This window comes from Schistocerca gregaria, chromosome 1 (genome assembly GCF_023897955.1).
Source record: "Schistocerca gregaria isolate iqSchGreg1 chromosome 1, iqSchGreg1.2, whole genome shotgun sequence".
NCBI lineage: Eukaryota > Metazoa > Arthropoda > Insecta > Orthoptera > Acrididae > Schistocerca > Schistocerca gregaria.
Window position 1 is genome coordinate 100,650,774 of NC_064920.1, and position 72,089 is coordinate 100,722,862.

Consider the following 72,089-nt stretch of genomic DNA (forward strand, 5'->3'; position numbering starts at 1 on the left):
AGTTAGCATACACAGCAAACGGACATCATTCCTGGTACTGGGCATACTTGAATTTAGTGAATAGTTTTACTCTTGAAGCCAAAACGACATGTACCGGTTCCTTGGATTCCCAGTAATCCACATATCTTTCCTTCTGGCAAAGTATGTAGACATCTAAAGGAAATGTGATTGTTACACTTGTGTTTGCTGAGTTGGCAGTTAAGGAGCCGGTATATGTCTTTGATCCATACTTCATGCTTTGGAGAAGAGAAGCGTGTTTAAATGTAAATTATACTCGCCTGCGTGTTTTCAAAAATTGAGTTTTCCAGCTACAGTATGCCTGTCCTGCTTCTTTTGGTGGTTCAACAACACATCATCGCTTCATCTAGCGTGTTTTCTACTTCTTCAGATAATAAACGTGAATCAATATTCCTGGATTTTGGAAATTTTGAAATTTGTGGTAAGGTCTTATGGGACCAAACTGAAGAGGTCCCTAAGCTTACGCAATACTTAATGTAACTTACACTAAGGACAACACACACACTCATGCCCAAATGAGGACTCGAACCTCCGAAATGGGGAGCTCCTGGTTTTTGTGCATCAAATTTTGGTACGTGCTGAATCTTCACAGGAAACCAGATACCTTCAAAGTTATAACATCCACGAATGTCAAGGCATAGTCCATATCGAGGTGTGCGCTCTGGATTCTGTTTATTTTTCTTTCGCAAGTCATTTCATTTTGAATGTTAATAGATGCCTGTTTGTTCTTAATAACATCAGGTAATCTTATATAATTTAACCCTCTGTGTAACGGATCATAGACATGAATAAGGATGTCGAAGTGTTGTATTTGGCTGAGTTATTTAGCTGACCCTCCTACATCCATCTCGGAAAATCAGGCCAGTATAACACCCGAGGTGGATTCGCAATACGACCTGGTGATTGATGTGCCCCGAGATATAACTCCATTATCACACCAGATGTAGTGCACGCGTTTCCCCTCAGCAACATCCTGATGTTTAAGAGGGTGTGTGATCACGCAGCAGAATACTGTGTTACATTTAATGGCATCAAATTTCAGACCATCTAGGGCCCTGAAGAGCTCTGTCTCCATCACCGGGAGGCATACGTCATGGCCGCATTCCCAGTTCCAGTGAAAGAGATATACCTCTCAAAGGCCGTAGCAACTACCATTTATTCTAGATATGCTTCACTATTAGGACGATAAATATAGCTACGGCTAGCCACAGCTACAGTATCTCTATCAACAAAACTATGTCTAGGGGAAGCTGCCGCTGGTATCCATGGTGTCCACCGTTTGGATGATTGCGTGGGGAGGAGGAGCCTGTTGGGGTGAGAGGTATGGGCCAAGGGTCACACACACATAGTTGCTGGCGAGAGCTAACAGTCGGACCTTATGCAGGAGGAGCTGGAGGCAGTGAAGCCCTGTGGGAGCACCCAGGCTGTGGAGAGGGGCTCACTCAGGCAGCTACATGCTGGAGCCTTCATCACCAGCCTGTCGGGTGAGAGATCGTTGCCGTTCTTCTTGTGACTGAACGACCCACGGACCCAACAGGTTATTCTATGGTATGGAGGCTGACACAGTAGAAGTGGAAGCTGATTCTGTTGCCTCTCATGCAGCCACGAGTGCCGCTCTGAACGGCAGTACATGTTTGTCGGGTGTGTGTTTGATACCTGGCCCCAACAACCACCACTCTAGACACCCATGCAATAGAGAACTGTTATGGTGGCAGTGTAGGACTCTCCTCTGTCACAGTCAAGTAGCGAGAGAAAATTAAGTACAAGCTCAAGGTATTTTTAATATTTGCTGTAAACAATTAAACACACTAGTGGCCATTAAAGATGCTACACCACGAAGATGACGTGCTACAGATGGGAAATTTAACCGGCAGGAAGAAGATGCTCTGATATGCAAATTGTTGTGGTTGGCAGGAGAACCAACACCGTGTTACTAAAGGAGGCCGAAATGCACGCGTTTTAGCTCACGCAGGCTGGCGTGAGGTCTAGAACATGACAAGGGAATTAGAATTGAGAAAAACGGACGTAGCTGGTGGAATACTTAACTTTAATCCATTAATGACGAACGTTGGTCTGGGCGGTACATGATTTTAAATATCAATAGTAACTTATAGTGGCGCCTTGCTAGGTCGTAGCAAATAACGTAGCTGAAGGCTATGCTAACTATCGTCTTGGCAATTGAGAGCGTATTTAGTCAGTGTACCATCGCTAGCAAAGTCGGCTGTACAACTGGGGCGAGTGCTAGGAAGTCTCTCTAGAGCTGCCGTGTGCTCGGTCTGCAATCACTAATAGTGGCGACACGCGGGTCCGACGTATACTACCAGACCGAGGCCGATTTAAAGGCTAACACCTGGCAAGTGTGGTGTCCGGCGGTGACAACACTCAAATGATTAGCTTTTCAGAGAATTCACACAAGGTTGGCGACGGTGGCGACACCTACAACGTGCTAAAACGAGGATGGTTCAAAAATGGTTCAAATGGCTCTGAGCACAATGGGACTTAGCTTCTCAGGTCATCAGTCCCCTAGAACTTATAACTACTTAAACCTAACCTTAGGACATCACACACATCCATGCCCGAGGCCGGATTCAAAACTGCGGCCGCAGCGGTTGCGCGGTACCTGACGGTAGCGCCTAGAACCGCTCGGCCACCCGGCCGGCTCGAGGATAGTTCCCAACCGATTTCTGATACACAAACAGCAGGTGACCGGCATTGCCTGGTGAAACGTTGTTGTGATGCCTCGTGTAATGAGGAGAAATGCGTACATCACGTTTCCTACATTGATAAAGATCAGATTTTAGCCTTCGCGATTGCGGTTTACCTTATCGCGACTTTGATGCTCCCGTTTTTCGAGATCCAATGACTGTTAGCAGAATATGGAATCGTTGGGTTCAGGTGGGTAATACAGATCGCCTTGCTGGATCCCAACGGCCTCGTATCACTAGCAGTCGAGATGACAGGCATCTTATCTGCACGGCTGTACATGCTTGTCGGGTGTGTGTTTGATGCCTGGCCCCAACACCAGCACTCTAGACACCCATGCAATAGCGAACTGTTATGGTGGCAGTGTAGGACTCTCCTCTGTCACAGTCAAATACCGGATCGTGCAGGCACGTCTCGATCCCTGAGTCAACAAATAGGGACGTTTGCAAGACAACAACCATCTGCACGAAAAGTCGAAGACGTTTGCTGCAGTATGGACTATCAGCTAGGAGACCATGGCTGCGGCTAGCCTTGACGCTGCAACACAGACAGAAGCACCTGCGATGGTATACTGAAGGACGAACCTTGGTGCACGTATGGCAAAACGTCATTTTTACGGATGAACCCAGGTTCTGTTTACTGTATCAGCATGGTAGCATCCGCGACGTGTTGGTGAGCGCAATTTGGAAGCGTGTATTCGTCATACTGGCGTATCACCCGGCGTGATGGTACGGGGTGCCATTGGTTACACTCTGGGTCACCTCTCGTTCGCATTGACGTCACTTTGAACAGTAGACGTTACATTTCAGATGTGTTACGACCCCTGGCTCTACCGTTCATTCGATCCCTGCGAAACCCTACATTTCAGCAGGATAATGCACGACCGCATTTTGCAGGTCCTGTACGGGCCTTTGTGGATACAGAAAATGTTTGACTGCTGCCCTGGCCAGCACATTCTCCACATCTCTCACCAATTGTAAACGTCTGGTCAATGGTGGTCTAGCAAATGGTTCGTTACAATACGCCAGTCATTACTATTGATGAACTGTGATATCGTGTTGAAGCTCCATGGGCAGCTCTACAAGTACACGCCATCCAAGCTCTGTTTGACTCAATGCCCAGGCGTTTCAAGGCCGTTATTGCGGCCATAGATGGTTGCTCTGGGTACTGATTTTTCAGGATATATGCACCCAAATTGCGTGAAAATGTAATCACATGTCAATTGTAGTACAATAAATTTGTCCAATGAATACTCGTTTAATATCTGCATTTTTTTTTTGGTGTAGCAATTTTAATGGCTTGTAGTGTATATCGACATCCCAGAATAATAATAGTTATTATTAATATTATAAGCTGTAACGATGATGGCTGCATTATAATGTTCTTTTATGCTCTGGTTCCAATGATTGAGTAGTTCAGTCAGTCTATCTCCTAGTCCTCCCACGCAATCCAGTATCTCCTATGTGGTGTCACCGCCAGACACCACACTTGCTAGGTGGTAGCCTTTAAATTGGCCGCGGTCCGGTAGTATACGTCGGACCCGCATGTCGCCACTATCAATGATTGCAGACAGAGCGCCGCCACACGGCAGGTCTAGAGAGACTTCCTAGCACTCGCCCCAATTGTACAGCCGACTTTGCTAGCGATGGTTCACTGACTTCTACGCTCTCATTTGCTGAGACGATAGTTAGCATAGCCTTCAGCTACATTATTTGCTACGACCTAGCAAGGCCCCAGTATCCGTATTATTGATATTGTGAATCATGTACCATAAAGATCGACGTTCTCCATTAATGGATTAAAGTTAAGTATTCCACCAGCTACGTCCGTTTTTCTCAATTCCCTTGTCATGTTCCAGACCTCACGCCAGCCTACGTGAGCTAAATCGCGTGCATTTCGGCCTCCTTTAGCTATACGGTTGGGTCTTCTGCGAACCACAACATCCTACTCATCATCCAAAAGGACGATATTGGGCTGTCTTTCAGCTTCCTCAGCAGTCACCATCTCACACAATCACTCCGGTATTTCCCCATTGCCAGATTTTTCTCTAAAGCCATCGATATATCTCACTGAAATGTCAACAACATGGCATTGATTATACGTAACTACGAAAAGGAAAGTTCGTACCAGGTGGAAGTGATGACACCTGATCATCAACCCTGTAGCATACCCCCGCTATTTTCTCCTGCTCTTGCTTCATAGCAACATCTACAACAATGAAGAAGATGTGTCTCACACAACTGTATACGATAAAAAAATACGTCTAACGCAGCACATTACAAATGTACTTACGTCCTTGCTGGCACTGCCTCTCGTCCTCCAGCAGCGGCTCAACTTCAGTCAGTTGCTGCTCTATTGCTGTAAAAGCGAGGTCAACATTTTATAAATGCTTGTTATGATTTGAGTAGATCGAGAGCCATTTTTTTAACTTGTAAACCATCATACACAAACAGAAGTGCAATAACCCGACTTTCCAGAAACGTCCCTCAGTGGAACAGCGGTTTAAATAAAAAAATGTCTCTATGCATAGTAGGTACTCCACCGTTACTGAGAAACGACGATCAGGATTTTCGAAGCACGTTAGATGCCTTTTATTGCGTGCTAAGTCCAACTGAGGCGTTGGCACAGAGGGGACACTCACAAACTCACAGTTTTGCTCCCTATGCTCAAAACCCAATCACTGTTTTCATTTTATGTCTTTTATGGGTCTTCTGCCAACCACAACATCCTACTCATCATCCAAAAGGACGATATTGGGCTGTCTTTCAGCTTCCTCAGCAGCCACCATCTCACACAATCACTCCGGTATTTCCCCATTGCCAGATTTTTCTCTAAAGCCATCGATATATCTCACTGAAATGTCAACAACATGGCAATGATTATACGTAACTACGAAAAGGAAAGTTCGTACCAGGTAGAAGTGATGACACCTGATCATCAACCCTGTAGCATACCCCCGCTATTTTCTCCTGCTCTTGCTTCATAGCAACATCTACAACAATGAAGAAGATGTGTCTCACACAACTGTATACGATAAAAAATACGTCTAACGCAGCACATTACAAATGTACTTACGTCCTTGCTGGCACTGCCTCTCGTCCTCCAGCAGCGGCTCAACTTCAGTCAGTTGCTGCTCTATTGCTGTAAAAGCGAGGTCAACATTTTATAAATGCTTGTTATAATTTGAGTACATCGAGAGCCTTTTTTTTTAACTTGTAAACCATCATACACAAACAGAATTTGGAGATGTTCATACATGATGGTAGCATAATCTTTTCCGCTGTCTGCTGCTGTTGGATTTTAGCATTCAACAGTCTCGCTAATGCTAGTACAACAGTACAAATGTCATAAGCAATTGCTCTGATTTGAATGTTTTAACAGACTTTTTCTGAATGTGTAAACTGCCACACGTAATTTGGAAATGTACTGACATGACTGCCTCTCACCTTCCAGCTGACGCTCTAAATCGGCCAGCGTTTCAGGAATGAATGCAGTAACAGCAAGATAGAGAAATTTACAGGCTGTTGTTACGAAAATGTATCACAATCTCGAAAGATTTGAATGTTTTGGTATGAAATTTTATCTATAGGCCACAAATGGCCTATGGCGACCATCCGACCGCCGTGTCATCCTCAGAGGAGAATGTGAATAGGAGGGGCGTGGGGTCAGCACACCGCCCTCCCGGTATTTAGGACGGTATTCTTGACCGAAGCCGCTGCTATTCGGTAGAGTAGCTCTTCAATTGGCATCACGAGGCTGACTGCACCCCGAAAAATTCAACAGCGTATGGTGGCCTGGTTGGTCACCCATCCAAGCGCTGACCACGCCCGACTTCGGTGATCTCACTTGAACCGGTGTATCCATTGCGGCAAGGCCGTGGCATGAAATTTTATACCTATAGCAAATTTGAACTCGTAATTATTTTTATAAACACTAACATGGCAGCTGCTCTGAGACTGGCCTTTTTCCCAGCACCACTGCCATTGGCACTACTAGCTGACCATCACATCCTGCAACGAGCAAAGAAACACAACTGGCCACTGTCAAGGGCTGTGGATAGTTGTGGGGTGCGGGGGATTGGGCTTCATATACCTTCAGGCTCCATCTTCTATTTTTCACAGGACCAGTAGAAACTCAGAAGCCATACCATCAAGTTATAAAATGCCTTCCTTTTGCTCATGCGGGTTAGAGCAGGCTTGGTGCTAGTTGCTGACTAACAGAACAATGCTGTGAGGAGAAAGCAATCTAAAAAAAAAAGTTCTGGGACAAGCAGATAGAGGGAACATTTAAAACCACCTGTTGTTTGCTGTCAAGTATCTGCATGTGGCTGGAACATAGAAAAACATTATTAATTCTGAGGCAAACAGAAATACATGTTCAACAGGACACAGTTGTGGGGAAGAAGACACTACCCTTCGAAGATAAATGTATTGTTAATTCTGTAGGCAGTGGCAGTCACCCATCTCCACGCGCCTTGACAGTGCTGACTTGCATTACAATCGTCTGCCAGTTCCCTTTGACCGTTCACCAGCTGAAGGGCATCTGTGAACCCATCTGCCACTGTGTTTAAGCAGGATGCGGGAAGCAGTGTGGTGTGGGCGGGCAAGTGGCACTGAGCAGAAGTAGGGGGAGAGGCGGGAGTTGTGGCTCATTGTATGTTGGCCAACATCGCGCCAGACATCTGCACACTGTCCTCGCGCAAATCCCATGGTTCCGCTGCTGACCGCCATACACCACACTAAGAGGAATTTGACACATCCGGCACATGACGGCTCATTCACTTATAGATCAACAGACAGCCACGCCCTTGCGCCACACTGCACGGTGCGATCACGTGTGCTATGTGTAGCACCTGACAGCACAACGCCTAGCGTCCTAACATTGGTGCAACCGCAAAATATGATGCAACAAGAGGTTAAACAAAAGCATCCCTGTCCTATGAAATGCAGAATACCTCCTACGCTGTAAATAATCCCCTCATTTCCCCTCATCTGAATTTTTTTCGATTTCAGCCACCAATCCCCTTTTATAAACAATTTACATCAACAATTCCCATTTTATAAGCAGTCTCTATCAATAATTTCCACTAACATCTCATCCACTCGATTGACAATTGAATTTTACCATGAGAATTTGATTTTACTGGAGAACTTGATATTACCGCGTTAGTTTAGATTCCCGCCAAATTTCGAAATTCCCGCCAATTGATTATTAGGGCGAAGGGTAGCGGGAGGGGAGGGGTGTGGGAGGGGAGCAGGAGGGTCGGGGAGGCTGAGGGGCTGAGGGAAACTCGTGATATGATCTGGGGGGCGGACGTGGTGGCCAATAACTGATCACTTTAATTAATTTGCCTATCAATTTGAAATAAAAATGTGTCAGATCCCAGGTTATTTTTACTACAATCTAATGATTTCGTTTAGATTGCACAAGAAATAGTTATTGTTTAAATTGCTGAGCTAAGAAAAGCTCAGTCATGTACTGCAAATAAAGCAGAGTGAGATAAGTCTATAAGGGGATTGTTTGTGTTGTTGCTCCGGACGATAATTAGACGAAATATCTGTCAGGATTTGTAAGCAGTGGGTCCTTGAGGTATGGCAATATGCGAACATGAGAAATAAGTTTAAACAGTTTCATTAACAAAGGCTGATTGTAAAACATGCATGCTACGTGCACCGATCATCTCTGTGTCTGAAATCCTAATTACGGTCATATAGAAAGGCTCCATGGTGAGCCAAGAAAAGAGACATATTCGCGCCTGAGGACACGCAATTTAATACGGCATGCTGCGGCTGGCGCGCCAGTCGCTGACTCCCTGCGTCGCACTGCGGCCGAATGCACGTGTACTCACAAAGCAAATTGTCAGCATTCCAGATAGGTCGGTTGGCGAGGATCTGCAGCGAATTGACGCATGGTGCACGGAATGGCATTGAATCTCAATGTAGACAAGTGTAATGTGATGCGAATACATAGAAAGATAGGTCCCTTATCATTTAGCTACAAAATAGCAGGTCAGCAACTGGAAGCAGTTAATTCCATAAATTATCTGGGAGTACACATTAGGAGTGATTTAAAATGGAATGATCATATAAAGTTGATCGTCGGTAAAGCAGATGCCAGACTGAGATTCATTGGAAGAATCCTAAGGAAATGCAATCCGACAAGAAAGGAAGTAGGTTACAGTACGCTTGTTCGCCCAATGCTTGAATACTGCTCAGCAGTGTGGGATCCGCACCAGGTAGGGTTGATAGAAGAGATAGAGAAGATCCAACGGAGAGCAGCGCGCTTCGTTACAGGATCACTTAGTAATTGCGAAAGCGTTACGGAGATGATAGATAAACTCCAGTGGAAGACTCTGCAGGAGAGACGCTCAGTAGCTCGGTAGGGCATTTTGTTAAAGTTTCAAGAACATACCTTCACCGAAGAGTCAAGCAGTATATTGCTCCCTCCTACGTATATCTCGCGAAGAGACCATGAGGATAAAATCAGAGAAATTAGAGCCCACACAGAAGCATACCGACAATCCTTCTTTCCACGTACAATACGAGACTGGAATAGAAGGGAGAACCGATAGAGGTACTCAGGGTACCCTCCGCAACACACCGTCAGGTGGCTTGCGGAGTATGGATGTAGATGTAGATGTAGATGTTACATACTGTATGACTGTGACTCATACATCATTCTCCCCAGAAAAAAAGAGCAACCATAGGTGGCTCAAAACGGCCTCATGGGCGTTATGAATCTATTTCGTGATTTGTGGAATGAGAAGGCGTTGCAACATGCATTTCATCTGTAGACACAGAGTCGTTCGGTGCAGAGAAGCGTGCCTTCAAGATGACAGTTTCATATATGAGAAATGCTGTTGACAAAAGGCAATTTTAATAAAAGCAATAGAAACACAGTACTGACAATCAAGTATGTACTAACATTACTGGATGAATCGAAGGACTTAACTCTATTTGCTGCTTCAATGAGGTTTAATTCATTATTGGAAGAAATCAAATTTTCACGTATATTCTTAATTAAGTTATTGTCTTCAGAGAAACTTGATAAGGTATGCTTTCCATATGTTATTATGTATTAATCATTGTAATAAACAGATAACATTCTTGTTAATGGCAAATGTCCAGTTGCATTAAATATAGTTGGCAATACACTAGACATATCAAATAATTCACATGATAAATCACAATGTGTGGCTTTCAAGATTAATCCAATATTCAATTAGAGTGTAAAGGGTAGCTCTGGTGTATCATAATTTTTACATGTAAATGTGATACCAAGGGTGGAGTTAACTGAGAAAATAATACCTTCAGAATGTCGTTTAAGAAATGAATGATAAAGATGTGTTAAAATTCTAGAGCAATCATCTCTTGGGGGATGATTCATAAACAATTCTTTCTCAGGACTGTACACTCTACTGTCTAAGAATACGGCCATGTTAGAGCAAATAAACTTGTTACTACGTATACACATATGCAAATCATTTTCATTTAGGGACACAAAGTATCTTCGATCCTTTCTGACCAGTAGATAATAATTCAGTATGTACTTAACATGAATACCTGCCTGTCTTCATTCCACAGCGTAAGTATAAATCTAATACATTACAAAGCTATGCTTTCATCTAGCAATGGGTATAGAAACAATAACAGGTAATTCAGCTTCAATCATTAAAGACTGTGTGGTGATTAATTTGTAGTAAGCGTATAAATTGTAAGAGTTAACAGGGTAATTCGTAGTATATGTTGCATCTAGCTTTCCCCCAATTGATAGTAGGATCTGTAAAAATTGTTCTGGATATAGTAGTACACTGCTCAAACAATCATTTAAACTACTTTCTAAGGCTGCTCTTAAGTTAAGGGCATCACTTCTAGCATTTGATAAACTATCAGTAATCCTTAACAAAAGAGTGTTTAAATGTAAGTGTGCATTCACAGCATTTAATCCTTGGTATAGTTCTTGGATATCTGCGTTCGTTTCATTACGAATTACGTGGAAATGTGAGATAAATTGCTTTACTATCTGTTCAATGAAAACTGTGCGGGTAGTAATGGTTCTTTGCATATTCTTAAATACGGTAATTTCATTCGAGAGGTTAGTTGAATCTGTACTGCACTGTTGTTCAAGAGCTAATATTTTGCCTCAACTTCCAGTAGATCTATACTAGTTAAAGTACCAAATACAGTACGAAGGATACTCCCTCCAAAATCAGACCAGGCATGTTTACGCCTAATTAAAGTTTTGTGTGACAAAATCTTAAAAAAAAGTAAATCTTTTGTTCATAATAAGATAATGTAGAATCTACCTGCATTTTGGCTGTGACCCATTTATTATACCAAAATGTACCCATTTCCAAAATTGTATCATTACCCTTAACAGAACTAATTAGATCAATATGCTTCTTTGCAGAATGGAGCTGTTGCTGAATTTCACTCAGCTTCACAAAACATACAAGAGGACGTGCAGCCCAAGCAATATTAGCAATACAGGACATCAAAAACATCCGCCTACTCAGTCCAGAAACGACCACGAAATCATTCAAAGCTAAACTCTTGCCAATCCTGGCCTATGGGATGGACGTTATATGGGACCACCTAACAAAAAAAAATCTAGGAACACTAAGAAAAGGTAAAGTTGACTCATCGAAAATGAGCACTAGGTCTCTCAAAGACAACAAGATCTACTGTACCTGCTACCGAGTGAGACATTTCTAACTGAACACATCAAACTTCTATATATGATGCCACAGGCCACGGGTTGCAGAAATCAACTGAAGATCATGGAGGATAAACGAGAAAACGTATGGCCAGCGTTCTATGGCACAGAAGCAATGACGAACCGCTCATGGGCAGGACCAAACTTCGAACTTCGACATGTCGTAACTAGATTCACGCCTTTCATTATCTCTTTTGCAAAAAACAAAACTTATCACGACCCAAAAACAACATGTGTGTGTGAAATGTGTAACGAAGCCTGTGAACGGTATCTACATCTACATCTACATCCATACTCCGCAAGCCACTTGACGGTGCGTGGCGGAGGGTACCTTGAGTACCTCTATCGGTTCTCTCTTCTATTCCAGTCTCGTATTGTTCATGGATAGAAAGATTGTCGGTATGCCTCTGTGTGGGCTCTAATCTCTCTGATTCTATCTTCAAGGTCTGTTCACGAGATATACGTAGGAGGGAGCAATGTACTGCTTCACTCGTCCGTGAAGGTATGTTCTTGAAACTTCAACAAAAGCCCGTACCGAGCTACTGAGCGTCTCTTTTGCAGAGTCTTCCACTAGAATTTATGTATCATCTCCGTAACGCTTTCGCGATTACTAAATGATCCTGTAACGAAGCGCGCTGCTCTCCGTTGGATCTTCTCTATCTCTTCTATCAACCCTATCTTGTACGGATCGCACAACGGTTAGCAGTATTCAAGCAGTGGGCGAACAAGTGTACTGTAACCTACTTCCTTTGTTTCGGACTGCATTTTTTTACAATTCTTCCAATGAATCTCAATCTGTCATCTGCTTTACCGAAGATTAATTTTATTTGATCATTCCATTTTAAATCGCTCTTAATGCCTACTCCCACATAATTTATGGAATTAACTGCTTCCAGTTGCTGACCTGTTATATTGTAGCTAAATGATAAAGGATCTTCGTTTCTATGTTTTCGCAACACATTACACTTGTCTACATTGAGATTCAATTGCCATTCCCTGCACCATGCGTCGATTCGTGGCAGATCCTTCTGAATTTCAGTACAATTTTCCATTGTTACCACCTCTCGATATACTACAGCATCATCCGCAAAAAGCGTCAGTGAACTTCCGATGTCATCTTCAAGATCATCAACGGTCCTACGACACTCCCCTCCGGCACACCTGAAACCACTCTTACTTCGGAAGCCTTCTCTCCATTGAGAATGACAAGCTGCGTTCTGTTATCTAACTGTGCAGTAAAAGAGTGAAATCTATAAATGAATGTGCAAAAATATAAAATGTAAATGTAAAATGTTACGCAAAGAAATTGTAGATGGCTATCTGCCTGCAACTTTATTAAATAAAATACGTAAATTGTATGCGTGGAAACGATTTAAAGTGAATCAGATAAATGAAAAGTGCAACTCTTATGAGAAAATGGAATACTCACTTCCAAAAATCTTGCTTAATTCAGATTTCACGTACAAAAGCGACTTCCCAGACTTGTGCGAATCGGTTCAAATACTGTAAAACAGTAGACAAATTAATGGTCCTTCCCACGATATAACGAACATGGTTCGAAAGACATTATAATAAACTATATCGGATCAATCGTCGCCTGCTTCAACAAAAACCTACGTCGGTTGCCGTGATAAGGCGATCCGATGTCACAATTATGGTGGGGCAACAGTTGGGAACCAGAATGATAACGTCTTATATTGTACCACAAAAAAGGCGAATATCTCCTGAAGAGAGTTAGGGATGTAAAAGAAGGGAAGTAGTTTCAGACTTATCTGTCAGCTTCAGCGGCATTCAAATCAAAACACCTTTATGTATTCCCTCTTTTTTATGAGAATCCTACCTCCCCGGCACAGTGTGCACAGAAAGGCGTAAGAATAAGGACGCAAATTTATGTGTTTCCGGAGATTAGGATGCATCTACGAGTACAATCGGAAGTACTCATGAGTGGTGGTACATCTATAACAGGAAGTATGTTTGGAAACATGGGAAACATCTTGATAATATTACTTTTCTTGACACGATGAATTATATTACATGACATAGTACTAATACTAAGACGTAAAAAATTCCGAACATGTGCTGATATTATTTGAATGTCCTTGAAGCCGCCAGAAAAGAAAATTCAGTTGCCATTTTCTACGTCCATAACTCTGCCTAGGGTATAGTAGTCATTTTTGTGATACCGCGATAGTGCTTTACATTCTGGTACTGTGTATACGTTAATCACTCACATTTATTTGACCTCCTGTCAAAAGACTGACAAACCACGTTTTGCAGCACGAAGCGCTGGCATCTGCCGACAGAAATGTGGGGTCGTGCCAATGGCGCGAGGACTCTAGGTCGAGGATGCACAGCACTAACAATCCGATCAGAGTGGTTCCACATAGGTTAAACTAACCCACCCACGTAAAGTGCTAACTGTGTGACACGTTGCACTGCCCTGCTGGTAGATGCCATCGTCCAGACGAAAAACAAGCTGCATATAAGGCCCGCAAGGAAAGATGGGTACTTGTGCTGATCCGATGCGCCGCACAGTGACGAGATCAGCCAGGGAATGCCACGAAAACACTCCCCAGATAATAACACCCCCTTCTCCCACCTTGTCCCTTCCGACCTTTGCTTCAGGGTGTTTCCTTTCAGTCGATTCATGACGCACACGTCAACGGTCGTCTGTCAGTTGGTGTATAAAACTTGTGCCACCTGACAAGGCCACCAGCCACCCCTCAGTCCACATCCAGCTGCGATACTGGGGTGCGAATTCCAGCTGTCGCCGTCGAAATATATCAGTCAGCTTGCTTGTATGAACCACACGCCTGCTGTGGAGGGCCATACGCAGCAACGTTCACTGAACGGTCGTTCAGCAGACTCTGTTGGTAACCTCTTGGTTCATCTGGGCGGTCAGTCGTTCAACTGCTGCAGGCTTATTCGGACGTACACACCCCTGTAGCCACAACTGTTATTTAAGCCCCGCGGTGCACCACGGTAGTCTGAACGCCGGTCTTGCAAAGCGCCATTTGGCCATGCACAGTATAGTTTAACCACGGCAGCACGCAAACAATTTACAAACTTAGCCGTCTCCAAAAAGCTTCTGCCCTTGGCCACAAACCCAATGATCATGTCCTTTTGGGCATAAGGCAAATCGCATCACGACGACTGCACAGATTCCGCATCTCCCCGACACCATTAATACACTCTCCATTGCTAGTGTTCTCATCTGCCATCTGTGAGTTGATATTATCCGTTGTGTTCTAACACAGGTAGTGGTCACATTAATGTACCCGGACCATGTATATCTCACACATTGATACCAAAAATAAATTCACTGTTACTGACTTCGTATCTTCATTGCGCTGATGGCAGACACTTTCTTTACGACTGAGGATATGGTGTTAATGTTATCCTGAGAATTAGCGATTCTATTTACATGTGGCGTGTTTTTCTCCTTATTAATGACATTTTTAAGTATGTTACGATGTTGTTTCCAATAGATTACTGCACCTTGATGGTTAGTATTAGAACGTTTTGATACGTTCAGCATCTTTTGAGCAACGATGGAGAACATCATCGCCAGTGAACTTTTCAAAGGAACCATTTAGGCTTTCGCCTTAAGAGACGTATAGAAACCACGGAAATATGTATCTGCAGTGACGGAAGAGGAACAGAATGCGAAGAACCCGATACCTAACAAACAGACGGTGTTCTGAAGGAAATGTGTCTCTGTTGCACGTGAAACAAATACCGGACGCAACTACACAGTACTGAACAAACTGAAGACGAGACTTATCTACGTGACTGTGTGATGAACTAATTGATTTCTCTTTTTTCACTTGTACCACTTCCGCCTTGTGCTGAAATTTTCGCAGACTAATTGACGCTGAAGAAATCACAGAAGCGTGGAATTTTTTGATCGCAAGTATTTATTTTTATTATTGGTGTCCTCGATCGCCATCTCACGCAGAATGTTGGGACAAAACTTTTAGCTGCATTAGAGAGTGAGAAATAATGTTATTCTGGTGAACGCGTAAAGTTAAAACTGGTGTTAGCATATATAAGAACGTCTCGAATATTCTGAAGAAAACTCTTTGTCTCTCTCCTCTTCCTCCTTCTGGGGGCTTCTCATGAATAATTATTACGTCGGAAGTTTTCATTTAGTTCAACATTAAACAAGCAAAAATGCTACTTTTGTCTTGAAGAACGCTCAAAGTTTCAGATTTACTTCACTAAATGAGTTAATATCATCAGGGCCGGCTTAAAACCCAAGCCTTCGCTGGAGGGGCAATAGCGGCTCCGAAGTGCATGATTCGAATACGGTACGTATCGCACATTACAGCGAACCCTGACATGGATGCGCCGAATGATAAGCCGCTTATAAGAAAACTTGTTGTCGAACAGTCATTGAATGTCAAACAGAACGAATTAAAGTAGCGTCCAATTTCTCTCTCCCTTTTACAGTGTTAGTCTATAGTACGGTAGGAATTAATAGCAGCACATATTTCTTATTGGGGATTTTATGCTGCGTTGGACGGGTCTTTGAGTGTTGATAAACTCCTGTGCTTTTTTAATAAACTAAAAAAATAACACCAACTAAGGGAAGACCAGTGTGCAGCGTTCCCTTGGGATAGTGTGGTACCCCTCTATTATCTTGTCGATCGGTAGTGCTATTTCTAGGTGTAATTTTACTATGTCCTACCTACATTCCAAGCGTCTGCTGAATGTCTTGTGAGGTGAATTGTTGTGGTTTTGAAGCTAACGGAAAAAATCGGTTTTGTGAAGAACTGAGGTAGGGTCATTTTCATTCTATCATTAAATGCGATTAAAAAAATGGTTGAAATGGCTCTGAGCACTATGAGACTTAACTACTGTGGTCATCAGTCCCCTAGAACGTAGAACTGCTTAAACCTAACTAACCTAAGGACATCACACACATCCATGCCCGAGGTAGGAATCGAACCTGCATCCATAGCGATCACGCGGTTCCAGACTGTAGCGCCTAGAACCACTCGGCCACTCCGGCAGGCAAATGCGATTCACTTGGGAGAACTATTATTTACAGTTAGAATTTTGGTTATGTGCGTCTTTAATGTACGGCACTCCTACGTTTCGAAATCTTAAAATGCGTTAGACATCTTGAAGCCTTTTTTTTTTCTAGAATGAGAGCGTCTGGCGCAATATGGTCCAGCTTTTCTTCAAGGGGACCGTTTTGCCCCAAATATATTCAAACGTATGACTCGAGTTTTTTCTTGCAGATAATCCTAGAAATGGACCTAGAAAGACTTCACAACAATGCCGGAGGCCAACAAAAGTGCAGCAGGCTATTAAAGCCCTCAGAAGTGGCGAAATGTGCTGCAAGAAACGAAGTGAAATGTTTAATATCCCCAGAACGCCATTGGAGAGATGTGTCAACAGCTTAAATCAAGACGCAACCAAAGACAAAAAAATCCTAGGTTCACAGCGGCCTATTTTCACTCCTGAAGAAGGAATTAAAATACAATATTTTGAAAATGAAGAAAAATTTTCTTTGACTTTAAAGAGGGAGATGTCTGAAGTCTTTCTTTTCAATTGGCTGAACAGAATTAAGCACGCTTTCAGTAAAGAATCAGGTGATACTGCAGAGGATTGGTTATATGGACTCAAGAGTCGTCTACCAGAACTGACGTTGTGATCACCTAAAGCGCCATCTATCGCTATATCTCAGCCCTTCAAAAAGCCTAATGTAGAGAAATTTTTCTCCATATTAAAAACGCTATTGGGTGAAAAACAGTTTCCGCCCCATGGAATCTTTAACATCGATGAGAGTGGTGTAACTACTGTGCAAACAATATCGTGTAAGGTTCTCGCCTTGCGAGAAAAGAAGCAAGTAGGGATTATTACTTCCTTGGAACGTGCATTACGTCCATAACAGTCATTTTTATGTCCACTTCATCCCGCTGATGATTATTTTCCCTCACATACGGACGAAAGTCGAGATGATTGATGATGCTCCACCAGGAACATTGACTTCTCGTAACTCTTCAGATTATGTGCAGTTGGAAACTTTTACTTCATGGTTTGGCCATTTCCTAAGCCATGCTAAGCTATCAGACAAGACCCCTGCTCCTTTCATATTCGATGGTCACCAGACGAACACCGCGAATGTGCACGCCATTATGCGTGCAAGGCAAAACAAAGCGACAATAGTTACCATTCCGTCTCAGTGCAGCCATACATTGCAGCCACTAGATGCGTCATTCATGTTCCCATTGAACACATTTTATGTGTCTGCTGTAGAGAAGCATGTCAGCAAAATATCCTGGACGAGCAGTGACCGAAAACCAAGGTTTCAAACTCTTCGGAGAAGCATATCTGAGGGCGGCAACACCTATAACAGCCCTTAATGGATTTAAAAAATGTGGCATTTGTCCTTCTTCCAATTGAGAAACCCTGCAAATTGAAAAACTTCCATCTAGATCTTATAACAATGTATTACGTATTCCAGCTCCAGTGTCACCACACCCTAGTTCCTCTTTTGGGATTGCTCTCGAATATATCAGGCCGCCACCCATATCCATTCAAGTTCGTTCGCAAAAGAGGAAAAGTGACTCAGCTGCCATCCTAACAAGCAACAGCTAACTGAAGAGAAGAATTTGAAACCAGCAAACAAAATTACAACGAAATGACGAAGAATATGCAGAACACGACAAACAGAGCGCGGAGGAAAATTGCTGCTTGAGATAACCAAAAGGGAGACCAACACAGAGAGGAGGATGAAAGCAACGAGGATGGAAATGAAGGTAATGACGCTAAATGCATGTTCTGTAAGGATAAATGGTCAACAAGCGCTGAAAGCTGGTTGTGTAGTTTATCTTGTCGTGAATGGTCTCAATAGTAGTGTGCTAGATTTGTCTCCGACAATGCCACTTGCGATATTTGTATAAACAAATGTTGTGTGAAAAAGTTAAATTTAAATTCAAAAATTTAATTTCAAATTTCTTTGTTAAACTTTTTCCATTTTATTTAGTAACTTTTTAAAGGCATGTAGAGTATTATGGTTTACTTTAAGTGCACAAGCAATTATTTAATAGTACTGGCGCTTTTTTCACCAAGGGACCACGTAACCCATGCTCTTGGGGCAAAGCGGTGACTGTGCAGACATTCAAGTTATTGTTATTAACATAAATCTGTTTAAGTATATAAAACTGATAAAGAATTATTTGAATTTATGCACAACAGTAGTTCCTATGGTGATGTTACAGATAATAAATCTGGGCGATGTCCGTCCCTGGTACCTGAGTGGTCTGCGCAAAGGAATGTCATACGTAACAGCCCCGGTTCGATTCCCAGCTGGGTCGGAGATTTTTTCCGCTCAAGGACAGGGTGTTGTGTTGCCCTTATCATCATCATTTCATCCCCATCGACACGGAAGTCACCGAAGTGGCGTCAACTCGAAAGACTTGCACCAGGCAAACGGTCTACATGACGGGATGCCCTACCCATACGGCATTACCAAATTGGACGATGTGTCAACTGTAGTGCTTTATTCCTTAAGGTGACCGCATAGAACCAATTCCCCATCTTAAAACGTTTCCCGATAGACAGTACAGTCCTAGATATCGGTACCAACTCATTCCCCACTCTTGTTGGTAGAGACCAGGTTTTTATGTTGTTGTTGTCTTCAGTCCTGAGACTGGTTTGATGCAGCTCTCCATGCTACTCTATCCTGTGCAATCTTCTTCATCTCCCAGTACCTACTACAACCTACATCCTTCTGAATCTGCTTAGTGTATTCATCTCTTGGTCTCCCTCTACGATTTTTACCCTCCACGCTGCCCTCCATTACTAAATTGGCGATCCCTTGATGCCTCAGAACATGTCCTACCAACCGATCCCTTTTTCTGGGTCAAGTTGTGCCACAAAATTCTCTTCTCCCCAATCCTATTCAATACTTCCTCATTAGTTATGTGCTCTACCCATCTAATCTTGAGCATTCTTCAGTAGCACCACATTTCGAAAGCTTCTATTCTCTTCTTGTCCAAACTATTTGTAATTCATGTTTCACTTCCATACATGGCTACACTCCATACAAATACTTTCAGAAATGACTTCCTGACACTTAAATCTATACTCGATTTTAACAAATTTCTCTTCTTCAGAAATGCTTTCCTTGCCATTGCCAGTCTACATTTTATATCCTCTCTACTTCGACCATCATCAGTTATTTTGCTACCCAAATAGCAAAACTCCTTTACTACTTTAAGTGTCTCATTTCCTAATCTAATTCCCTCAGCATCGCCAGTCTTAATTCAACTACATTCCATTATCCTCGTTTTGCTTTTGTTGATGTTCATCTTATATCCTCCTTTCAAGACACTGTCCATTCCGTTCAACTGCTCTTCCAAGTCCTTTGCTGTCTCTGACAGAATTACCATGTCATCGGCGAACCTCTAAGTTTTTATGTCTTCTCCTTGGGTTTTAATACCTACTCCGAATTTTTCTTTTGTTTCCTTTACTGCTTGCTCAATATACAGATTGAATAACATCGGGGAGAGACTGCAACCCTGTCTTACTCCCTTCCCAACCACTGCTTCCCTTTCATGTCCCTCGACTCTTATAACTGCAATCTGGTTTCTGTACAAATTGTAAATAGCCTTTCGCTCCCTGTATTTTACCGCTGCCACCTTTAGAATTTGAAAGGGTATTCCAGTCAACATTGTCAAAAGCTTTCTCTAAGTCTACAAATGCTAGAAACGTAGGTTTGCTTTTCCTTAATCTTTCTTCTAAGATAAGTCGTAAGGCCAGTATTGCCTCACGTGTTCCAGTATTTCTACGGAATCCAAACTGATCTTCCCCGAGGTCGGCTTCTACTAGTTTTTCCATTCGTCTGTAAAGAATTCGTGTTAGTATTTTGCAGCTGTGGCTTATTAACCTGATTGTTCAGTAATTTTCACAACTGTCAACACCTGCTTTCTTTGGGATTGTAATTATTATATTCTTCTTGAAGTCTGAGGGTATTTCGCTTGCTTCATACATTTTGCTCACCAGACGGTACAGTTTTGTCAGGACTGGCTCTCCCAAGGCCGTCAGTACTTCCAATGGAATGTTGTCAACTCTCGGGGCCTTGTTTCGACTCAGGTCTTTCAGTGCTCTGTCATACTCTTCACGCAGTATCGTATCTTCCATTTCATCTTCATCTACATCCTCTTCCATTTCATCCTCATCTACATCCTCTTCCATTTCTATAATATTGTCCTCAAGTACATCGCCCTTGTATAGGCCCTCTATATACTCCATCCACCTTTCTGCTTTCCCTTCTTTGCTTAGAACTTTGTTTCCATCTGAGCTCTTGATATTCATACAAGTGGCTCTCTTTTCACCAAAGGTCTTTCTAATTTTCTTGTAGGCAGTATCTATCTTACCCCTAGTGAGATAAGCCTCTATATCCTTACATTTGTCCTCTAGCCATCCCTGCTTAGCCATTTTGCACTTCCTGTCGATCTCATTTTTGAGACGTTTGTATTCCGTTTTCCCTGCTACATTTACTGCATTTTTATGTTTTCTCCTTTCATCAATTAAATTCAATATTTCTTCTGTTACCCAAGGATTTCTACTAGCCCTCGTCTTTTTACCTACTTGATCCTCTGCTGCCTTCACTACTTCATCCCTCAAAGCTACCAATTCTTCATCTACTGTATTTCTTTCCCCCATTCCTGTCAATTGTTCCCTTATGTTCTCCCTGAAACTCTGTACTACCTCTGGTTCTTTCCGTTTATCCAGGTCCCATCTCCTTAAGTTGCCACCTTTTTGCAGTTTCTTCAGTTTTAATCTACAGGTCATAACCAATAGATTGTGGTCAGAGTCCACATCTGCCCCTGGAAATGTCTTACAATTTAAAACATGGTTCCTAAATCTCTGTGTTACCATTATATAATCTATCTGATACCTTTTAGTATCTCCAGGGTTCTTCCATGTATACAACCTCCCTTCATGATTCTGAAACCAAGTGTTAGCTATTATTAAGTTGTGCTCTTTGCAAAATTCTAAAAGGCGGCTTCCTCTTTCATTTCTTAGCCCCAATTCAGATACACCTACTACGTTTTCTTCTCTCCCTTTTCCTACACTCGAATTCCAGTCACCCATGACTATTAAATTTTCGTCTCCCTTCCCTATCTGAATAATTTCTTTTAATTCATCATACATTTCTTCGATTTCTTCATCATCTGTAGAGCTAGTTGGTATATAAACTTGTACAACTGTAGTAGGTGTGGGCTTCGTATCTATCTTGGCCACAATAATCCATTCACTATGCTGTTTGTAGTAGCTTACCCGCATTCCTATTTTCCTATTCATTACTAAACCTACTTCTGCATTACTCCTATTTGATTTTGTGTTTATAATCCTGTAGTCACCTGACCAGAAATCTTTTTCCTCCTGCCACCGAACTTCACTAATCCCACTATATCTAAGTTTAACCTATCCATTTCCCATTTTAAATTTTCTATCCAACCTGCCCGTTTAAGGGGTCTGACATTCCACGCTCCAATCTGTAGAACGCCAGTTTTCTTTCTCCGGATAACGACATCCTCTTGAGTAGTCCCCGCCAGAAGATCCGAATAGGGGACTATTTTACCTCGGGAATATTTTACACAAGAGGACGCCATCACCATTTAATCACACAGTAAAGCTGCATGCCCTCGGGAAAAATTACGGCTGTAGTTTCCCCGTGCTTTGAGCCGTTCGCAGTACCAGCACAGCAAGGCCGTTTTGGTTATTGTTACAAGGCCAGATCAGTCAGTCATCCAGACTGTTGCCCTTGCAACTACTGGAAAGGCTGCTGCCCCTCTTCAGGAACCACACGTTTGTCTGGCCTCTCAACAGATACCCCTCCGTTGTGGTTGTAACTACGGTACCGCAATCTGTATCGCTGAAGCACGCAAGCCTCTCCACCAACGACAAGGTCCATGGTTCATGTGGGGGGGAGAGACCAGGATGTAAGAGAATAATTACTTTCAAAGCGAACACGAGTCAAAAGTTTTGCCAAATTAAACGGTGTGCACCAGTAGTGCTCGAACTGGGATTCCTGCATCGTAGCAATCTAGTGCGCAGCGTTAATCTTAGAGAAATTTTCACAATATATTAGTGATTATAGCTTGTGTACTGTTCTGCGCCAGAAATGGAGTATTCATTAAAGAATTCGTTTCGGAATGTAAGTGTATGCTACCTACACACAGGAAGTACAGTTCGTACACGACATGACAGAATATGCAATCCAAATGGAAACCACTTGTTTATCAAGTATTTTATGGAGTCCTTTGAGGTCAGGGTTGACAATAGTCAAAAAGTAACTATTTATCATTACAAGCATTTCAGTACTCACCTTCAGAAACGACATAGACTTTTAGTAGTCATGAAATCCTCTTAAATACCGCATTTAACTGTAGCCACTAAGCAATACAATCATATTTCGCTTTTAAGTGCCGGGCTGGTAGTTTAAGTTATCCCTCACATATAAAATAATCCACAACAATAATCAGTAACCTCCAGAACAGAGTGTCGCAAAAAGTACTTCCTATCAGTACATCTCGGTCCCGTAGCTCTCCCATTCGTGGAGACAACTAAATTTTTAGGTCTTACATTTGACAAGAAACCTTACTGGTCTCCACATGTGTCTTACTTGGTCCATTTTCCGATCAAAGCTGGGTTATGGAAGCTTTGTCTACTCTTCTGCCCGGCCGTTCATCTTACACCGTCTAAACTCTATCCACGATCGAGGGTTACGTCTGGCGACTGGAGCACTCTACGCCATCCCTGTTGAGAGTCTGTGTGCCGAAGCTGCCGAATTACCGCTAAACTAATGGTGCGATGTTGCTTTGTTGGTACGCCTGCCGACTGATGTCAATGTGCGACCACCCGTCATATTTCTCTTTCTTTGATGACTCTCTCGACCGCCAATACGGGCTGTATGTCTCTGCCCTGTTATCTCCTGGAGTTCGCTTTCGTGGCCTGCTTCATAAACTTGATTTTACCCTCCCTACGACTTTTCGAGTGGGTGAGAGCCCGACGCCACCTTGGCTCCAGGCTCAGGTTCGCGTTCACCTTGGACTCAGCCTGCTCCCAATGGAGAGGACCGCGGATTCGATATACCGCTCGGGGTTTGTCGAACTTCGTTCGAGGCTAGCTCATAACGTCTTTATTTCCACAGATGGCTCCAAGACCACTGCTGGCGTCGGATATGCCTTCGTCGTTGTTGATGATACCTTTCAATGACGGCTCCTTGACCAGTGTTCAAGCTGTACAGCTCAGCTTTTTGCTCTCTATCAAGCTGTTCAGTATATCCGCCGCCATCGTCATTCTCCCTATGCCATCTGCTCTGATTCGTTGAGCGCTATTCAGAGTCTCCGTGACACATATTCGGACCACCCTCTCGTGCAACGAATTCAACGGTCCCTTCAGTCGCTAGCTGATACCGGCGCTCGTGTCCTTTTTTTTGTCAATTCCCGGCCACGTTGGTGTGCCTGGGAAAGAAGCGGCTGATGCTGCAGCCAAGGCTGCTGTCTTCCTGCCTCGGACAGCTTCCTTTTGTGTCACATCAACTGATATTAATGGGGTTCTTTGTCGGCGTGTTTCATCATTGTGGCATGAGGCTTGGTTTTCTCTGCATGAAAATACGCTTAGGGCCATCAAACCGATCCCGACGGCTTGGACGACCTCCTCCAGCCCCTCCCGGCGAGAGGAGGTACTTTTGGCGAGGTTGCGGATTGGGCACTGCCGATTTAGCCACCGCTACCTCTTGTCCGGTGACCCCGGCCCGCAGTGCCCCTGTGGTCTTTCATTGCCGGTGCTCCATGTTTTATTGTCCTGACCCAGCTTTATTCACTCTCGTGTTGTCCTATGCCGTCTACCTTACAGTAACATTTAGCTGATTACAGTCGAGCAGCTGCTCGTGTCCTTCGTTTTATTACACTGACGGACATGCCCAAAAAGATCTAACTCTTTTATTTTGTTTCTCTGCGTCTTTGTAACTACTTTCTGATGTTGCCCCCTTGCGTTTTTTTACTCTATTAGTGCAATAACTTTTGTGACTGGGCGCTAACGACCTTAGTAGTTGAGTGCCCTAAACACACACACAGACACACAAAATCTGCAGACAGGTTATCATTATGCTTACCAGCCTATTTTCGACATTGACGTGTAATAACCACTCACACACAGCAGGTGGCAAAAATACTAGTGGAGGATTTACGGAGCGTGTTGCAGGGATGCAGAAAGAGTGCAGCCTTTGTCATACTAGTAATGCAGAAACGGGGCGGTATATCTTACGTGCAAAAAGGCATGATCATGGGTTTCAGGCCATTTACGAAACAGTGAAGTTTGTAAACCGTGCGCGTACTACCGTGGTTAAAGCATACCTTGCTTAAGAAAACAGCGGTATTCAAAACCGACGCCGAGGCATTGGTGGTGCACCGCCCACACTGTCTGTTGTTCATCGGGGACAAAGCCTGGAATTTGTACTACAGTACTGCAACAGGACGTCCAGTGACTTGTGTCAGCTTGCCTTTGCAGATAAAAAGCGTTTTACGCTCCATCCAACAGAGGGCCGATGAAGCAAAGGGCGTGAGACGCTTGAAGGCAAACACCCGGCAACAATTGTTGGAAGCGTGCAGGCCGCAAAGTAGACAATTATGGAGTGGGGAATGTTTCCGTGGCATTGACTGGGCAAACTCGTCATTCTGGAGGACACAATGTGTCCCATCAACCCAAGTATACATCTCCCGTTAGACACCATGTCCATCACTACATGCAATTTGATTGCCCTCGGCATTATATGGTAGCACCACCAGCAGAACAATGGGACGTGTCACACAGGCCACAGTGCACAGCTCACGCCAATATTTAAGAGGGGAAATAGGAGTGACCCATTGAATTACAGACCCACATCATTGAACTCAATTTGCAGTAGGACTTTCGAGCATATACTGTACTCTAACATTATGAACCACCTTGAAGAAAATCACTTGTTGATACATAACCAACACGGATTCAGAAAATATCATTCTTCTGCAACGCAGCTAGCTCTTTATTCCCATGAAATAATGAGTGCTGTCGACAAGGGATCTCAGATCTATTCCATATTCCTAGATTTACAGAAGGCTTTTGATACTGTTCCTCACAAGCAACTATTAATCAAGTTGAGTGCAGTTGTGTGACCGGATTCGTGATTTCCTCTCCGAGAGGTAACAATTCGTAGTGATAGACGGTAAATCATCGAGTAGAACAGAAGTGATTTCTGGCGTTCAGCAAGGTAGTGTCATAGGCCCTCTGCTGTTCCTGATTTATATAATTATCTAGGCGATAATCTGAGCAAGTAATCAGTCCCCTATAACTTAGAACTACTTAAACCTACCTAACCTAAGGACATCACACACATACATGCCCGAGGCACGATTCGAACCTGCGACCGTAGCGGTCGCGCGGTTTCAGACTGTAGCACCTAGAACCGCTCGGCCACATCGGCCGGCTGAGCAACTTAAATTGAACAGGCCACATAGATAATATTGTGGGGAAGGCGAAGCAAACACTGCGCTTAGTTGGTAGAACACTTACAAGATGCGACAAAACCACAAAAGGGACAGCTACATTACACTTGCCCGACCTCTGATGGAATATTGACGCGAAGTATGGGATCATTACCAGGTAGGATTGACAGAGGACACTGAAAAGTGCAAAGAAGGGCAATTCGTTTCGTGTTATCGCACAATAGGGATGAGAGTGTTACTGATATGCTACTTGATCTGGGGTGACAGTGGAACACCTCGGTTCAGTTTACAGTGATAAAAGCTGTAGAAAGAATTAAGAATAGAATTTTTAAAGGGGAAAATAATGTAGAATCAGAGTTCGGTAATTGCTAATCAAAATTATAGTATATCAGCAAATAGTTTAACGTCAAAGCACAGCTAAGCCACGGAAACTCCGTCATGGAGAAGGCAGTGACGTTAAACTCTTGTGATGAAAAACCTATAAAAAGGCCTGATCGTCATTATTGCCGCCTTTTTTCCTTGATTGTTTCTTTAAAGGGCGGGGAACCCGTGTCAGTCAGCGAGACAATAATTAGATTGGACTTCATCGTGTTAAGATTCACGATAAACTGTTAGAATATTACGGAGATTAAAAGTGATGTAGTGTACGATCTCTGTTAGTAGCAACGGAGTATTAAGGGGAGATTAGGACTTTAGTGTTAGATTGGAACTTAACGGACGTATTGACGACAGAAACTCATATTATCAGCTGATACGAGTGAATTCAGAGGTACCGGTATTCAGATATGAACGTGTGAACTTTTGAAAGTGTGCCGTTAGCTGCGAATCTGGACGTAGAGCGCGTGCATATCGTCATTTGCGGACTATTTGGATTACTCCAAGCTAGGAACCTTTTAAATAGACTATCATCAATCACCATCTTAATCCTTGAATATATAGTGAAAGTGAAATACAAGAGTGTTGTACTTATTTCATACACCTAGTACTAATCAGTGAAGGTTTTACGGAACCAAAGCTATTCAGCAGTAAGTCAGCACCATCTAGCGGAAAGCGTGGACATTAAGTAACACATTAACTGAAGTGAACGTTTACGTGTTTTACGGACTGCTTAATATGTACTTTTGTGACTCTTTGACGTCCAAACTACCTCCGAAAGGTGGCGCTGGCTGTCTTAAAATCACAAAAGGGGAGAGTTTTAGCCGGGAAAATTACTAAATAAAAACGATATTTACAAGACTCGCAGAAATAGCAAAACACAAGGCCCGCACCTCATCGGAGAGTCGTCGCTGTCTCGTCGGGAAGTAAAGCCGGAAACCAACGAACGATATTATCTACGAGCAGACGTCAACGTGGAGTGCGTAAAAAGGGAACCTTAAAAGAGTTGGGGATGCTTCAGCAGTCACTTTGCGGTGAGATCTATTTACGAAATTTCAATGGCCAACTTTCACTTCCTAATGCGAAAATATTTGGTTGATACCCACCTATGTAGGGAGAAATGATCACCATAATAAAATAAGAGAAATCGGAGCTCAAACGGAAAGATTTAGGTGTTACTTTTTCGAGCTCCCCATTCTAGACTGCAATGGTAGAGAAGTAATATGAAAATAGTTCGATGAATCCTCTGCCAGGCAGTTTGAATAGCAGAGTACCCATGTAGATGTAGATTTAGATGAAGATGCATGGTCCGAAGAGCACTAGGATGAGTTTACCATACTCCCTTTGCCCCCTATTGTCCCCGGGTTTAAGGCCAGTCGGGAATCTGTGGGATTATCTCAATTGGTTCATATGCGCCATGATTCCTCAACCGATAATCCTAGCGCAGTGGAGACGGCGCGACTCCACACCCTTGTCGGTACCAGCACTGACTCTCTTCCTCCACGCCTCACAGCTGCCTGTTCTGCAGACGATGGTTATTCGGGCTTCTGACAGGAGGTCACATTGCTGTAACTGGACAGTGAATGTACAGCATTGAGCCGTGGTGCGCCAAATAGATTTACCTTTGCGCGAATATCCTCTTTGCCTCATACGAGGGTCAGTCAAATGAAAACATTCAATAATTTTTAAATAATATTTATTGTGGAGAAGTGGTACAAAGCTGTGTCACTTTTCAACTTAATCTTCCCCATGCTCAATGCAAGTCCCCCAGCGGTTACAAAGTGCATAAATTCCTTTAGAAAAAAATTCTTTTGGTAGTCCGCGCATCCACTCATGCAACCCCTGGGGTACCTCTTCAGCAGAAAGGAACTTCTTTCCTCCCATTGCGTCGTTGAGTGGTCCAAACATATGGAAATCACTTGGGGGCAAGGTCTGGTGAGTGTGGTGGATGAGGAAGACACTCAGAATGCAGATCTGTGATTGTTGCAACTGTTGTACGGGCAGTGTGGCCTTGCAGTGTCATGTTGCAAAAGGACACCTGCTGACAGCAATCCACGCCGCTTTGTTTTGATTGTAGGCCGCAGATGATTTTTTAGGAGATCTGTGTATGATGCACTGGTGACAGTGGTCCCTCTAGGCATATAATCCTCCAAAATAACGCCTTCTTCGTCCCAAAAGAGAGTCAGCATAACCCTCACTGCTGATGTTTCTGTTCGAAACTTCTTTGGTTTTGGTGATGATGAATGGCGCCACTCCTTGCTCGCTCTCTCCGTTTCCGTTTGGTGGAAGTGAACCCAGGTTTCGTCCCCAGTAACCATTCTTGGAAAGAAGCCGTCACCTTCTCGTTAAAAGCGACGAAGAAGTTTTTCCCAAGCATCAACACGTCGTTCTCTCATTTCATGAGTCAGCTGCCGTGGCACCCATCTTGGAGACAGATTGTGAAACTGGAGCACATCATGCACAATGTGATGTGCTGACCCATGACTAATCTGTAAACATGCTGCAATGTCATTCAGTGTAACTCGGCGGTTTTCCTTCACTATGGCCTAAACTGCCGCAATGTTGTGTCGAGTCACAACTGGTTGTGCCTGACCTGGACGAGGAGCATCTTCCACCGAAGTCACACCATTTGCGAACTCCCTACTGCATTCGTAGACTTGCTGCTGTGACAAACATGCATCACCATACTGAAGCTTTATTCGTCATTGAATTTCAATAGGTTTCACACATTCACTACGCAGAAACCGAATAACAGAAAACTGTTCTTCCCTGGTGCAAGTCGTAAGTGGGGCGGCCATATTTATATTGATACTCCGACAGTATGTGTGCATGTGTACTATGCTGCCACCTACAGGCCATTCTGCACGGTGTTTGTAGCACACTTACCAACTTCCGGGATAACGGCGCGAAATTTCGATTTGTTATTAGAAATTTAAGGTTCTCATTTGACTCACCCTCGTATATAGATAGTAGCACACTGATTGCGACCATTGGGCAAGACTGAGGGACGCTTATGCTCAGAATTGATCGCTTGGTGACTGACCGCCAGAGATAAAAGAAGGCTGAACGGCGTTTGTTGAGACAGCGTGAAGTCTGGTCCGCTGGTAGTGGTTGTTGAGTGGCGAACGGATAGAGCCCCGGTATCGTCGTGGTATTTTGAAGCGCGTCTCGGCCAGAGGGTTCGCTGGAATGTCGGAACAGTGGTGGGAAACGTCTGCTGCAGGCTATGGCAGGAGCCACAGCTGCTGTAGTACGGCAGTACATCTCACCTGAGTCGTGAACGTCACGTGGACGCGGCTTCACTTTTTCCCGTGTTGCAGAGTCTTCCTTTGTTTAATTCTGAGCTCTGATAAATTTCCTTGGGGAATTGTTATACTTACGAGGAAACCTATCGAGCCTTACCGCACTCTTGTTGTGTGTCACTGTGAGGTTCAAATAAAATGGGAAGAGAATCCGGGAACGACTTGAGTGTAGTTATCCGGGCTGCGATAAAATTAATCCTGACACTTGTGGAGTAATTTAAGTGGTCTGAGCGAGGGCAAGTTTGGTTACTGAGAGCGTCACGGCGGTTAAATAATTACCTAAATCTGTGAGCCACTGGTAGCAGACGTTCCTACATTTAAATGGTTATTCTGAGTCAGTTCCTAAATCAGCACAGTGGTTCCTGAAGGTGTTTAATTTCGTTCATTTGCGTAAATCTGGAATTCTTTTAGAACTATAGCTTTTCACTTGTTCTGAGACTGTGCTTATATTTATTTCGTGTTCCAGGTAGCTTAATAACTGTACTTGCAAATCATAGAGCATGTACCTATGACTGACGAGTGTTGTGTAACATGTGTCATTACTTCGTAGACAGTTCATACCGCTACATGATGCCTACAACTTTACCCTTACGTTCTGGTGTGAAGCCAAAGTCTGTTTAGAATAGGGTGTTAATCTCCAATGCGAATCCCTAGTCCACCAACGGTCATTCTCGGTAACACTGAATGCTACGAAGTAGTATGCAGTGGTGGAATTAGCGATATGACGAATAGTAGGGAAAAAAAAGGTTGCACGATATTATTGGACACAGGGGCGCATGTCACGGTTACCATAGAGTAATCTGGTGAAAAGTAAGCAATGGGACTCACCACGGTACAGATTGCCAGGAGTGAGGGATAAAGATGTGACCCCATTAGAATCGGTCAAATGGGTCGAATGGCTTTGAGCACTATGGGACATGACATCTGAGGTCATTAGTCCCCTTGAACATAGAACTACTTAAACCTAACTAACCTAAGAACATCACACACATACATGCCCGAGGCAGGATTCGAACCTGCGACCGTAGCGATCGCACGGTGCCAGACTGAAGCGCCTAGAACCGCTGGGCCACACCGACCGGCAGACAACGTCGTATATAAAATTGTATTCTGTAAGTGGCTCAGAGAGTAATTCATTTAATGGATGCTGTGAAAGCCTGTAACTGGTTTCAAACTTCATTTATGTCTTGGAGTTGTACTTTGGTCAACTGTGTCCCCATAAGAATTCTTCGTTTTGTAGCCGCTTTAATTTTCTACAGTTTAATGGTAAACGAGTGTCTGGATTTTTAAATAAATGCTACGACTAAGTTTGCTTCTGTAAAACTTGCGTGTAATTACGTTCTTTATTATCCTCTCGAATAGCTTGCCAGTAATAAATGTATTTTAGAGTATTATTTGTTTACTACCTGATCCAGCCCTTCAGCACTCGACAAACTATTTTATGGCTGTCGCATCATTACAAGTACTCAACAATCACGTCGTGAGAACAGTAGATGGATATCTGTGCTGCACCGCGGACCAGATGACTGGGGTTACTGAGGCTGCGGGGGTGTGTACCGGAGAACACAAGTTCAACTGGTGAGGAACGTATCACCCAGAGAAACCATGGGGCTTCCAACAGAGTCCCCTCAATGACTGTTCAGCAAATGTTCCTGTATATGAAAATAAGCAGCAGGCACCTCGCTCGTGTACACATGCTCACTGCTGTTCTTCGGTGATGAAGGCTGGAATTTGCACGCCAAAGCCGCAACTGGTCGAGCATTGAGTGGTAACAGTTGGCCTTTTCCGATAAATCACATGTTATGTTCCATCGGACAAATGGACGTTGGTCTGTACAGTATGGAACGTCTGAAAGCCAACATCCCACAACAATTTTGAGAAGGGTCCGGGCCGGAGAAGGGAGCGTCATAATATGTGGAAGATTTTCGTAGCATTCACTTGGTAATACGAGTAGTAGTGGGACTAGGGCGGCGCCACCGTATTGACGTCATCCAAGATGGCGGCAGTGACGTCAGCTAATGATGCGAGTGGCATCATCCTAGATGGCGGCTTTTTGCGGAAAGAGCCATGACTGCCTGCCATGCCCCCTTGGTGTTAAATTCAATTATGTGCTTCTATGGGTCCCCTGCTTCACCTTTCCGACTTTTTGTATGAAGGCGTGTTGTCCTCTTGGAAAATGGGTGGGAATTTCGAATTTTGGAGGGAATTTTGCTTTATGATCTTATTCCTGCAGCTGGGGGGGAGTTAATATGGTGTTTCTTCCACTAGAGGATGCTCATGAATTAATTTGATTCGAATATAATTTGTTTAAATTTCTTTAAATTCGTATAAATTTGCTTATATTTGTTCATGATTGTTAAATTTATTATCTACCTACAGGAGTAGTCTCCAGTGTGGTGGGAGCTTATATGAATGTTTTCAGAAATGACAGACAGTTCCAGAAGAGATAAATGTTTGCATGCATTGTGTAATGCATCTTGAATGCAAAGCATTTATTTGCAGGACCGTATTCTTCCTTTATATACGTTCAAGCGTTAATGATTGCTTCCATTCTTCATGCAGTGAGCTGTGGATGCACTCCTCAGCTGAATGAGAGCGTGTAGTACAGCTATTAAAACTCCCCCTGTCTGGCACCAACACCTCGCTAATTGAACACAAACAGCTCAACAAGAACTGATATCTCGGCATCTTGTGGTAGTAACACCAAACTAAGCTGATACAGCTGTAGGTAAATAATAAATTTAAACAAATCTGTACTAATTTATACAAATTTATACGAATTTAAACAAATTATATTCGAATTGAATGAACTCTAGTGGAGGCAAAACCATACTAACTCCTCTCAGCTGCAGGAGTAAGATCTTAGAGTGAAACTCCCTCCAGAATTCGAAATTCCCGCCCATTTCACAAGAGGATGACGCACCTTCATGCAGAAATGTCGAGAAGGGGAAGGGGAGGGGGTCGCCCGTAGAAGCAGTAATTCAGTATCCTGCCATAATTCAAACTTCCCACCAGGTGGGCGTGGCAAGGAGGGGAGTCACTTTCCTGCGAAAAGCCGCCAACCCTGGATGATGTCACTCGCATCATCAGCTGACGTCATAGCCGCCATATTGGATGACGTCTGCTTAATTTGTTGTGCATTGACAATTGGGTGGTTCTCACTGAAACGGCATATCTGCCAATCCTGAGCTGCTGTTGCTTCGTGGCGATGGCCACGAGGCCTTCCATCCAGGTTACCACCCTCATCCTTTCGTCTAATCCAACTGGCCACCGTCGATTTGTGAAGACCCTTAGTTCTTGCTATATAGCCATTTGAAAATCCTTTTGCATGGAGTGTTATTATAGCACCCTTGTCTGCCTCAGCCAGATGGGCCATTTAGAGTTGACTGAATGAAAACAGCGCTAGTAGGAAACAGACTGCCTCCTTCACGAATGCGGCCACAACACTATGGCCAAGTATGTGTAACACAGAAATCGTAGGCATTCACGATAGATCGAAGCCCGTACCCGTGTCATTACATATTGGAGTAACTTAGAATCTGTAATTTTTCTCAGAAGTGACTGGTAACGCAAGAAGCATTTCTTAAATATCAGAGACGACCTGAAGAGTACTCTGTGAATTTTAGCTGTAGAAGGTTGCCTTATAAGAATTAAAACGTTTTTATCCTCACTGGCCGTGTTTCCAAGTAGCGCAGTTTACTCTGAGACATACATAGTTCTCGCCGGGCGTAAGAAGCAACTCGACTAACAAGGGAAACTCCCCAGGTGCCATACGCTGATTGTCCGGAAACTTTGCTCAGCAAATCGCTGCTCGGCCGCCGAGCTGGACGGACGGGGTTTCGGCGCGTTAGGAGGGCTGGCGTAAACAGCGGCTGTGTGGCTGTTAGTAGAACGCTTTGTTTACTTTACATCTTTCAGTGATTTAAAATGACAAAATGAACTAAATTAAGTGTAAAAGAAGAGATACGGTTTGATTCACTTTTGATTGCACCTGCAAAAGACCAAAGGCTTTTGAGATCAAAAGGTGGCTTTCAGAAACAGTTACGAGCGGAGGAGACGAAATTATTGGCGTTCATCTTTTTTTTTATATGGGACTTAACATCTATGGTCATCAGTCCCCTAGAACTTAGAACTACTTAAACCTAACTAACCTAAGGACAGCACACAACAACCAGCCATCACGAGGCAGAGAAAATCCCTGACCCCGCCAGGAATCGAACCACGAGATGCGGGTAGCGTTCATCTTTCTTTTGTTTCCAATTCTGTCTTTTTGAAATTGATTTCCTCTGATTTGTGCTCATCGATAATTGACAAACGTAGTGGCAAAATGAAATTTAATCATGCTGACTTAACCGTTAGTGACGTTCTTGTTTCCCATGCTGGGCGAGGCATTCGAACAGTGAGAGTTTTCAAACTGCCGTTCGAGATCCCTGCCGAAGAAATCAATGCTGCTCTTCAGCCATACGATAGGGTTATATCTAATATTGCAGAAAAAATGGTCGGAGCAATATATGTTTCCGGTTTTGAATGGAGTTAGACAAATTAAGATTGAGCTCTTAAGACACATCCCTTCTTGCTTGAATATCTGTGGCCATCGCGCTCTCATAATTTATGATGGGCAGCCACCGACTTGTGCGTTATGTAACGCCACAGGGCACGTCAGAAGTGAGTGCAGTAGAAGGCGTGTTCCTCAGTTACCGACTAACGATGCGGCTGTCCCAGGACAAGTTGATACCATGCAAGTGACGAACCCTGCCGCGGCAGCTAGCCGGGCCCCCTATCAACAGAAAATGGCCTAGCAGGCGGGACCTTCAGACACGCGCACGGAAACGAGAAGCACCGCGGAGTTGACTAACGATGACAATCAGAATCTGGACAGTAATGACGTCACTGAGGGCGCACCGCGCTTGCCCTCTGAGTCTGACAACTCTTCCAACGAGCGACAAGCTTAATCGATAATACCTGATGTACACATGGTAGAGTACGAAGCGGTAGTTACACACGAAACGGCCAACATCCCAGAGAGAACTACAGTGGATGAACATAAAGAGGAAGTGATGCAACACATAACTGACAACCACACAGATGACAGGACACTACAGACAAGTTAAGGAAACGTGAAAGGAAAAGGGTGGGCGGGGGGGGGGGGGGCGCAAGAAGACGAACCAATGACATCACCCATCTCACGTGTCATAGAAACAGCAGGAACGGCCGACTCCGACATTAACGGAGCTCAAAAATCTTCCGCCACGAAGGCGGAACAGGTGACTTCTCCTCGAGCTTCCATGGAGTCGCCACGAAGTTCACCAAAGGTTTCACCGACGATTTCACCGAAATTATCAAAAAATAAAAAGAGACGAAGAACACATCAAGCTGCAGAGAACTTGGCCCCTCCTTTAAGAGAGCGGCTGAATAAGATACAGGAGACCGAAAGGAAGGATGAAGATACACAGCAGGAAGCGGTCGGCGAGTCTTCGGATCGGAACAAGAAACAAGAACGGACTGACACGCCACACGGAACATTTAAACCCTTGCATGACATCAGATATGGACAATGAACCCCGACTTGGACAAGGACATGGACACGACATCACAGCGCCACGATTTAATTGGGCGGACGAAAAGAAGGATCAGACAGATGCAATGGGGGCGAAAGGGGCTTTTGAGGAAGAATTTTTTTTGTTAAAAATTGTCACACTGAACTCTATAAGGAAAGAAAAAAAAGGAAAAAAGAAGGAAGACCTTCAATGGAATAAAAGTAAATAAAATGACACTATATATATCTAACCAGAAGTTGTACGCGGCTCCAATAAAGTGTCCTCTATTTACTGTCTTGTAGCGTCTCACAGTGATACATACATATAACGTGACCACCCTCAACATAAATAAAATTCTGAGTCAAGCAAAGGTAGATGTACTGAAGGAGTTTCTGTATGTCAGATACAGATATCGCCTTCCTGCAGGAAGTTAATGTGAAAGAACGGTATGTTTCAGGGTACAAAGAGGTGTTGAATTCGGTTGCAGAAAACATGTGTGGAACAGCCATCCTTGCTAAAGAAGGGATCGAGATGACAAACGTGTGTCTTTTAGAGTCGGGGAGGGAAATTAGCTCCAAAAATTTTAACACCACTTTTATAAACCTTTACGCACCATCAAGCAACAATGCGAGGCAAGAGAGGGCAGTTTTTTTTAAAAGTGACATTTTATTTCTATTCCAAGAAAACCCTGCAGAAATTGTCATTGGTGGAGATTTTAATTGTGTTTTAAATCAAAAGGATCAGCGACCAAATTTTAACTTCTCCCAAGAACTGCAGGCGTTGGTCACCAACATGAAGTGGTTTGACGCGTGGGAAACAAAACATCCGACGCTGGTTCGCTTCACATATATCACTGGTACTACACAGAGTAGAATCGACAGAACATATGTCACCCCCCACTTTAGCCACCAAATTCAGTAGTATCGACTTGATACCAGCTGCCTTCTCTGACCACCTCGGAGTGAGGTGCAGCATCAAATTAACCAGGTAAAAGAGATATTTGGGGTAGCCCACTAAGGAAACTAAATATCAATACCCTCTCTGAAAACGCTCTAGCTTTAAAGGTGCAAGAAACTTGGCCATCTATTTTAAGGATGCTTACTAAATATAGAACAACTATTGAGTGGTGGACTGTAAGGTGTCAGGCAAATCCAACACCTTCCATGAAAACCCTGACATGATAAGCAAATCCACTAGTATGTCACATAGCTCCGAATAAATCGTGACATTAAATTAACCAAAGTAATGCGAGTAACGAGTGAGCAAATGGAATACCACAGACTAACGCAAGAATGCCTAAATGCATGTCATAACTTCCCACCGTGAGGCAGACGCAGTTCCGAGGGGAGAAACGAGGACAGAAGCCGAGAGCAGAACCGTGTTAAGCTAGAAGGCCCTACGATATGGGACGGACTGGACACCCACTTCGCCAGCCTTCCTCTAAGTCTACCACCCGCACGTTTTAGCGTGAGACTTTTTCGCGTCCCTGTTACGTCAAGGACCACCCCCAGCCCATGTTAAAAGTTAGAGCCCTCTAGAAAAACAGTATAGATCTTACGATAACACAAAAAGGGCCACTACCACCCGCAAGTTTTAGCGTGAGACTTTTTCGCGTCTCAGGTACGTCAAGGACCCCCCCCCCCCCCCCAGCCCATGTTAAAAGATAGAGCCCTCCAGAATAACAGTATAGATCTTACGATAACGCTAAAAGGACCACACCAGCTGCAGGTTTTAGCGTGAGACTTTTTAGCGTCTCTGTTACGTTACAAACTTTAAAAACATTGCCACACCACCAAAAGTATAACGTTTCTCATTGGATAGACAGAATCTTTGTAGGCGGAGCTTAAGGTTAATATTGAGACCCTGATTGGTCAGATGAAAACACAGCCAGATAGTTTTTTTTAAACCAATTTCGGTAAATTGTAGGATGGAGAAGTTAGGAGAGAGTTAGTTCCGAGACGGCGAGCTGGATGGCTGGTGCGCCGGCCGCTGTCGCCCTGACGCTGCCTAAACACCGACAAGGTAATGAACGCACGCGAGGCCGCATTTTTGAGCGCATAATACCTCACTCGGAACTGCAGAAGTCTCATCTGTTACACCCCCTTTTTGCGTAATACTAGTGTCGATCGTTAATTAAAACTCATGGTGTTCACATTTGCCACTTGAAGAAAAGATCTGAAACGCGATGATTTTTCTTTTATATAGTTATTGAGAAGCCACATCAGCCACTGTAATTTACGACAAGTTAGATAAGTAATTAAAGATAATTGAGGGTCGCTGTAGACCATTTGATAGTTTTCTCTTTTTTGAAACTTAAATTAAACCTAGATTATAGATGTGATATGGCTTAGGTCATCCTTCGATCTATTGTAGAACTTGGAAACCCATTCAGGGAATATTCGTTTACATTTTTGTTGAACGCAGTTCGTTTTTACCATCCTGTATTAAAACATCTCCTTTTATCAATAGTGCAATTTATAAACAATGTTTTGTGAGTAGAATAAAATTTCCAATGGTAAACTTAAGTGCTTTTTCGACGTTATTTTACCAGCTAACTAAAAATAGGAAAGCCTTGAACCCCTTACACTAAATTGAGTTAGTATTAAGATTCTTTTACAGGGAGTGCAGTGGAGCTGACGCTGAGATCATTAAGTATTTGGTTATATCATCGCTAGTCTCACTGAACTCTTCTGAATTCTACATGTCATGTGTGGTCTGGCGTCTCCTTACCAGCAACAGGTCCCAGGTTCAAACTAGTTAATTCCCTAAAAAAACACGCTCAGGGCGTCGTTGCGCGAAAGTGGTAGGGAGACACGATATAGAACAAACAGACATCACCATCAATGTTTAGAGGACTATGGCCGCTAAGAAAAAAGATAAGAGCAGCGCTGATATCTTACTCCAAAGGAAGGGCAATGTGGTCAAGACACATAATGGAGTTTTACTACTCTTGCTTAAGAGACCTTTACGACCAACCAATGTCTCAAGACATGTTTATCAATATTAAAAACGTTAAAGCGAAAATGATAAGTATCAAGAGGGTGCGTTTGTTGGGATTACAAGTCAAATCATACATTAGAACGACGGTGGAGGCAGAAAACACCTCCATCTACCACTTGATACCACACACAAAAAACAGAAGAAGAAATCTTATTGCCAGCCTCAGAACGGAAGATAACAGAGTCCTGACAGAACAAAGGGATATCTTAAATGAAGGACATAGATTTTTTCAGCAATTATATCCTGGAAATGCTATTGACGACAACTCAGTACAAGAGGTTTTGCAGAACTCCGGAATAGAGGCAGTTGTTACAGAGGTTTAACGTTAGAAATTACGAATTAGAGGTTTCTGATATACTCAAATCTTCACCTTCACGGAAGTCTCCCGGCCCAGACGGCCTGCCTGTGGAGTTTTATAGGACCTTTTGGCACCTAATAGGTTCCCAATTCACGGAAGTAGTAAATGACACCTTGAGGGGAGAGGAAATTCCTGCTGCTTTCATCTAAAGTGTAACAGTGCTACACCCAAAGGGAAAGAGTACGGACACGAAAGATATTACTAAAATGAAGCCGATCGGTCTAATGAACTCAGATTATAAGGTAGTTGCATGTGTAATTAAATAACGAATGGGACCGATTTTAGAAAAAGCCATTAGATGCTACCAGACGTGTCTCCCCCGACATACCATTTTTTAAGACGGTATGTGAACATCGAGATATTATTTCTGTTTTCTCATCATCGTCAGCGAATGGTGGCATTGCCTTCATTGATTTTCCTAAAGCGTCAACAACGGATATCTGTTCATAACTTTGAAACACATAGGTTTCAATGATGGCAACTTAGGGGTTTTAATGAACATCGGCAGAGGCATACGAACCAAAATCTCGATCAGTGGACAATATACTAATGAAGTATTGATATCTAGTGGAGTTCCTCAGGTAAGTCACCTGTCTATGTTGTTTTATGTGGTTTCTCTGGAACCCCTTTTTCGGCTTTTGAACACAACCTTAGAAGGCATAACAATAGCTGGGCTGAAGATGGTTCCAAATGCATAAGCTGGCGATGTGGGAGTTCTAGTAAGGAGCGATGATGACTGTGCCCAGCTAACGGACAAGTTATTGCTTTATAGCAGGACAACTGGTGCGAGGACAAATGAAACGAAAAGTTCCTTTTTAAATTTACAGGGTCTTGACAATGTGCAGCTACCGTGGGCAACCAGGGTGGACCGTCACACTGCTCTGGGCATAACTTTTTACAATTGCCCATTAAGAACAACGGCTGCTAATCGGAAACAGGTGATAGGGAAAATCAGAGGCAGCTTAATATTGCATGGTACGAGAGACTTAAATATCAGGCAAAGAATTAAACTAATAAACTGTGCAGTTCTTTCGAATGCTGTATATGTCGCTCAGGTTTTACCAACACCTCCAGACAAAGCGAAATCTGTAATGAGCACAATCTGTCGATACGTATGGAAAGGTCATATTTTCAGAGTAGCAGTAGGAACGACTACATCGAGACCCGAAAACGGAGGCCTGGGGCTGACAGACCTTCGGAGGAAAAACACTGCCCTCTTCATTAAAAGAACGCTAAAACTTATAGAGACGCAGCCGAACAGCATAACTGCCGCTCAATTTGACCTCCTTAAACCCGAAAGCATGCAACCGCCAGTAGAAGTTCACAACATAAATTACAACCTAAAGCATATTAAGGATTCTATGTAGAATTAAACTACTTGACATGCATTTTAACAGACAAAATAAGAGGACAAATAAATATATACTAGAGCAGTTACAATCTCGCGAAAACCAAAATAAAATGGATCTGAAGTATCCCAACAAAAACTGGGAAAAAATATGGTCTAACATAAATAATAAGTGCAAGCGTCATGGTACAGAGGTGTCAACAACATCATTAGTACCAATAAAAAATTGTATTGAATAGGATTACATGCAACCAATGTGTGCCAAAAATGTCACAATTTTGACTCCTTAACGCATCGCTTCATCTGTAATGGATACAAGAATATTTGGAATGACACTGTATTGCAAGTCGCTTTTCTCAAACCAACCGATGGAAGAATGATCACACTACATGATATACTCTTCCCAGCAGAAGTTTCCTTTCCACCACAAAAAAATAATGTCATATTGTGTCTATTCGGAAATTTTGTCAATTATGTTGTCAACAACAAAGGTAATGAGAATCTACAACAATATCGAGAATATATGAAAGATGAATACTTCAAAATATACCGGAACAAAGACCATAAAAAGAAGTTCGGGAATATGATGCAAATTTTGTTTCAGAAACAAGGCATCGGTTACTACCTAAATAATAAGAAATCGACGGAACAAGATAGACTGCCAAAATAGGGGATTGCTGTTGAGGGTGTAGTACGGTGGGGGCTAGGGTAGCTGTGAAGGCCTCAACAGAACCCCGAAAAAGCATGTTTCCCAAAAAGTAACAGGAGTCATGCCACAGCACAAGAATAGTAGTGAAAAACTATTCTAATTCCTAAGACGTGCATTACTGAAGAAGTTTAATTTCCTCTCTTAATTTTACTTTTGCTTCTCTCTCATTTTTGTTTAAATTCTAATGGAAGAATATTTTACTTTCCGTTAATGCAGTCAACAGTATAATAGTGAGAGCTATTTTCACGATAATCTATTCGGATTACAATTTTCTAACATTGTCTTCAAGATGCTATTCAGTTTCATAACCCATTAAAAAAAAAGTGGAGCATTGAGGCTCGCCGAAGAAGGCGCTTGAAGGAGAGTGAATGGAAGGGCTAGGAGGGAAGATGGGAGGCCTTAAAAAAAATGAAGGAGAGTCCAAATAAGCTAACATGTGTTTCGGCTTATCTTCAGACACTCGACCCTTTCCGAGAAAGCGACGGTCAAAGTATCAGAATTATCAGCGAATGCTTTTTTCCAATTTATGTTGAAATAATGTTCTCGTTATTGGTCAATTAAATTTCTGTGTGATTAATGAATTCAAAAAATAATAAACGAATGAGAAAATAATGTGAAATATTTTTGAACATCCTTACAACCTCTAAGGTTACTAGGACACTCACAAATTTTTCACATCATTTTCTCATTCGTTTATTTTTTCTAACTTCTTTCATTACACAGTAAATTAACTGACGAATAACGAAAAAATTGTTTCAACATAAATAAACATTCGTAAATAGTTCAGAGAGTGGGGGGACAACCGGGTTTCGAAATCGCAGCGCAAAGTTCTGAAGTCGCGACGGTAGGCGGTGAGCCACGTTTTAATTGAATCCTTACGCGCTAAAATGTATCTACACTACAGCAACAGCGCAATGGAAACTTTGACCGTCGTTTTCTCAGAAGCGGTCGAGTGTATGCAGATAAGTCGCTTATTTAGTCCCCTCTTTCACTGACCAAAGTTTGAGCAAGATGTGGTGTGACACTTCGCGGGTACCCTCGAAAGTAATGTGCGTTGCAATGCAATAGACAGAATGCGTCCACTTTCCTCGACTCCTTATTGACATGTTTGTAAAGTTTCGTTCTTGTAGTGGCAGTTTGTATTATGAGGGCTGGTTTACCTGATAACGGTCTACTAATGGACTTTGCTCCTAATTTATGTTACTGTGTAGTAGACCTACTGCAACGACTTGAACCGGAAATGTTTGTTTATTTGCGTAGCCCGCTTCTTAGTTGCCATATTTCGCTCTGATATTTTCCTTTGTTTCAAAACGGCCAATTTGGATGACCACTGCAACTTGGTAACATAAGTAACAGTTTAATACTTTGAAACAGTTGCATGTGGTGTACGAGGAGTGTACTGTGTTGAACGAGAAATACATTAAACACGAAAGCTGCATGCAGTAATAATAATTAACTTTCACTTACATGACAAAATACAAGTCGAAATACTGTCAATTCATCTTAGTCCCAGTAAAACTTAAACTGGAACGATCGCAAACATACTTTTGTGTGGAAGGAAGACTGCGTTTTATTGGCCGCACTCTAAGAATACTCAACAGGTCTACTGAAAACACTGCCTATACTACGTTTGTCTGTCCACTGCTATAGTATTCCAGTGCGATATGGGATCCTTGCCAGACGTCATTGACGATGCACGCCAAAAACGTCCAAGGAACGGTAGCACGATTTGTAATGTCACGTAATAGGGGAGAGAGAGTCCCAGATTTGTAAGCCAGTTTGGATGACGTTTTTCGTTGCCGCGAGTTCTTTTCACGAAATTTCAATCACCAACATCTGCTGTGAATGCCAAAACATTATTTCCTCGGTAACTTACGCAGGAAGAAATGAACATAGTAATAATGCAAGTCAGGGCTCGTAGGAAAATATTTAAGTGGTTCATTTTCACGCACGCTGTTAAAGAGTGGGACTATAGAGATATAGTCCGAAGGTGGTTCGATGACCCTCTGCTAGGCACGTAAGTCTGGATTACAAAGAAATCCTGTAGATGTAGCCATGTAGATGTAACAACGAAATTATGTTGTAATTGCCACATGTGAGCTACATTTGATTTGAACACCAAAGTTGTTTGCTGTTTATTTATTTTTTGTTCATTATGTTCAGCCATAGACAAACATCTAGGTGCGTTAAATTGATACTGAAAAAATGTCATGTGTGGACCAATAACAATAAATTCTTAACTACTTGTTAGGGTACTGCAGTATCTGCCAGCGTCTTCAGAAGTGGATATCGCATACGACGATTCTAGGGTGTTTATAAATGGATACCACAGACGACTTCGCAAAAAATTTGAATGAAGCTTCGTAAAAGTTCCGTGACCAAACGATCTGAGCTGCTGGCGAATACAGTTTATCATCACTAGACAGTATATATTATCGTTATACATGAGGCGAAAAGGGTTTCACCGGGTGTGGTGGCCGAGCGGTTCTATGTGCTTTAGTCACGAACCGCGCGACCGGTTCAGTCGCAGGTTGGAACTCTACCTTGGGCATGGATGTGTGTGATGTCCTTAGGTTAGGTAGGTTTAAGTAGTTCTGATGACCCAAGGAGTTTGGTCGCATAGTTCGTAGAGCCATTTTTTGACCTTCCACGTAAATTTTCTTTACGTAAACGGCTGTATCTTTAGATTGCGTTGACACAGCTCACTTTTTTACACCACCAAGGGATCGTATACCGCAGGAAGTGCGATACATTTCCGCTTATTGTGTTTACCCGTACTCGAGGTAAACGGGTTTTAAGGGTTGGGTAGATAGACAGACGGTCAAGAAAGTGAGACTGATAGGGCTCCATTTTTACCGATTTAGGTAACGAAATCCTAACAACGAAAATAGGTACGACTTTTACTGAAGATGAAGGTCGCATTAATAATTCACCCTACTATTTATTCGAAATATTGTAGTTGCATTCGATACATCAGCAGATTAATCGTAGGTACGCTTTCGATCCAAATCACGTTTACAGGAATACAAATAAAATCCGTCTGCCTATACACGTGGTAATTCAGCTCCCAATATTAATGCCACCGCGTTTTAGAAGTGAGAGCATTCCCATTGCTTGCTAGCTTAAGGAACACTTCGGCTAATGAACGTTTTCTGGCTGTGGTGAGTCTAAAGGAGAATTCTAAACATTATAGAATACGTTTGGCAGCTATGTTGCCGTTTATTTCGCGGTATGGTGCAGAATTATTCTGCTAAATTTACTCGCTAATATCAGTATTTTGTTATTTCGATAAGCATCCCGAATTATTGTCAAATAAGCGGTGACATAAAGGTAGAAAATTCATGTTTTTGAGTTCAGAAAGTTCTATGCAACAGAAACTGCTGAAAATTTGGCCATTTTCATTGCGCGGTTGCCGGCTTATGGTAATAATGTCTATGGTAATAATAGACGGCTGAAAGGTGTTTGCTACTGCAAGGGAGGTCTGTTCTGTTTCCGATTCTAATTTCGATGGAGGCAGATAGATTATCATTAAAGCGATTTTAAGAAATTATCGACCCCCCCCCCCAACCCAATACGTTTTATTGCTACCTTTATTATGTACCAGCGCCCTGTGGATATCAGTATGAAGCACTTGTAGAATTTCATACTTGTTACTGCCTACTTTTTACGCTTCTATCAATAATTGAATTGAATTAAGTGTGGCACTTAATGATTTTTAACTGAATTTCGTTACGAATCTTCACGTATTTCTAAACAGCACACTTTCACGGTAGGTCAGAAACGGTAATCTAGTATGTCTGGTCTGAACATTGACACGGACCCTTTCGCGTCCGAATGCGCATATTATTTTGATAATTCGTAACGATCTGGACTACTTTGTCTTACTAAAACAGTTATGTTATCTCGATAAGGTTAAATTCATTTCTATTAGTCCAGTTCATACTAATTACTGTTTCTTCTTTCGTTTATATCTTATATTTATGTGTTGTGTTTAACACACAAATGAGCATTAATATAGTGTTACGGATGATTGCAAACAGTCTGTTCGGATAGATTTTCAATTTCACGCCTGTGCATAGTATGTTGGTAGCACTTGTCGCCTTGCCTGTTATACTGTGTAGCAGACATTAAAGCTGTACGGATCAGCATAACGAGAAGGCGAGGGAAAAAAATGGTTCAAATGGCCCTGAGCAGTATGGGACTCAACATCTGTGGTCATCAGTCCCCTAGAACTTAGAACTACTTAAACCTAACTAACCTAAGGACATCACACACATACATGCCCGAGGCAGGATTCGAACCTGCGGAAGTAGCGGTCACGCGGTTTCAGACTGAGACACCTAGAACCGCACGGCCGAAGGCGAGGGATCTCGCTCGTTTTGTCCACGACTGTACATAGATATTTTATTTAGATTAGAAAATACGTTACATCGGATTTTGTTGTTTAAATTACATACGTACTTTATCATTCGTTTACACTACGAGTGTGTCTTGTGTCTGCCACAATTCTTAACTAACACACTGTGTCATCTGCTAACATAGGTCTGTCAGGCATCATTTGAACTCAATTTTCGTTTAGAGTGGTGTTGTTCTGGTCTTCAGTTCAAAGACGGGTTTGATGAAGCTCTCCATGCTACTCTATCCTGTGCAAGTTTCTTCATCTCCAAGTAACTACTCGAACCTTAATCTTTCTGAATCTGCTTATCTGCTTACTGTATTCATTTTGTCGTCTCCGTCTACGAGTTTTACCTTCTACGCTTCCCTGTGATATTAAACTGGTGATCTCTTGATGTCTCAGAACGTGTCCTACCAACCGATCCCTTCTTGTAGTTAAGTTGTGTGACAAATTTCTCTTCCGCCCAATTATATTCAGTACCTCCGGATTAGTTGAGTGATCTGCCCATCTAATCTTCAGCATTATTCTGTAGCACCACATTTCGAAAGCTTCAATTCTCCTCTTGCCTAAAGTGTTTATCGTCCATGTTTCACTTAAATACATGGCTACGCTCCATACAAGTACTTTAAGAAAAGACTTCCTGACACTTAAATCTATACTCGATGTTAACAAATTTATGTTCTTCGGTTAGAATACAACCTTCAAATTGTATGTTCCAGTAAAAACTGGCAGTGTAGCCCTGTTAGGCATACCATTGCTGTATTTGGCTTTTCCTGATCTGTGGCAGATTTTTATTTCTCTACCAACCCCGTTTTGTTGTTTGCGTAGTGAGAATGACCTGCTGTTATCAGAAAAAAATTGTGGGGCTTTGGTATGGAAAACTATTTCGAGTATATTTCGTATTTTAAGAGGGTTTGTTAACTTTTTCCCCAGCTCATTGGTGAATTCTGCGTCTTGTCGTGTCACTTTGACTTGGACACACTATTCACTGCCCAGTTTAAGTCTCTGATTCGTTTGTGACGGCCGTTTGTTTTACCGTTTTATTTTCTATTGACTGCCACGGAATTTGAATGGTTTCGCCTGTCATCCACTTTGTGATAGATTTCAAAATGTTGTAATTTTCTTCTACAGTTAAAAATTGGTCGGGATGATTGCTGTGTTTAGGATCTGAACGCCTGTTTGGGTGCCACTGGTGTCGGGGGAAGAGGTGGGGGGCTGCTTGTTTTTAACGAGATGTTCTGCGAATTAATATCGTGTGCCGCCACTTTGCAGTGTTCTAAAATGTTCCGAGTGTGTTATCTTCAATAGAGCTCAAAAATTTACAAATGTGTGTGAAATCTTGCGGGACTAAACTGCTAAGTTCATCAGTCCCTAAGCTTACGCACTACTTAACCTACATTATCCTAAGGACAAACACACACACCCATGCCCGAGGAACGACTCGAACCTCTGTCGGGATCAGCCGCACAGTCCATGACTGCAGCGCCTGAGACCGCTCGGCTAATCCTGCGCGGCCTTCAATAGAGCTTAAAATTGCTATATGATACTCATTCACAAGAGTCACCCACGGATGTACCATCGGAAACAGCGACCATCCGACGTAACATTTCCGTGTACATTTTATATTCTTGTAATGGCTCTGAGCACTATGCGACTTAACGTCTGAGGTCATCAGTCTCCTATAACTTAGAACTAATTATACCTAACAAACACACACGTCCATGCCCGAGGCAGAATTCGAACCTGCGATCGTAGCGGTTGCTCGGTTCCAGACTGTAGCGCCTAGAACCGCACGGCCACTCCGGCCGGCTATATCCTTCTACTCCCCGAGATGTGCTCGCTATGTTGGCAGACTGCTCACGTTCTTTGTCCTGAATTAGAACTCTGTCAACGAGCCTTTCACATTTTCCATTTCCGCGGTTGTGCCTCTTTGTGACTCCTGACCCGCTTACCCCAGCATATCGTTACATGTCTGCCGACCCTATACATGGAGCAGTAAACTATACAGTATTTTCACAGACGACGTGTTTAGAAATATGTGGTACAAAGTCAGAAATAAATATAAATTGTGACAGAGTTTCCCCAAAATAAGGGAAAAATCCTCTGTAACCCATTGAAAATTATGATTTCCGTGAAGTGTTCTTGTTAGATGCTGCCTTCACTGTTCACAGTGAACACAAATTTATTTTTACTTCAAGAAGGATAGATGGTTACAAAACAAACAAAGAAGCGTCCTCATGGACGTGCAAAGGACTGAACAAGTTAGAACTTATCCACAGGTAGAAGAATATCTAGGAGCTGGGAAGTAACAAATGAAATTAATTTGAGGAAAACTCATAGTACTGCTCGGGACAGACATTGTCTGAAGAAACCTTCTCTCATTAAGAAATTAGGGAATTTTGCACTTCTATGTACATTTAGCCATATCGGAGATCTCTTAAGAGTTAACGAAAATGTTTCCAGGATACTAAAGAAACTACAGTCAGTAGCACCTTCCTGCTTGGTCTGGATCATCAGTTCAATGCAATTTGCTACAAAGACAGTGGAAATTTGTAGAAAAGATAAACACAAACCATTACACTCATGACATTTTAGTGTTATAGAGGAAAAGAATTAACGGCCTGAAAGTAAATAGAGAGAGGTAAGTTGACTGAATTACGTGTAGGAAATTAAAAAATACTGCTTGTACAACACTGCATGAAATCGAAAGAGATAATTTTGTGTTTCGACATGATCCTCATAAAGGAATGTGAGTGAATGAAATCTGACATCACAAACGGTCTTACAGCCACGGTCACGAACACAATGAAATTTTTAAGTGTTACATAACTAGTTTCGTCGCATGAGTCGTCATTTACAAATTTAACCACAAACTTGGAAAATTGCAGTAATAATACCAACCAACAACTGAAAATTACTAAAAATACACTAAAACCAGTAAATAGAAGCAAAGACAGCAGAAACGGGTCGCTTAACCTTATGGCGATTATTGATGGATCAGTCTTTCACCCCCTAATGCAGTGTAAATGTTTACTGCATTTGGATGAAAGTTGTTTTATACACTTGCATTACGTTCTGCTGTGACGCAACGATCATTTTGCTAACAAAAGCTGACACATCGTAATCTTAGAGCAGCAAGCACAAAACTAAAACCCTGCACACAATTGTACGGTGCTCTGTTTACGAAGTTCAACAGGCATGAGTATTGTCTTAGCCCCAAATGGAAGCGCATTGTCTTTGTAAGATTTCATTAGCAGAACACAGAACGACAGCGTACCGTGTTCTGGTTTTGTCCTTGCTGCACGCTATAATAAGATTACGACCTGTTTGCAAAATGACCGTTGAGTCACTGCAGGACGTAATGCCAGCGTACATAATATCTTTCATCCCGATGCTGTTTTCATCTACACTGCATTAAGGTGTGAAATGATTTATCAACCAGTAATCATCATGGCGTCTTGTGACCAGGATCTGCTACCTTTGCTTCAGTTTACCGATTTTAGTGTATTTTTCGTAATATTTGAAGGAGGTGTGGTCTCAGTTACTACCGCAGTTTTCCAAGATGTGATTACATTTTTGGAACACAACCCACGACCAGCTTAGAGACAGAAGTGATGACACTTTCTGCAGGACCTGACCATCATTTTGCAGGACAATGATCAAGCACGTACAGTGCAAGCTGTTGCTGATTTGTTTGACTGATGGGGCTGCTAATTGCTATACGACCTATTGCACTCCCCTGTCTTAAGCCCTCGTGAGTTCAACTCGATTTCTAAACTGAAGGAAACACTTCACGGTATTCGCTTCAGAACTGCTACGAACTCGTCAGGCAATAGGCCGCGTTGGTCGAACTATAAACACAACAATGCTAAGAGTATCCTACGACTTCCACATCGCTGGCAACGAGTTATACACAATATTGGTGACTACATTGAAGGTCAGTAAAACTTTGAAACACATATAGTTGCCACTATTAATGTTCCAACCCTTGTATCTACGTATGTGCCGCAATCCCTCTTATCTTAATATACACCAAAGTGGCACTATATGGGCTCGTAATTCTTCTTCGTGTACAGGTTCTCTTCATTCCCCCAACAGGTTTTGAAGGTAACGACATTGTCTTTCTTCTAAGAATTCCAATTAAGTTCCCCGAACAACTTGTATTACAGTTTCGTATGGATCTATCGACCTCCCACGATCGTCACAGCTCGCATTTGATTTCACTCGATCTCATTTGTTCTGACTAATTGATAAGGGCTCGAAACACTAGAAGGGTACTCCTGAATAGGTTGTGGCAGCTTCTTTTTTGATAATTTTTAATTTTCAAGTAACACTTGAAACAAACCCTAGTCTTCAGTTCACAGTCGATGTTAATGTTATTGATGAACTCATTTTCAAATTAAAATGGTTCTGAGCACTATGAGACTTAACTTCTTTGGTCATCAGTCACCTAGAACCTAGAACTACTTAAACCTAACTAACCTAAGGACATCTCACAATTCCGTGCCCGAGACAGGATTTGAACTTGCGACCGTAGCGGTCGCGCGGTTCCTGTCTGTAGCGCCTAGAACCGCTCGGCCACTCTGGCCGGCGATCCCATTTTGTATCGCATGTTATTACTATCCCCAAATATACGACGTCATGTGCTTAGGATCTTCAGCGTAAGGATTGCAGGTAGATACTATCAGAGACTTTCTTATCGTGATTGTCAATACCTTACACTGAGGTGACAAATGTCATGGGATAGCTCCTAGTATCGTGTCGGCCTCGTTTCCTGCAGCATAGTGCGGCAACTCTACGTTGCATGGACCCAAAAAGTCATTGGAAGTCCTTTGCAGAAATACTGACTCATGTTGCCTCTATAGCTGTCCATAACTGCTTATGAGTTGCCGGTACAGGTTTTCGTGCTCGAACTTACCACTCGATTATGTCCCATAAATTTACGAAGGGATTCATGTTGGGCGATCTGGATGGCTCCATCATTCGCTCCGGCTGACCAGAAAGTTCTTCAAATCAATCGCGAATAATTGGTGACATGGCGCATTGTCACCCATCAGAATTGGCAGCAAATGGTCTCCAGGTAGCCGAACTTAGCAATTACAGTCAATGATCGGCGCAGTTGGTCTAAAGGACCCAGTTCACTCCTTGTAAACAAAGACAGTATCATTTCCTGTTCATTTGCTTCAACAGTTTTAAGAGGTCTTGAACGCAATAAGTAAGCTCTCCCGAACAAGAGCGACATTCTAGAATGAGATTTTCACTCTGCAGCGGACTGTGCGTTGATATGAAACTTCCTGCTAGATTAAAACTATGTGCCGGGCCGAGACTTGAATTCGGAACCTTTGGAAGGTAGGAGACGAGGTACTGGCAGAAGCAAAGCTGTGAGGACGGGGCGTGAGTCGTGCTTGGGTAGCTCAGATGGTATAGCACTTGCCTGCGGAAGGCCAAGGTCCCGAGTTCGAGTCTCGTCCCAGCACACAGTTTTAATTTGTCAGGAAGTTTCAAGAGTGACGTTTCCTGAATACATGCTGACTGAGCCTAGGATCGTCATAATGTTTGAACTCAGAATATGATATAGGATCTTTCAATGGGTGGACGTACGCGTTACGGGTCTGTAATTCTGCGCATCCACCTATTACACTTTTTGCAAACCACAATCACTTTCGCTTTCTCCTCTCCTGTATACCAGGCCTATTCGCTGCACAGGACATTCTTGGCAGATATGATCTCTGCAAAGAGCTAACTCTGCAGCATCTTAAATACATAACTGAAATGTAGAAGACGGTGCCCCAGATGATCATGCCTACTGGAATTAGCAAAGTTCACTAGCCAGTGAAGAGCTTACTTCACCCAATTTCAACAACAGTTGATGAATTATACCACAATTAGGTAAAGAATTTTCGGATGATTTCTTACTCTTCCTTCCAACACGTGATTGGAATACAAATACGTCCTAATTTAAAATTACGAATGTATGAAGCACGATTTATTTTCCTACGCAGTACATTAGAAACAGAATGTGAATAGGAGTCAACCCGCTGAATCAGCTGCGACACAGAGGCGGATCGCGTGCGACTTGATACCGTTGCGGTGGTAGTACTTCGCTTCATCATCGTTAAGTATGAATCTCGCCCTGAGTCAGAGCTGAATGCAGCAGGGGATTTATATTCTCGGGCTTAGGACTTCCTGGGGAGAGTCATAAATATTGCCCCAGGACGCAGACAAACGACCGGATCGTAATATGAATTTTCCCCCAGCAAATCCTGAGGTCTCGTGTATTGCGGACGTACTAAATATCTGAAGGCATTATGGAGCTATTCAGTGGTGACGTATAATACCTCCGGAATATCCTAGTGTCCCAGTGTCTGAAAGGAACAGAAAAAATTATACTGATCTACCTGCTAGAGTCGCTACGGGAAAGGGGTACATAATGAGCTTTGGATGCAATTAATGTGATGAAGATGATCATCGAAAAGTGATCAAAGACAAAAAAGGCAGATTATAAATCAGAAGGCTCTGTTCGAATACGAGTGTTATGGTGAGGGTGATTTCGTACTGCAAACTGCAGATCTACGACAGCACCATTTTGTATCAAGTAAAAGTATTTTTCACAACTGATTTTCAATAACAAATCTGTTTACTATGAACAGTGTTATTTTTTGGCGTACGTGAAACCAGTGTGTGCCTCGTTAGATTCTACGAGGGAAGAATGGGTTCGAGGTAATCTTTGTGCATCCATATAGCCCCCAATCATTTTTGCTGACTTCTTTGACGAATATGTTGTCAAAGACATAACAGAGAAGAGTCATTAGTAATCAAAACACTGATTGTTACAACCACCTGCAATTATGTTCACAATTTTGCGCCTGCTCCGAGATTACACTTATAAAAACGCAAATGGTATGCCTACGACTCCACATTCATTCTAGATTTGAAATCTGAACACAATGCCAGTTTCCGATCTATGTTGATGTTGTTGTTGCTGTTGTTGTTGCTGTTGTTGTTGTTGCTGTTCTGGTCTTCAGTCGAGAGACTGGTTTGATACAGTTCTCCATGCTATCTTATCCTGTGCGAGCCTCTTCATCTCCGAATAACTACTGCAACTTACATCCTTCTGAATCTGCTTAGGGTATTGATCTGTTCGTCTCCCTCTACGATTTTTACCCTCCACGCCTTCCTACAATACTAAATTATTGATCCCCACATGCCACAGATCGTATCGTACCAACTGATACCTTCTTTTAGTAAAGTTGTGCCACAAATTTTTTTCTCGTAAATTCTATTCAGAACTTCCTCATTATTTACATGATATACCCATCCAATCTTCAGCCTTCTTCGGTAACACCACATTACGAATGCTTCTAATCTCTTCTTGTCTACACAGTTTATCGTTCATATTTCACTTCAATACGTGGCTACACTCCACACAAATACTTTCAAAATGTTTCAAATGGCTCTGAGTACTGTGGGACTTAACATCTGTGGTCATCAGTCCCCTAGACCGTGGAACTATTTAAACCTAACTAATCTAAGGACATCACACACATACATGTCCGAGGCAGGATTTGAACCTGCGACCTTAGCGGTCACGCGGTTCCAGACTGTACCGCCTAGAACCGCAAGGCCACACCGGCCGGCGAAAATACTTTCAGAAATGACTTCCTGACACTTAAATCTATACTCGATGTTAACAAATTTCTATTCTTCGTTTAGAATACTACCTTTCCATAGCCAGTCTAAATTTTATATCCTCTCTACTTCGACTATCATCAGTAATTTTGCTTCTCGAATAGCATAACTCATATATCACTTTAAGCGTCTCATGTCCTAATCCAATTCCCTCAGCATCACCTGATCTTATTCAAATAGATTCCATTATTACATTATTATCGTTTTCCTGTTGTTGATGTCCATCTTACATCCACCTTTGAAGATACTGTCCATTCCGTTCAACTACTCTTCCAGGTCCTCTGCTGTCTCTGACAGAATTATAATTTCGTCGGCAAACGGCAAAGTTTTTATTTGTTCTACATGGATTTTAATTACTTTTCCAAATTTTTCATGGGTTTCCTTTACTGCACGCTCAATATGCAGATTGAGTAACAACGGGGATAGGCTACAACTCTGTTTTACTCCCTTCTCAACCACTGCTTCCCTTTCATGCCCCTCGAATCTTACAACTGCCATATGGTTCCTGTAAAAATTATAAATGACATTTCGCTCCGTGTATTTTACACCCATCACCTCCAAAATTTGAAAGAGAGTATTCCAGTCAACATTGTCAAAAGCTTTTCTACGTCTACAAAGGCCATAAATGTAGGTTTGCCTTTCCTTAACCTATCTTCTAACATAAGTCGTAGGGTCAGTATTACCTCGCGCGTTCAGACATATCTACGAAATCCAAACTGATCTTCCCCGAGGTGGGCTTCCAGAAGTTATTTCATTCGTATTCTTGTTAGTATTTTGTAGCCTTGGCTTATTAAATTGAGAGGTCTGTAATTTTCACACCTGTCAACAGAAGCTTCCTTTGGGATTGGAATTATTGTATTCTTCTTGAAATCCTGGGGTATATCGCGTGTCTCAGATATCTTGTCACCAGATGGAAGAGTTTTGTCAAGGCTGGCTCTCCCAAGCAAATCAGTAGATCTAATGGAATGTTATAATCTCACGGCGCCTTGTTTCGACTTACGTCTTTCAGTACTCTGTCAAATTCTTCACGCTGTATCATATCTCCCTTCTCATCTTATTTCATTCGACGCCACATTGGGCGACTTGTGCGCCGGTGATGAGGATGAAATGATGATGAAAAGAACACAACACCCATACCCGGAGCGGAGAAAACCTCCAACCCGACCGGGAATCAAATCCGGGCCCGCTTGGATGGGAGGCGAGCACGTTACCACCCAACTAAGCAAGCGGACACTAGAGCCGAATTCGTGGCGGGCTGGTTTACACCACAAACATTACCTACTAGAGTCAATACGTTGTTAAGAACAAATGGCGTGAAGATATACATACCAGCATTCAACTTTTCAGCCTCTACGTAAATAATGACACAATGTTGAAAGTGGTCCTTTCTGTTGTAATTGTAAATTAGCACCGGACTGACCTCAATGAATGAAGCACATCTGACTGATACTGATTATTTAAGTGTATACAATTATTACAAAAATTTCAAGAGCATCTGGTTAGCACTTTAACATTACATCAGATTAAGACTAAATACTCTTTGTGAAAATGGTTGGAATGTTTAATCTCAATGGAAAAATAATTATACTGCAAAATTTTAATTAGTAAAATCGACTAAAGATACACAAAAAACAAAAATAAGACTTGTAACGCAGCTTTACCATTCTTAAACCAAAAGTCCACATTGGATATTGATTGTGACTTCAATGAAATAATGAATACTGCTTGTTCTACTATCCTGTACTTAACTACATCTGAAACGTCGCATGCACTGTGAGGAATTACAGGACAATTTTCCATAATTTTCCATCTTGTCTCGAGCCGATCACTTGTCTAACATGAAGAAAGTTGGGGGACATTTTTTTTCTTTGTAGTTTTAGGCCGCACAACTACAGTGGTCATTAGTACCCAGACTAAATTATGAATGCACTGCGCGGCACAATGTTAAAACAGCAACTAAAAAGGACAACACTATAAATGGCACATTAACAGGCAAGGGATTAAAAGAAAGCAGTATAATCAAATGTCCTTAGACAGGTTTGTCAAGTGGATAAAACGATCAACGCAAGCAGCTGCTCCTGGTTCATCCGCTAAAATTTCATCCAGAGTACACGGCAGGCCAAGATCTTGTGCAGTGTATCAAAATTCGGACAAGACGTTACAATGTGGCGGACCGTCAGCAATTGCCCACATGGGCAGAACGGCGCCGGCGCAGACGTCAGCAGATGGTGATGGCTGAACTGGCAATGTCCAATTCGTAGCCGGGCCAAAACGACCTCCTCCCGCCGAGAAGGTCGTGAGGAGGACGTCCAAGCTGCGGGAAGAGGTTTCAAGGCCCGAAGCTTGTTTTCAGTAAGTGTAGACCAATCGGCATGCCACAGCGATAAAATGCGCTGACAAATGACCCTGCTAAAATCAGATGAAGGCACACAACAAGAAGCTGTCCGAGGCTGGAGGACCACAGCCTTGGCCGCGGCATCTGCAGCTTCGTTCCCAGGGATACCGACATGGCCAGGTAACCGGAGAACCGTCATCCACCAGCTGCTGAAGAGAGCGTTGGAACCGGTGCACGAAAGGCTGAACTTGATACCGGTCACTGAGGATCTGGATGGTGCTCAGGGAATCAGAGCAGATGACATAAGCAGAATGTCGGTGGCGGCGGATGTAAAGAACAGCCTGATACTTACTGTATTTTACCCCTGCCACCTTTACAATTTGAAAGAGAGTATTCCAGTCAACATTGTCAAAAGCTTTCTCTATGTCTACAAATGCTAGAAACGTAGGTTTGCCCTTCCTTAATCTAGCTTCTAAGATAAGTCGTAGGGTCAGTATTGCCTCACGTGTTCCAACATTTCTACGGAATCCAAACTGATCATCCCCGAGGTCGGCTTCTACTAGTTTTTCCATTCGTCTGTAAAGACTTCGTGTTAGTATTTTGCAGCTGTGACTTATTAAACTGACGGTTCCGTAATTTTCACATCTGTCAACAACTGCTTTATTTGGGATTGCAATTATTATATTCTTCTTGAAGTCTGAGGGTATTTCGCCTGTCTCGTACATCTTGCTCATCAGATAGTAGAGTTTTGTAAAGACTGGCTCTCCCAAGGCCGTCAGAAGTTCCAATGGAATGTTGTCTACTCCGGGGGCCTTGTTTCGACTCAGGTCTTTCAGTGCTCTGTCAAACTCCACACGCAGTATCGTATCTCCCATTTTGTCTTCCTCTACATCCTCTTCCTTTTCCATAATATTGTCCTCAAGTACATCGCTCTTGTATAAACCCTCTATATACTCCTTCCACCTTTCTGCCTTCCCTTCTTTGCTTAGAACCGGGTTTCCATTTGAGCTCTTGATGTTCATACAAGTGGTTCTCTTATCTCCAAAGGTCTCATTAATTTTCCTGTAGGCAGTATATATCTTACCCCTAGTGAGATAAGCCTCTACGTCCTTTCTTTTGTCCTCGAGCCATCCCTGTTTAGCCATTTTGCACTTCCTGTCGATCTAATTTTTGAGACGTCTGTATTCCTTTTTGCTGCTTCATTTACAGCATTTTTATATATTCTCCTTGCATCAATTAAATTCGATATTTCTTCTGTTACCCAAGTATTTCTACTAGCCCTCGTCTTTGTACATACTTTATCCTCTGCTGCCTTCACTACTTCATATCTCGAAGCTACCCATTCTTCTTCTACTGTATTTCTTTCACCCATTCCTGTCAATTTCTCCCTTATGCTCTCCCTGTAACTCTGTACAACCTCTGGTTCTTTTAGTTTATCCATGTCCCATCTCCTTAAATTCCCACCTTCTTGCTGTTTCTTCAGTTTTAATCTACAGGTCATAACCAATAGCTTGTGGACAGAGTCCACATGTTCCCCTGGAAATGTCTTACAATTTAAAACCTGGTTCCTAAATCTCTGTCTTACCATTATATAATCTATCGGATACCTTTTAGTATCTCCAGGCTTCTTCCATGTATACAGCCTTCTTTTATGATTTTTGAACCAAGTGTTACCTATGATTAAGTTAGGATCTGTGCAAAATTCCGCCAGGCGGCTTCCTCTTTCATTTCTTTGCCCCAGTCCATATTCACCTACTACGTTTCCTTCTCTCCATTTTCCTACTACCGAATTCCAGTCACCCATGACTATTAAATTTTCATCTCCCTTCACAATCTGAATAATTTCTTTTATTTGATCATACATTTCTTCAATTTCTTCCTCATCTGCAGAGCTAGTTGGCATATAACCTTGTACTACTGTAGTAGGTGTGGGCTTCGTATTCATCTTGGCCACAATAATGCGTTCACTATGCTGATTGTAGTAGCTTACCCGCATTCCTATTTCCCTATTCATTATTAAACCTACTCCTGCATTACCCCTATTTGATTTTGTGTTTATAACCCTGTAGTCACATGACCAGAAGTCTTGTTCCTCCTGCCACCGAACTTCACTAATTCCCACTATATCTAACTTTAACTTATCCATTCCACTTTTTAAATTTTCTAACCTACCTGCCCGATTAAGGGATCTGAAATTCCACGCTCCGATCCGTAGAACGCCAGGTTTCTTTCTGCTGATAACGACATCCTCTTGAGTAGTCCCCGCCCGGAGATCCGAATGGGGGACTATTTTACCTCCGGAATATTTTACCCAAGAGGACGCTGTCATCATTTAATCATACAGTAAAGCTGCATGCCCTCGGGAAAAATTACGGCCGTAGTTTCCCCTTGCTTTCAGCCGTTCGCAGTACCAGCACAGCAAGGCCGTTTTGGTTAGTTTTACAAGGCCATATCAGTCAATCATCCACACTGTTGCCCCTGCAACTACTGAAAAGGCTGCTGCCCCTCTTCAGGAACCACACGTTTGTCTGGCCTCTCAACACATACCCCTCCGTTGTGGTTGCACGTACGGTACGGCCATCTGTATCGCTGAGGCACGCAAGCCTCCCCACCAACGGTAAGGTCCATGGTTCATGGTGGGAGGACTGTCTTTATAATGGCAACTAATGGTCAATAAATGACATGAAAGTTACCATAGTTTATGGGCAAGATGGTGGCCTACGCATCGCACTCAATCAGGTGATCACTGCTTTTAACCTGAAGTGTAAAATGTCATTTTTAGTTATGGTAATTTATGACCCAAAAAATAATGTCCTCACCACCGCCACTGTGCTGCTATTGGTCGTTAGCCTAACACAGCCACTGACCCCGGTACTCATTAGCATACCCGAGACTGTCATTCTTAACTTGAAACTGTTTCGATAATCACTGATGCCACCACGAACCGTATTCAGTTTCCAACATTGCAATGCACCCTAATACTATTTTCTTTAAAATGAAACAGTTCTGGAACATAAAACCTCAGTCCACTAACAAAATGCTCTTCTACAACAAACATCACAATGCATAACCTACAGTTAAGCAAAAATATGTCCACGTAACGTCACACTGCACCGGAAAGAAATACTCTCCTGCTTCTATAGCATGATGGATATTGTTATGAAATGTAACACTTCAGTGAACTAATAAAATAGACTTCCGCTGTTAATATCATATTGCATAACCTGTAATCACGCATAAAAAAATGTCCAGGTCATGTCACACAGCACAAAAAAAAAATACCCTCTTGCTGTTCTAATACCAAGAGTATGGTCGTGGAATTTAACACTTCCGTGAAGTAAAAAAGTATGATCTCACTATTCTAATAAAACGTTCCTGCAGTTAACATCACAATGTACAGCCTGCTGTCACACGTAATGAAGCGTCCAAGTGATATCACAATAGCTTAGGAGTGAATTTCAGGATACCAGTGTCCAGCGGGCACGATATTTCAACAGTAAGATGTCCATGTACGGCTCAAAAAATATACTCCTGTAATTCTAATACTATAGGAAATAACCTTCTGATAGTTTGGCTATGCGGCCGGTTTGGTGGGTGATGGAGGCATATCACACAGGCATCTTCTGGGAGTGAGCCGGAGCTGCCGGTGGATAGTAGACGGCTGCTGAGGGCAATGCAGCGGCTGTGGGAGCAGGCGAGGACCGTCACACTCCTTCTCCGGGCCACAGCTGTAAATAATTTGCCTGACTGTAAGATTTTTAAAAAATTATTTATTTTTCTTTTGATCCTTTTTATAACCTTCAAACGCATTTTAATAGGAGGCGGACCATCAAACTCGCAATCTACATGCAACTTAAACTGATTGTTAGCAGGCCGCTGTGGCCGAGTGGTTCTAGGCGCTTAAGTCCGCAACCACGCTTCTGCTACGGTCGCAGGTTTGAATCCTGCCTCGGGTATGAATGTGTGTGATGACTCTAGGTTAGTGAGGTTTAAGTAGTTCTAAGTCTAGGGGACTGATGACTTCAGATGTTAAGTCCCGTAATGCTTAGAGCCATTTGAATTTGAAACTGCTTGTTACAATAGCTGTACTTGGATAAAATCTTGGCACTCTAAAACACTGGCAGTAGCTTGTTGATTCTGGGCGTAATGTTACATAAGCCAGGTGTCAGTTCCTTAGGAAACAACTAATAATTCACTAGATTCAAATTAAAACACTCGTACATAAGTTTCTTATATCACCTTGTATACACTTCTAGACTTAAGCCATTTGAATGTATAATATGCGTCAACACTCTCTATATTGTCGAATCCATAGTCTTATGGCTCCTATATAATCAGTTATTACAGTATAATTTATCCCACAATATTAAGGGTGGCTGTAATTAGACGGCCCTTTTGGAAAAAAATAAATTCCGAAATTCCAAAAGTAATTTTTCCATCTGTTCCTCTAGGTGCTTCACCTTTTCTCGTAATGTAGATTTAGAAGATCCCTCGAAAACACCCGTTTTTTGCAGACGTCATTATCCATTATCAGCGTCTTATTGTTTTACTGTGGTGACGCGTGATGGACTCACTGTAACGTTCTCTGCGTGATTCTTCTTACATGCAAGAAACCAAATAAGATACACACAAAGTTTTCTTCGTCTTATTAATGTTTCATACACTGCCGCAGATGTTATAGACTGATCACCCAGAACGTTGTGGTCACCTACTATCTATTTAAGCCTGCCCAGCCGATAACAGCGTCACCTGGCAATGAATGACTGCTAGTCAGACTCATGGACGTTGCATGTTGTATTAGTGAACGTGCCTTCCGTTGTGTAGGATAGGGAAGTTGCACGATCAATGTTAGTCTGACTGAGGGCAGATTGTGATGGCCTGGAGACTCAGTAAGAGCATTTCAGAGACCACACGACTTTCCGGACATGCGACCATCATCACTGGACGTTAGCGCAGTGGCAGAGCGTTGCATGGTCTGATGAATGCCGCGGTATCTTCTTCAACATGGTCAACAGGACCTTGAGTGGGCCCGAATCCGTACCAGCGGAATAGCTCCTTGACACCTCCTTGGGCAACAATAACGTGGGTATCCATGGTCCCAGTGGAGCTTGTGCAAGGATCTGTGACGGCCAAGGAGTATCGTACACTAATTGAAGACCACGTACGCCCTTTCATGACGATCAGTTTTCCCGATGGCAGTTGCATTCGTCAACAACACAATGCGCCTTCTCACAAAGCCAGGACTGTGATGGAGTTGTCTGAGGAACACAGTTGCGAGTTGCAGTTGACGTGCTGGCTTCCCAGCTCGCCAGATATGAACCCGATCGAACACATCTCTGATATGATTGAACATGGCGGCAGAGCTCACGGCCATTCTCGCCAGGATATACGAGATTCAGGTGACTTATTTTTGCACATGTGCTGCCAGCCCTCATTGACAATCCTGAGTGCTTCCGTAGCACGACGTATCGCTGCTATTATTTGTAGCAAAGGTGAACATACCTCCTATTAGTTAACTGGTCATAAGGTTCTGGCTGATCAGTGTATATATTAATGGTGATTTAAAATAGTTCTGTATCAGTCGAGTGGATACCACAAAAGTGGTAAGATGCCGGACTGCACATCTCAGCTGACTTCCCCAATGCAGGCGACAAGTATCCAGGGTCGTCCATTGATACTTACTGGGCCCAATATCTCACGAAATAAGCATCAAACGAAAGAACTACAAACAACGAAATTCGGCTAGCTTGAAGGCGGAAACCAGATGGCGCTATGGTTGGCCCGCTAGATGGCGTTGCCATAGGTCAAACGGATATCAACTGCGTTTTTTAACATAAGAACCCGAATTTTTATTACACATTCGTGTAGTACGTAAAGAAATATAAATGCTTTAGTTGGGCCACTTTTTTCACTTTGTAATAGATGGCGCTGTAATACTAACAAACATATAAATACGTAGTATCACGTAACATTCCGCCAGTGTGGGCAGTATTTGCTTCCTCATACATTAGCCGTGTCAAAATGGACCGTTTACCAATTGTGGGAGAGGTCGACATCGCGTTGATGTGTGGACATTGTGATAAAAATGAACAACGGGCGTGTGCTATGTATGCTGCTCGGTATCCTGGACGACATCATCCAAGTGTCCGTACCGTTCGCCGGATAGTTACGTCATTTATGGATATAGGAAGTGTTCAGCCACATGTGAAACGTCAACCACGACCTGCAACAAATGATGATGCCCAAGTAGGTGTTTTTGGCTGCTGTAGTGGCTAATTCATACTATAGTAGCAGACAAACTGCAGGAGAAGCGGGAATCTCAAAACGTCGGTGTCGAGAATGCTACACAAACATCGATTGCACCCGTACCATATTTCTATGCCCCAGGAATTGCATGGCGACGACTTTGAACGTCATGTACAGTTCTGCCACTGGGCACAAGAGAAATTACGGGACGACGACAGATTTTTTGCACGCGTTCTATTTAGCGACGAAGTGTCATTCACCAACAGCGGTAACATAAACCGGCATAATATGCACAATTGGGCAACGGAAAATCCACGGTGGCTGCGACAAGTGGAACATCAGCGACCTTGGCGGATTAATGCATGGTGCAGCATTACGGCCAGAAGGATAATTGGCCCCCATTTTATCTAAGGTAATGTAAATGGTGCAGTGTACCCTGATTGCCTACGTAATCTCCTACCGATGATGCTACAAGATGTTTCACTGCATGACAGAATGGCCACGTACTTCCAACATGATGGGTGTGCGGCACATAGGTAGAGTGCGGTTGAAGTGGTATTCAGTAGCATATTTCATGACAGGTGGATTGGTCGCCGAAGCACCATACCATGGCCCGCACGTTCACCGGATCTGACGTCCCCGGATTTCTTTGCGTGGGGAAAGTAAAAGGATATTTCCTATCGGGATCCACCGACTACATCCGACAACATGCGTCAGCGCATTGCCAAAGCATGTGCGAACATGCAACTACTCGCTGTTTAGAGGAATGTCATTACACGCATTGCCAAATGCATCGAGGTTGACGGACATCACTTTGAGCATTTATTGCATTAATGTGGTATTTACAGGTAATCACCCAGTAACAGCATGCGCTCTCAGAAATGATATATTCACAAAGGTACATGTATCACATTGGAAAAATCGAAATAAAATTTTCAAATGTACCTACGTTCTGTATTTTAATTTAAAAAACCTACCTGTTACCAACTGTTCGTGTAAACTTGTGAGGCATGTGTTTGCGACTATTACAGCTCCATTTGTCACAAAGTGAAAAATGTGGGCAGCGTGGGTACAGGCGCCATGTCACTAATCGTGCGACCCTACCGCCGTAGGTTCGAGTCCTCCCTCGGGCATGGGTGTGAGTGTTGTCCTTAGCGTTTAGTTAGTTTACGTTTAGGGACCGATGACCTCAGCAGTTTGGTCCCGTAGGAACTCACATCCATTTGAACATTTTTTGAAAAAAGTGGTCCAACTAATACATTCATATTTCTTTACGTACTACACAAATATGTAATTAAAAATGGGGGTTCCTAGTGTAAAAAACACATTTGATATCCTTTTGACCTGTGGCAGGGCCAACCATAACGCCATCTACTTTCCCCCTTTAAGCTAGACAAATTTCATTCTTTATACTTTATTTGTTCGACGCTTATTTCGTGAGATATATGCCCCGGTCACGATCAATGGACCACCCTGTATATGAAGACAGTACCTGTTCTCTAAAGAACAGATACCACTGATGACCGTGCAGCTTCTCTTGAATAAATAATAATTAATTGAAACCTCAGCTGCCGACAGGTGTTGTTGATATTCCTGGATGAGGACAACTGAAGTGTGTCCCGATCGGGACTCGAGCCCGTGATCTCCTGCTTACATACCATACGCTCTACCCATCTGAGCCAGCGAGGACACAGATGTGCAGCGCGACTGCACGGATTTATCCCTCGCACGCTTCCCGTGAGGCCCACGTTCCCAGCTGTCCACAATCTACATACGTAATGTACCTAATAGGTAATGAGTGGGTGGGCAAATACCTGGTTGACGACGCTGCCGCCTTACATGCTCCATTCGTCCACACGTACGACACTTTGTACTAGCTGCAAACACTGTTAACCCTGCGTTCCAGGCGACAAATCGATCTCCTCACACCCCACGTCTAACTAGCACACTAGCAGTGGCTGTGAGCAAACACAGCGGACTCCTGTCCGTACATGTCTTGATATTTCCACAAGCATCCTCTTAAAAAAGCATTGAGTGGCCTCTGCTCAGCGTCTTGAAAAATAATTTCGTTGACTGCAGCATCCTGTGCTAATTCATAGGCACATTGTGGTGTGCGTACTGTAAGACCTTCGGTACACACACGATCAGATTATTTGACTTGTCGCTCTAACGAAGTAGGCGAGTGTCAGCAATATGTATCGTGGTCTTATCGTGGCGTGTTTATCTTCTGCCGTTAGGTCAGACGATAGAAATGCCACTTGCACGCTTCGAGTAGCAGATTGACGCTGACCAACTGTAAACAGAACTTGATTAATTTTCACACACATTTAGTAAAATAATAAAAATGATAGACATGTAACTTTATTCTGGATGCTGTTTACTATTGACAATCAGAAGTTCCTTTGGTCTTGGTACGTTAATCTTATTCTCACATATCTCTGATACTTGACAAAGTGTCTATTCATTTATCTTCATGGCTATGTACAGGAATATGATAATCTTATTAGGTGCAGACTGAAACTTGACTATAGACTTGTACAGACTAATGCAGACTAACGCAAACTGGTACAGACTGGTGCAGGTAAATGCAGACTGACTGATCGGAGGTCTATACACACGGTATAATACCTCGCGCATTCATGTATCACTGCGCGAGTGTGATCCCCGAGGAGAAAAGGTTCTACTTAAGCAGCAATCTCATTGGCTGCGTTACATATTAATACGTGGATCGGTGGAAGCAGACAAGCCCCTACCACGCCGTAGCGGAAAAGCGAGGCAACTGTCCCCCAATTGAAGAAGCTGATCGCCGCCATTTGCAGGGATGAATGCTAGTACTGGGGTTATGATTTGAAGTATATCAGACGCAACAAGAGCAAATTGAAGCACAAATTAAACACATGTTTGTCTAAAAAAATACTGATTATTCGAGTCTATTTTAAAAGTATACTTAAATGAATGAAGTTTCTTAATTTCCGAAATACGTTTGCATTGAGGCGCGAAATTTAAGAATGCGAGGCTCTTTCCTGATAAGGTGGAGCGAGTTTACATCGAGCTATCTGCATTAGATAATTACATGAATCTTTGAAAGTAACAGACAGTATCATTATTATTTAATTCACATAATTTTCCTGTCAGGTCCTGTTTGCTTGTTGCCGGCTACTGTGCACATTTTGCACGCTTACTTTTGTTTAGTACAGTACTGTCTACACTCGAAGTTTGGTATGATTAATTGTAATAACGAATATGACTTTAAATATCGTAGGAATTTCATTCGCACATTAGTTTTAAACACTGACAGCACCTCTGAAAGTGGTTGAGTTTGCAACATTTGATTAAATATTTGACAATTTAGGAAGTATAAACACCACCTGACAACCCATGTTAAGTGTCTAAGTGCAATTATTCGACCTACCTCTGATTCATAATATACATTTGATTAAAAATCTAAATACCTATCATGTACTAGTTCTTCATTCAGTTCAACTTAGTACATTAACCCTGTTAGTATTTTTAGTAGTTTATATGCAAATACAATATAAGTACTTGACATGCAACAAAGTAACTTTGTCTGTAATCTAACACTGCAACTTTTTCCCTATGTAACTTGCAATTTTTGTAGCAGAAAGTGTATTAGATACAGTATAAGGTGTAAATATAGACATCAGATTAGGCTATAGAACAATCTGCTGTCACCTACATCTAGCATTTTCATTAATTGGCTTTACAAACACTATACCTTTTTCAAATGAGTTGGAAATCCAAATACTGTCGGTATAGCATCGTCCTTCAGTTGACGTCTGTTTGCGTAATTTCCCATGTAACAATTATCTTCAAAATGAAGAGAGCGCAGTAAATGATTTGCTGTCGGTTGGAAGTTCTCTCTCCGAGTAGCAAGAATCCATTTCCGATTTAGAAAATCATTGTAAGGGGAAACCTCAACCAAAGCAAACGCTCATGACGTCTTATTTCTCCATGAAAATACTATATACAAGTAATAGAAAGTAACAAACAGCCAGAAATGACTGACCTGTGAAATGTAACATTGTTTCCGTCTTCGTCTTTGCTTCCATTCTCAATGTTGCAATTAAAAGCAGCACACGAACGAACTATGTTTACGCACTGTTTCCCTGCAAATGGCGGCTTCTATCACGTTCAATGTGGGGACGCGACAATAGCGCCAATGAGCGGTCTAGTTTTTATTTAGTAAGTCTATGGAAGCAGAATTTGGTCCGTCTCTAAGACAGCGCCATCTCGTAGTGCGGAGACGGACGAGCGCTGCGCCTGCGCTGTTGTGCTCAGGGGGCGCGCTCTATTGGAAAAGTTGTGAACGCGCTGACTACGCGGAACTATGTACACAACACACATCATTAATTTTCTTTATTCTATTCATAAATTGTTCCACATTTTCAAATATTTCTCTTAGTTATTAGCCACAATTGTTCCTTTAGTGTCTGGCACTATTTCCCTTTTTTAACTCCATTGAATGTTTGGCTCCGTTAAGAGCTTCTGTTTATCCTACCTAAGTTTTATCCTCTCTGTGTTAGTGTCAGTTTTGTAACACTCAACAATTCCTTAAGAGACCAAGCTTCCATTACGGCCAGCTTTTCAAAGTCTAGCACAAAGGCCTGCATATCCTCGGTTGCCCTACCAGAAAAAAGAGCAATTAAACTTGGGACTGACAAATCTACACTCCATTCTCACGATCACGATACTACCAACCTACGCAGTTCTGCATTATCTGCTGTTAAGTGTGCTACCGTTTCTACTAACATGTGTACTGCTTCCAGTTCTGACACACCTTGCGTCTCTCGTCCTGTCGAAGCTTTGTCCTTGACAACAGACGTTTTAGGAATGAACACTCACAAGACAAGAAAACAAAACACATTAACTTAGTTCTTACCTCTAACCATGAGCCATCTTCACTAACAGCATTGCCAAGCCACATGCCCACAACGATTATATATATATATATATATATATATATATATATATATATATATATATATATATATATTTATATATATAGCATTTTACTGGAACTGATTTGATGGCACTGACAAGGGGAAGACCTCAGACACGGCTAACCGATTCGGCTAAGATTTGCCGGGTCGCTTGTGTATAACTTAAAACGAAGGAATCTAAGATATTCTTGGCCAACACCCCCGGGTTTTTGAGAAAATCACGACTAAATGTTATCACGAGCAATCGACTCATAAATGGCGGGATCGATAGATAATTGTAAATAGAGCACGTTTCATCATCAGATATGGGGTCCCAAAACGCATACTTTTCCAGACATCGAAGTAAGAAACCTTTACAACTGCCGCTTCTGAGAATCCGGGTTGGAATCTCGAAGAAAACTACCGGGTGTTTTTCTTATCATATCATTTGTATTTTTCTATATCTCAATTTATAGGGATAGGAGGGTTAATAAGGTAAGTAAATCAAAAAGGCCGTGTCTGAGGCCTTCCTCTTGTGAGTGGCCCTCAAGGTAACACTGTGTACATCTAACAGGGCAAATCAATAATGACATCCATTACCTCCAAAATTATACAAATCCACTGAGTCTCTATTCAGCATAAAATCTACTTTACAAAATACACGATCATCACATTTTTCCTCCATGACCAAAACTGAATCAAAATTTTAGAACTCACTGTACCATAGGCTGTAGTTTAGAGGTTCCTGTAAGAAGGCGATGTCAGTGATTTGACACCAATATTAGAAGACACCTTCATACTCACCTGTGGGTAGTGGAGGCGTCAGAACGACAGTAGATTTGTTTAGTTACCTTCATCATTCTGGCCCTGCCCGTAGTACACCAGGAATAGCTTAGTGGAGGCGTCCAGTTGGCTCTCTGCGAAACAATAGATGACTGGCCTTCCTGACAGCAAAAAGCGCTGGGCCGAACGTGGCGTCACTCGAACGCCACTGTCAGCGACAACTCCAACTGTAACCAAGTTTACAGCGTGAAAGCTTAAACTCCCTCCAGCGAGCGGGTAGCTCTCTGCTCTGGCAGCGGGTGCTTTTGAGACTCAGGGCAGGCTGCCTTGTCTCGTGGTCGAACAGTGGACTCTGTACTGGAGTCCACGATGTTGCTCCGGGTGTCACAGGCTCGTGGTGTAGGCTGTGATACTGAGACGAGAATATTTTATTATACGAATGGCTGAGTACTCAAACGTGCCAGACTATTTTTGTTTAGGATTTAAGGCATGTACCCTGAACACTTTCATGGTGCAAATGAGGAAAAGTTTATGTCGTTCTGCTAGGGTATTGCAGCATCGGCTGTTGCTATACTGCGCAATGCTAGTCTCCTGTGTTTTACTTTGCAATCGCATAACGGTCTTGGATGCCTGCAGCTTGCTCTGTTGTAGCTCACTTTCGCTCTGGCGTACTTTTTGACCAAGTACGATTGATACCCTACAACTTAATCTTAAATTTGCAAAGACAAATTACTCTCCTAGATGTTACAATCACACCACATATTTCAGTGTATCAAATTCCTTATCTTTTACGAAGCATGTGGCCGCAGGCTGCCACAATAATTGCAGAAGAACGAAACAAGCACCTTCGATAATTTGTTTGCAACACTAATTGATTAACAATTCTGTCTCTTTCTCTCTCTCTCTCTCTCGTACACACACACACACACACACACACACACACACACACACTCACTCACTAACATACACACACACACACAATAATATAAATACATAGAGAAAATTAATACTGAAGTACTATGAGACAAACCGCTCATGTGATGAATAAGCCAGATAAGATGGTAACTCAGTAATCGACTGGGGGCCGTGTCAGCTCAGAGGAAAGACTATCAATTTAATAATGAATTAACAAAATGTAACTCCAACAGATAAAATGGAATGAAATCTGTAATGGCGAAAGGAGTGAAAATACTACTCTCTCTCGAGTAAATTCAGTGTGACGTAACGAATATATGAGGGAAGTGAAAGTAAGGTTTGAGCGGGACTGAAATTCAAGGTGAAACACCATCTTACATAAGATTCGCTGAGTGACATTGTTATCTCAATTGAAAGTGAATAAGAATTACTCGACGTGCTGAATGGAGTGAACGTCTAATGAACACAGAACATGGTTGACGACTCAACCAAAAATTGTGAATGTTATGAGGAGTAGCAGAAGTAAGATTACCGATACAATAAACAGCAAAATTTGAGTAGATGAAGTTAAGTAATTCTGTTCATTGGAAGCAAAACAACCCATGGCGCATAACAAGGAGGACATAAAAAGCACGTTAGCACAGGCAAAGAGAACAGTCTTGGTCGAGAGAAATCTGTTATTATCAATCGTCGGTCTTAGTCTGATGAGGAAATTTCTAGTGCCTTTACGTTTCGAGCATAGCATTGTACAGTACAGAATCAGAGATTGTGAGGAAACTGGAGAAGAGGAGAGTCTAAGCGTTTGAGAGGTTGCCCTGAAAAAAAGTTGGAACCTAGGTGAAGCAATCTGATAAGGTATAAGTAGGCTCTACATAGATTCTTAGAAAAAGGAACCGTATGGAAAACACGGACAAGGAGAAGGGAGAGGAGGATACTACATGTATTATGACATTAGCTTAGGTCATCCATGGTATCAGAGTAAACTACAGGTAAAAATTAAAGAGGAAGACACAGATTATAGCCCCTCCAATAAATAATAGAATACGTAGGGTGCAAGTGCTACTCTGAGATGAAGAGAGTGGTACAACAGAAGAAATCGTGGCAGGCCGCCTCGAACCAGTCAAGAGATCACGTCTGAATATCACTAGATTACTGTTTAATAGTGATAACGTGACCGACCAACGCGGCGTGCGAGCTGAGTGTTTCTTTGTTCGCTATTTCTAGTCATAATTCCAGTTTCTGCAGACGCCAGGATAAGACACTTTCCCTCGGATCTCATATTTTGCTATTTCGATCGTACCTTGTCTCAGTGGCGCACAGTTAACGTGATATCTTTGATCGACAGAACAGCTATGATTATGTGATGACGATGTTCGCTGAGTGCTAGTTTCCGGTTTTGGAAGCGTCATCGAGGAGGCAACTATTAAAATACGCTGCGTCGGCAGCTAGCCGTAGTAACATTCACTAAGAGCCATTCCAAATTTGCGATTGGATGCAGATGTGTAATCCTGTATCGATAAATTCTGTGGAAGTTAAAACTTCTAAAACTAGATGTTCTTAGAGATATTGTCCGCCGTCAGGGAGTCTAATGGCGCCTCAAGAAACGGATAATTTTGCATTTATATAATTAACTTCACTTGTTGAGAAATCAGGTTACACTAAATTTCGGTAACATTTTGTCTTAATCGAGAGAAGCAATGGCCTTAGCATAAACTTACACTGAGGACAGACTGTGGAACTATTTAGATAAATATAGCATTTGAAATTATTTCGCAAAGGCAAACACCAGAAATAAGGAAACTCTTTGACGTGTTAGTGAGATTTAGAAAGCTGTCAGCACACAATGGTTCGTAATTTAGTATGACTCAAGAACATTTGAAAATTAATATGTGCTCTCATTGGGGTCCACAAACACTTATCAAAGTGAGGGCAGCTTCATAAAATTTTTGGGTTTTGATTCTTCAGCTTCTGTGAATTTGAAGATGTATCATGGAGCAGGAGGTAAATTTGTCGTCAAGGGCCGGTACACTAGCATTATCATTTCTTAAATGATTGATAGTTGTTCACTCGTGATATTTCTCAACGAAAATTACGTCTAAATTAACATATGATCGTGTTTCATTACTACATGTTCGTATTTAATTTTATGTTAATAGTTCCACCACTTTCTTGTGTTATTGATCTGACTTGTTTTAGTTACTGGTACGATTAGAGCAAACCTAAACAACTAGTTAGGAAATGCATCCGGAAGATATTCGTAAAATTTATTTTTGTTCATATATAACTGATGTTTAGCTAGTATTGAAATTTAAAATAAGAAAAAGAACATGAGTCAGAGGGATAGAGACTATCCTGTTTGATATAAAAGGCAGCAATAGACATTGATTAACATTCTGCAAAGTCCCAAAACATAAACAATTTTTAAGAAGTTGCTCATACAGGTTTCATGCTTACTACAGCACTTTATTTACAGAATATTACATCGGGTCAGATTAATGTGCTTTTTGGACTCATGGCGTCTGCTTCTTACGTTGAGTGACATAACTAAAGCTGAACAAAGTAAGTTTCAAATGTTCAGTTCCATGTCGTTTGCGTAAAGTGAGCTGGAATTCCAGCTAGCATTTAATTTAATGGATATGCGAACATTCACAAAACCACCTTCAAACAAGCCATTAGAACAGTTGTAATATCTTATCGATAAACCACGACTGACGTTGACTCTGCAGCCTGAGTTATTCTATACAACTCCACCTTCCGCTGTTTCATTCGATAGAGTTCGAGATGATGCCAACTAAGGGAATGGATATTATATACCAACGCCAAATTTGAGAATTTTATTCTGTTTTGTAGAGCAAAATATTGCTTTTTCTCTTCCTGACTACTGTATTTGAGTCCACAAAGTTGGCGCAGAGGGGCACACTAGTAGTAAATAGTGGAGGTGTTCTTCAGATTATATTAAACTAAATGTACTTTAACGAAAATCATGTCTGTTGACAGGAGAGAAAGGTATAATATTGTGCTGATAAAACTGTAAAGCTGTGCGACGGGGAAGTGTCTTTGTGGGAACTGAGAACGGACTTTAACCTGATAAAGTTCGGCTTTGTTTATTTTGCGTTGTCGGTGGAGAAGCGTAACAACTCCGTGTCCACTAGCGGTTAACTTCTGCAAGTACTTGTTGAGGTGTTTTCATTAGAACCAAAACTTTCGCAAGTGTACTTCTGCAAGTCGCTTGGGAAATTTAATTTCAGGAGCATGCAGCATGTACTTGTGGAAGTGTTTCCACCAGAGTCATGTCGTAGTGGAGGCGAGAGGAACATTATAACGCCGTGCTTATAAACTACAGCAGCCACCAGTGTTATGTGATTATTATTGAGCCATGTATGGGCTAGTATTGATAGGGGCCTTCCGACTATAGCATCATCGATGTTGTCACGTAGCAACGATCATTATAGTGTCCCACTGGGGGAGCACCACGGTCTATCTGGTTATTTACGAGTTCTCTGTGAGCAGTTTCGGACACACAAGGAGGTGTATGCAGGTCACTACTAGGGATTCAACAAATGTAAGGAAGGAAACACAATTCCCAAAAGTGCTGAGGAAACAGAGGCTGTTGCTCTCTTGGTTCAAAAGGGAACACATAAATGACGACAAGCGAAGGTTTGTAAAGATTCATCCCTCTGTGAAAAGATCTCTGTAAAAAGAGTTACCACGTCACATCTTAGCAAAAGATCAGGCACAGAACCAAAAAATTCTGGTGGTATGCAAAAACGCAAAGCAGGGCAAAGGCTTCCATTCAGTCCCCTGATGACCATTGTGGTGTGGCAGTCGAAGATTAAAACTTCACGTTCAAGCAACTGTTCACACCGGAGAATCGTACGAACATTTGACCATCGGACAGACTCACATAAGGACGACAGAGTTAAAAAAAACCGTAGAGAAACAACTGAAACATTATAAAACATGTAAATTACCAGGTCCGGATGGAATCCCAGTTGTATTTTACAAAGAGTACACTATGACATTGGCCCCTCACCTATCTTGCATTTATCGTGAATATCTCTCCCAGCACAAAGCCTCAAGTGACTAGAAGAAACCTCAGGTGGCTCCAATATATGCTAAGGGTAAAATTACGGACCCACAGCATTACAGATCAATATGGCGAAATTATGTTTGGTGCAGAAAACTTCATCATATTCTCAGTTGGGATATA